At 40.4% G+C, this 72,089-nt stretch overlaps 1 protein-coding gene and 2 long non-coding RNA genes across 4 annotated transcripts; all 3 read left to right on the top strand.

Moving 5' to 3' along the window:
- The first annotated feature begins 11,989 nt into the window (after positions 1 to 11,989).
- Positions 11,990 to 16,489, top strand: LOC144995302 (uncharacterized). Of its 2 annotated transcripts, none has more exons than XR_013658887.1 (7): positions 11,990 to 12,128; positions 13,129 to 13,211; positions 13,515 to 13,591; positions 13,938 to 14,048; positions 15,589 to 15,616; positions 15,733 to 15,852; positions 16,282 to 16,489. It is a non-coding gene; the product is annotated as an uncharacterized LOC144995302 (long non-coding RNA). The 2 variants fall into 2 exon arrangements; XR_013658888.1 differs by having other exon boundaries at positions 15,753 to 15,852; positions 16,282 to 16,447.
- Positions 16,490 to 37,909: 21,420 nt separating this feature from the next.
- Positions 37,910 to 42,390, top strand: LOC144995628 (uncharacterized). Its single transcript, XM_078955369.1, has 2 exons — positions 37,910 to 38,082; positions 38,441 to 42,390. The coding sequence occupies exon 2, from the start codon at positions 40,987 to 40,989 to the stop codon at positions 42,334 to 42,336; it is 1,350 nt and encodes a 449-aa protein (XP_078811495.1). The 5' UTR covers positions 37,910 to 38,082; positions 38,441 to 40,986; the 3' UTR covers positions 42,337 to 42,390.
- Positions 42,391 to 45,940: 3,550 nt separating this feature from the next.
- LOC111948182 (uncharacterized) lies at positions 45,941 to 47,177 on the top strand. The gene is made up of 2 exons (XR_002874121.2): positions 45,941 to 46,100; positions 46,459 to 47,177. It is a non-coding gene; the product is annotated as an uncharacterized LOC111948182 (long non-coding RNA).
- The last annotated feature ends 24,912 nt before the right edge of the window (positions 47,178 to 72,089 follow it).

Here is a 72,089-nt window from a genome sequence, read left to right as displayed (position 1 = left end):
TGTGAAATCAAGCTGCTACCAGGTTCTACGCTACCTAAGGGTCACCTTTACAATCTATCTGGGCCAGAGAAAATATCGATGGAAAGCTATATTCAGGAAGCGTTAGCCTTGGGTCACATTCGTCCCTCGTCATCCCCTGTAGGGGCCGGTTTTTTCTTTGTTGAAAAGAAAGATAAATCTCTTCGCCCCTGCATTGACTACCGGGAACTCAACCTAATTACTATAAAGGATAAATATTCTCTGCCTCTAATCTCCTCTGTTTTCGACTCCGTCCAAGGAGCTCATGTTTTCTCGAAACTGGACCTTCGTAATGCCTACCATCTGGTTCGGGTCAAGGAGGGGGATGAATGGAAGACCGCTTTCAATACACCCCTAGGGCATTACGAATATCTGGTTATGCCTTTTGGGTTGACTAATGCCCCAGCAGTCTTTCAAAGGCTGGTCAACGACGTCCTCAGGGATTTTCTTAATCGCTTCGTTTTTGTATATCTGGATGATATCCTCGTTTACTCTGACAATCTCACCCAGCATGAACAACACGTCCGTCAAGTCCTCACTCGTCTCTTAGAAAACCAGCTGTTTGTTAAGGCGGAGAAATGCGAATTTCATGTCAATTCTGTACAGTTCTTGGGCTATATCATTGAAGCAGGCCGTATTAAACCAGATCCCTCCAAAATCGAGGCCGTATCCGCCTGGGAACCCCCTATCAACCGCAAGAAACTCCAACAATTTCTGGGTTTCGCTAATTTCTATAGACGCTTTATCCGCAACTATAGTAGCATTGCTGCTCCCCTCACTCGCCTCACATCCACCCATCAAAGATTTCAATGGACCCCAGAAGCCCAACAGGCCTTTGACCGTCTAAAGAAACTATTTGTCACCGCTCCCATTCTCATTCAGCCGGATCCCTCACGACAATTCATCGTGGAAGTCGACGCCTCGGATTCGGGGGTCGGCGCCGTCCTGTCCCAGAAGGAACTCACGTCTGGAAAACTCAAACCCTGTGCTTTCTTTTCCAAGAAGCTATCGACGGCGGAACAAAACTACGACGTGGGAAATCGTGAACTTCTGGCTATAAAATTGGCCCTGGAGGAGTGGCGGCACTGGCTGGAGGGGGCGGAGCACCCGTTTATCGTCTGGACAGACCATAAAAATCTCGCATACCTTAGGACCGCCAAGAGACTCAACTCCCGCCAGGCCCGGTGGTGTCTGTTTTTTGACAGGTTCCGGTTCACCATCACCTACCGTCCAGGAACCCGGAACGTCAAACCAGACGCATTATCCCGCAAGTACAGCACCACAGAAAACACCATCACCAACACCATAGTCCCCTCCACGTGCATAATCGGGGCTCTCACCTGGGACATCGAAAATCGAGTTCTCCAAGCCCAAGGTGAGGAACCTGGTCATGCCCCATGTCCTCGAGGCACTCTTTATGTTCCCACCTCCCTCAGGGCGGACGTTATCTCCTGGGGTCATTCCTCCCGGCTGTCCTGCCATGGCGGCGTCCAGCGCACTCTCCATCTCCTCCGTAGGAGGTTCTATTGGCCGTCTATGGATAAGGACGTCCGCGAATATGTGGCGGCGTGTACCACCTGCGCCCGCTCCAAGACCTCCAATTCTGCTCCTGCTGGTCTGTTACAACCACTTCTCACCCCCAGCCGGCCATGGTCTCACATCGCCTTGGACTTTGTCACCGGGTTGCCTCCCTCACAGGGCAACACCGTCATACTCACCATCATTGACCGTTTCTCCAAGATGGCTCATTTCGTCCCTCTAGCCCAGTTACCTTCCGCCACTGAAACCACTCAAGTCCTGGTAGACCAGGTGTTCCGTCACCATGGCATCCCCTTGGACATTGTGTCTGACCGTGGTCCCCAGTTTGTCTCCCAAGTCTGGAAGGCTTTTTGCTCCGCCCTGGGGGCCACGGTCAGTCTCACTTCCGGCTATCACCCCCAGTCCAACGGTCAGGCAGAGAGGGCCAACCAGGAACTGGAGGCAGCCTTGCGCTGCCTGGCGGCACAAAACAATGAGGACTGGTCCCAGTATATAGTATGGATCGAATACGCCCACAATACTCACGCATCTTCTGCTACTGGGGTGTCACCGTTTGAGGCTGCTCTCGGGTACTCACCACCTCTGTTTCCGTCCCAGGAATTCGATTTGGCGGTGCCCTCGGTCCAACAACACCTCCGGCGTTGTCAACGAGTCTGGCGCCAGACCACAGAGGCTCTCCTCCGCACCAAGGGGAGCAACTGTCGCATCGCCAATCGTCACAGGGTGGTGGGGCCCGTTTATCAGCCCGGACAGAAGGTATGGCTCTCCGCCCGAAATATCCCCATCCAGGCCACCTCCCGGAAACTGGCTCCTCGCTTCATTGGTCCTTACACGATTGAGAGGATTATCAATCCCACCTGTGTCCGTCTACGCCTCCCACGAGCCCTCAAGGTACACCCCTCGTTTCACGTTTCTCAAATCAAGCCCGTTCAGGACAGTCCTCTGTGCCCGCCGTCCGCTTCCCCACCACCCGCCCGGGTCATCGACGGCGCCCCTGCCTACACTGTCAGCCGCGTCCTGGACATCCGGCGGCGGGGTCGCGGGCACCAGTTCCTGGTTGATTGGGAGGGTTATGGTCCTGAGGAGCGGTCATGGATATCCCGCTCTCTCATTCTGGACCCGTCCCTCATTGAGGATTTTTTCCGGGCTCATCCTGATCGCCGTCCTGGACCGCCTGGAGGCGGTCGTTGAGGGGGGGGTACTGTCATGGTGCCTCTGGCGGACTCCTCCCCCTCTCCTCTCTGCTTGGCCTCTGATTGCTCCCAGCTGCGTCCACTCTACTCATCACCCTGCCAGACCTACTTAAGGAGCTCCAGGATCATCATTCATCGCCAGTTCGTTGCCCCTGATGGATCATCTAAACCCACGAGTGGACGCCCAAATCTACTTCCATCCAAGCGGAGGATACCCCCAGAAAACCTACCTCCTTCCAGCACGCCGTCTGAACTCCAGGCCTCAGCTCAAGCCACAGCCGAACCTCCAGCCACGCCACAGGCCACAGCCGAATCACCCGCCTCGTCCAAGGTTCGCCCGGAGCCGTCACAGGATTCCTAGACTCGTCTTCAAGATCGCAAACGGGTCGTCGATCTCGCCATCCCCTGCCACAACAGGACTGCGCATTTCCCTGAAACATTAAATCCATTTCTACTTTCACTCTTCTCCTGTCCTCCTTCCGGGTTCCAGCGTCTGGGTCTGTTAGCCTCGCTAGAGTCATGACAGTTTCTGATTCTTTTGAAATTGTACTTTAAAACATTTCAGAAGAAAATATTTTTTTTGTCAAAAGTTGATCTTGTTTTATAACTTGAAATCATCAATCATCTTGATCCAATCTATATCCTATGTGTGCAAGTTTATTGAAATATGTGAATTCTGTGTGTTTAGTTTTTCAATTAATGATTAAACATTGTGAACAGGCATAGTTTGCTTAGGTTTTTAATTAATGGTTGTGTGTGAAGTCTGTCTCACAATAAGTTAGTTTACAATTTTCTCTGTTGCGTCTTCAGCCCTTACCCCCTGGATCCAGCAGGAATGGTTTGTTCTGCCCCCCCGGATCACCCCGCTCTCTTGACTCATCCAACACTTAGATGTTGTAACCTCCTCCCTAACTGAGTCCTTGTAAAACACATGTTTTGTGTCACATATGGTGTCACGTTTTTGAATCTCCACAATTAAACTTCCCTAGTCCATGGTGCCTCCCCACCCTTTGTGTGTGGTATGGCCTTCTGCATAGCTATAAAGCTTCCCCAATGTGTTAACCAGGAAGTGTTTTTTTTTTTGGATTGGTTCAGTCTCCGTTATTTCATAGTCATTCGGTGACTTTTCTTTTACTTTCTGGTGGGGCTGGGTATCACCAATAATTTTCAAAATCGATTCAATGCGATTCACCTGGCCACTGGGTGGAGCTCGTTCTAAAGCAAGACACTTTTTTGCAGATGGTTATATCATTTTATTTGCATTTAACAAATTTTTAATTGACAATACAAGTTTTTATCTGTATTGACAAATAGTAGTGGGACTAAAGCTTTCTGTGTCTGATTCCTACTTTCCTGCTTTGTCTGTGTCCTGATTTCTTTTGAACTTTTAGAATTAGATTATTGTAAGTAAAAATTATATAAACAAAATCAAACAGGTCTTATAAACACTGAGGCTTACTAAAAAATTAATTTTCTTCCTGAAAAAAATTATACGTGATTGAAATCAAAATATAGTTACTGGATGTTGTGTAAACACCAGCCTCCATTCAGTCAATCAGACTAAGTTCTATCCCGCTCATAATAACCTGTGACCCTGCAGTTACTGGAACTGAGTGCTGTGTCATTTTTAGACATCCCATACAGGCTCCAGCTCTTTCTTTAAAAGCAACAGCACTGCAGAATGCAGCAGTTTATTAGATTATTGGTATTCGTTCTACTTAATATAAAGTGTTAAGAGGACATTTGAGGGTAATTTGTTATCCAATTTCACAGGCAGTCTAAACCCGGGTCCCGGAATCTCTTGTGTCTCAATCTGCTCCTCCTTCTCATTCTAATCTGCTTTCTTCCAGCTGGGGAACAGGGAGAAGGGGAACTCCAACTTTAGTCCATGGGGGGGTCTAATCTGGGCACGGCCCACCCAGGATAGCTACTCCGGTCTCAGGGCAGCCATCTTGGCCAACTCTCTTCTTGGGTCAGTCAGTTTTGGAAGACCTGATTTGGTTGACAAAACTCTTACGCAGGGGTGGACTTAAAGGTCACAGGGAGATATAGGGGGGTGGGGAATAGGTGGTGGAGGCAAATAGGCAGAGAGGAATATTTCTGAAAATTAGTGAATATGTATTAAATGAAGAAATATGAAGAATTCCTTTATATGAGAGGCAGGTCAGAGCGCTTCGGCAACCGCACGTGTCCATATTCATTGGTGAAAAGGAATAAGAGGAAGAAAAATGCAAAAAAAAAAAAAAAAGAAAACTTTAGCACTGAAATTTCCAGCTAATTAATATGAATCTATTAGCTGAAGGAGAAACTAATAAAAACTGACAGTTTATGTAAATTTATGGGATTTGTAGGGAATTTCAATGAGGGCATAAAATAGCACCTTCAAGCATTCAGTATTTTTGGACACAAGTTAATTCAGCATGCAGGAGATTAACAAAGTTGGACTTTTTACCTCCTTGTGTGAAAAATAATGCCTCCTTATTTATTATGTTGTTCTCAAAGCTATATATCTTCTACAAAAACAAACATGAGCATTTTGTGACTAATCCCATAGTTCCAATAAAACCTCTCTCTAAAAAAAAAGATTTTTCAAAAGCTGCATTCGTTGTAATTAAGCCAATAATTAAACGGCCCTAAGGAGCATCATACTTCTGCATCTGATCCCCTTTTTTCTTCTGACATAAAATAATTCTAATTTTTGTGTCAGCACAATGAAAACGCTCCGCGGACAGACCAGTGGAAATCAGCCTTAATAAACAAATGAGTCTATCAAACATAAGATACAGCTGTTTGCGAAATCAAAAGTAAAAAAAGGCAGACAGAACAATTCCACTTCACTTAACAATGCCAAAAAGAATATAAAGATTTTGGGATCACTTGTGAAGGAATTTAATGTAATTTAAGGACGCCAATGTCGGCAAAACAAAAAACGGAAAAGAAATTGACCAAATCTCTCTTAGTCTTAAAAAAATAAAACTATGATCTGCGGTTAAGGTTGGGAACCTCAACTAATAATTCCGTAAATAAGTCTTTAAAAAGTGATGAACAAAAGTAAGATCATTAAAAAGTGATAAACAAAAATACGGAATTGTCTCCAATGTGAAACACAACATTGTTTTACTTTGTCTTTTGACATTGAAAAATAACTGCTTTGACAATAAAAATGGCAGTTTTGAAGTCTCTATGTCAACCACACATAAAACCTGAAACTAAAAAACAATGTAATTTTTATAAAAAATAAAAACTTTTAGGAATATATATATATATATATATATATATATATATATATATATATATATATATATATATATATATATATATATTCATTCATCTTCTTAACAGTTTATTCCCTTTCGGGGTCACGGGGTTGCCGGAGCCTATCCCGGCCACTTGGGCGTAGGCAAGGGATACCCTGGACTGGTCGCCAGTCTGTCGCAGGGTGGAATATCCTCAATCACACATCCATTCACTCTCACACTTATGGACAATTTAGAGTTGCCAATCAACTTATGTAGCATGTTTTTGGACGGTGGGAGGAAGCCGGAGATCCCGGAGAAAACCCACGCATGCACGGGGAGAACATGCAAACTCCACACAGAAAGATCCCCCATTGATGTTGTGTTTTTCATGTCCCCCAGCCAGGACTTGAACCAGGGGCCTTCTTGCTGTGAGGCAAGAGCGCTAACCACTGCGCTCTATATATATAGATAGATAGATAGATAGATAGATAGATAGATAGATAGATAGATAGATAGATAGATAGATAGATAGATAGATAGATAGATAGATATAGATATATAGATATATATACACACACACACATATATATATGTACTGTATGTATATATATATATATATATATATATATATATATATATATATATATATATATATATATATATATATATATATATATATATATATATATATATATATTTATATATACAGTACATATATATATATATGTGTGTGTATATATATATATATAAAGGAAAAAGTTAGAACCCCTTGTGTTAACTCGGATAGACTTCCAATGCAGCAATGCACAGAAAAGGATATTTGATGAACCCCTGTACTGTAGACGTCAGGACAAAATGTTTCCACAGACTCAGCATGTTTAAATGTTGCATAAAACGCTTGTGTCAAAGTCATAAATACTAGACTGTGGGATTAAAATGTCACCAAAGCATAATCTTTTTTAATTTAATGTGCACAGAATGTCAAAATCCATTTCCCCCCCCTGGTATCGTAGTGTAAAGGCCCCGTGTTTGTCAAACAAGCTTCACTGGTCAGGGTCACAAGCAGCAAGTCATCACACAGTTAAATATTTACTCTGAGAAAATCCACATGAAGATGGACTGTTTATACTATTCCAAAAGTCCAAGAATGGTGTTTATGCCTGCAGGGCAATGATCTGCTTGTCAGTTTAAATTGGGATGCACAATTATCTTTTCAGGTCCAGCAATTGATAGATAACTCGTGGCAGAACTGACAGACAAAAGACAAAATAAAAGACTGAAAAGAGAAAGTAATTGGAATCCTTCTGCCAACTTAAAAGCACATTATACCATTTTTTTTGGATTCATTGACTTTAAGTTGTCATTTAGCCATGGCAGAAATTGAAAGCGTGAATATTTCTATACATAGATAAAAGCCCTTCTCACCCTCCGCGGGTGGTTTCTCCTCCAAGCTCGGGTCTTCTACCAGAGGCCTGCGAGCTTGAGGGTCCTGCGCAGTTTCTTAGCTGTTCCTAGCACTGCGCTTTTCTGGACTGAAATGTCTTAGGTCCTTCCAGGTATCTGCTGTAGACACTCCTCGAGCTTGGGGGTTACTGCCCCGAGTGCTCCAATTACCACAGGCACCGCTGTCACCTTCACTTTCCAGGCTTTCTCCAGTTCTTCTCCGAGTCCCTGGTATTTCTCCAGTTTCTCATGTTCCTTCTTCCTGATGTTCCCATCGCTTGGCACTGCCACATCCACCACAACGGCTTTCTTCTGTTCTTTATCAACCACTACAATGTCTGGTTGGTTCGCCATTACCCTCCTGTTAAGGCCCGTTCACACCGGGACGAATTTCGCCTGCGATTTTCGCCGACGTTTAACGCCTCGTGACTAAACAAAGGGCACCAAGGAGAGTGTGCACACCGACGCGAAAAAACGCCACGCGTCAAAGCGTCAAAAAAAAAAAAACGCCTCGGGTTCGGTTTTTTTTTCCGACGCGTTGCGTCGAAATCTATTCGACCAATGAGAATGGCGCTTTTGCACACGTGTCTGGAGCTTCTGAAGTTACAGTAAAACACAACTTGGGGGCGCTCAAACACAAAACTGCCTTGCTGAGCACACATACCAGCGAAGAAGATAGACGCCAAGTAGCGTCTACACTGCCGCAAAGAAATAATGACGGACATTCTAAAATATCCCCGAACCAAGCACCAGTTGGAGCTACTGGTGCTTGAAATATTCATGTTTTCTTTGTATTATTCTGACAAGCGCGTAAATACTTGCTCTCTTCTTCTGAGTGAAAAGCGACTTTAAGAAGCGTAAAGTTGCGCAGCGCCACCTTGTGTACAGGAGTATTTCTGTTTACATTAAGCGCCATCTAATGTCAGGGAAGGAAATTGCATGTTCGCTCGCCTCATCGCCAGCGAAAATCGCCTGGGTGTGAACACAAAAAATGTGGCGAAAAACGCTGGCGAATAACGCCTGGCGAATATTCGTCCCGGTGTGTACGGGCCTTTAGTCAGTAGTACACCCAGCTGTTATGTGCGGGATTGTTTCAGACGCCTCTTTACACACCCTACACCTTGGGTCTTTTCTGGTGGGGTAGATCTGAGCCTCTATGGCTCTGGTGCTCAGGGCTTGTTCCTGAGTTTCCAGGATGAGTGCTTCAGTGCTGTCCTGCAGGCGAGCGCTTTCTAGCCATTGGTAGGACTTCTTTCCATTCGCTTCAAGGGTGGATTTCCACAGCTTCACTGAGTTTCGTATGAAGGCTCTTAGAGTCCTGTTGATGTTGTACAGCTCAAAGCATTCATTTTAAGAAGTGTCTTACTAGCCATTCACAGCCTGATGGGAAAATTGGCTTCACATTTTGTAGCTTCTAAATCCTAAACTACATTGAGATCTTGATGTAACACATGTTGGAACATGAAAATTACCATTTTGACAGGTATTATAGTGATGAATCTCTGCATTAGTTTAAAATAAAATATGAAACGTTCAGGGAAAGCATTTCTACTAAACACAATTTTATACATAAAAATGCTGATTTGATAGACATTAATGTTATAAATATCAATAACATTACGTGAGAAATAAATTATCAGTCAGTGGCTTTGAATGAGCTGCAATTCGAACAAAACACTTTTGCAGAATCAGTATTTTGTTCTGAGTAGATTGGAAGGTGCTCGCCCACACAATCTTACAATATGACCGGCTGATAAATTTATATGTGTGTATATATATATATATATATATATATATATATATATATATATATAAAAATATTTTAATCATCCTGTCCAGCAAATGAACACACAGATCGCTAAGTTATTTTTGTGATGAACATGTTTTGCTTTCTCTTCGAGTGTGTTAATACAAAGCCCTTTTGTAATAGATGTGAATTTATTAAGTTTTAGTTGCTCGGAGAGAACGAGGGGGGAGAATGATAATACAAGGTCATGGGAAGGGTGTCATATGATACTTACATTATATTCGTTGCTGCTCATACACACACACGTACACACACTATCACATGACATACATTCAACTGTTACCAACTCTAACATATCTATACAAATTCACATAATTGATAGAAGACTTCCAGCCACACATCACTGCAACTGGCACCTCTTTATGCACACAGACATAAATACCATAATTTCCGGATTATAAGCCGCTACGTTTGTCACACGCTTTCAACCCTGCGGTTTATTCAATGATGCAGCTAATTTATCCATTTTTCTTTTTTTTAAAGCAAGTTGAGTATTACATCTCGGACACTCTGAGGGACCACTAGCTGCTTTGTTTGACCACGCTGATGATATAGAACACCATCATTAAGAAAAAACTCCCTCCTTTTCTTGAACTCAGTCGACTCTTTAGCTTTCAGAAAGCAGAAGGACAGAGTTGGATCATCATGCTGCATTTTACTGATGTCATTGGGCAACTCAAAACCCAAAGCACTGTCTGGAGTTGCTTCAGTTGTTGGCTTTACAGCTGTGTGCTTAAATTTCTCTTGCCTCCGTTGACTACGTGGCTTGCGAGACTTTCCCGGGTTTGTCTCTAGCTCAGCATCATAAAACGGCAAAGCACTGAGAAGTTGGGATTGCGCCTCCTCAAGTTGAGTCTGTGCCCTTGTAACCGCAAAATTGCTATTTCCTTTTGTCTCCAACAAGTCAAAAAGAACAGGAAGGTCATGACCTAGGACCACTGGAAAAGGCAGATCATCCACAATGCCAACATTTAACAAATATGTCTGACCTTGGACTTCAATATAAAGTTCAGCAGTGGGGTATATTTTCCTATCCCCATGAACACAGCAGATTGAGATGGTCTCACGGGTACAAATATTATTAGCTGGTACATGCTGTCTCTGCACGATAGTCTGTGTGCTGCCAGTATCCACAAGAGCCTTATGACTCTTCCCATTAATTCGTACAGTGGTCAGTTTCATGGCTTCACCTTCTTGGGTTTCTGGTGGAAGACTTTGGTATGGAACAAGACACATTTGAGTGAGCTTCACTGGATTTTTCGGACATAATGGTTTAATGTGTCCTTCCTGCCCACACAAATAACAGATTGGTGTTTTACTGGAAGGCTTTGCCGGTCTTGTCTGTTTTTCTTCCCCCAAAGGAGTTCTATTCGTACCTGGGGCAGACCTCTGATGGTATTGATGGTTTGCTGACCTTCGAGAGTCTTTGGAGGCCTGCCATGCAATGTTGCTCCATGGAAGGTTTTTCTTTCGAGCAGCCACAAAAACCTCTGCCAGGGAGGCCACTTCAGCTGCCGAGTTAGGACCATGTTCCTTTATCCAAATCTGAAGCTCAGGTGACACCATTCTTAAATATTGTTCCATGATTATTATTTCAGCAATTTCTTTTGTTGTTTTACCTTTAGGCTGAATCCACTTGTCATACAGCTCTTTCAGTCTGGCATACAGTTCCTTGGGAGTCTCCTCAGGTCCAACTTCCAAGGAGCGAAACCGTTGCCTGTAAGACTCAGGGTTGATGTCATATTTGTGCAGAATGGCAGTTTTCACTTTGTCATAATCCTGTGAGTCATCAAAATCCATGCCAACATAAGCACTCCTAGCCTTACCAGTGAGCAGTGGAATAAGGTGGAAAACCCAGTCAGATCTGATCCACTTGCAAGCTGTAGCAATTCTTTCAAATGTTACAAGGAAATGTTCAACATCATTATTTTCTGTGAGTTTTTCCAACCTTGGCTCTCTAGAAAAATGAGGTCGACTAGGTGCTGGTGGTTCACATTCTGGAGCAGATGTTGGTTGTAAAGATTGATTTTCAAAGTTTGACACATCTGAAGGATCAGGTGCTGATGAAGTGAGTTCTGGGATAGGAGAAGTGCGGGCCTGCACCTCCATCTGAAGAAGCTGAAACTGGTGCTGCAGAGATTTTAGACGATGTTCTTGCTGTTTATCTTCCTCCTGAAGTTGCAGGTCTCTGGCTTCCTGTTTTCCCATGAAAGCTTGGAGAATATCAGTCAGATTTTTCAATGTTGGCTCATGTGTATGGAGTTAATTCAGTCTCAATAATCAGAAATGCACACAACCGGTTTTACAAATGCACACGCTCCGATTCACAAATGTCATTTTATGCAAACGTGAAAAATAAATTCGGAAATACACACCCTGTGTTTCACAAACACACAGATTGTGTTTCACACATGCACACTAAATGTTTTACAAATGCACAATAAGTGTTTCTCACAAATGTGCACACTGTATTTCACAAAAACATTTTAGAAATTCACAATAAATGTATCAGAAATGCACAGTAAGTGCTTCACAAACATGATTTTTAGGTACACATGTGATGTGAACTCACAGATCATTCGAACTGCAGACTGTGCATTCAAAATCCCGTTCTCGTTTGTGAATCTCCCCGTGTGTGTGAGAGATTTTTCTACGGTGAATATTGAGACTCATCTGACGGAGCGGGTCAACTAATCTCACCATTGGCTAGTGAATCTGTCAATCAAACTCATCGGCAAAGCAGGCGGGTTCGCTTTTAACCAATCGAATGGCCCCTTACACTCCTCACTTTCAAAGTGACGAGGGAGGGAGCTGTTCAGCACAGCAGTTGAAAGGACGCGGGCGGCAAACATGGCGGAGAGGTCTTCTGAACGGGATCAGTCTCAGCCCGTAAGTAATGCATTTATTTGATCATTCCCTCGTTGTACGTCCTGTAATGTTATTGAATACTAAGTTGAAGCGTTCTCCTTTGCCAAGTGACATGTGTGAATGCTTTATGAACACTGCAGCCGAGTCGTTTGCAGAGTACCCCCACCGCAAATTAGCTCAGCTTTGTTTTGCTTAGCCTGTGCAAGTTGTGGCTGCCTGTGAGTGTGAGTGAAGTTCAAGCCGGTGTCGGTTCAAGCTAGCGTCTATAGCCAATGATCTGTAGGTTCTTAACATGATTCATAAGGAACTAAGGGGAAAAGCATGCCGGATTTACAGCAGCACAGAAAGTTTAATAAAAAGTATTGATTTGGAGACGGCGATTTGTTTAAACACTGATGCTATGCTATGCTAACTAGCTAGTTGTTCCGTGTGCTGCCTTATGTAAACGCGATCCGGGTTAAAGTTAGACACAGCATTTTCACAACCCAGACTTTAAGACGGGGTGGACTGTGCAACAAAGTTAATTCATATGACATTCATGAAAACGGCATTTTTTAAATATAACAGACATGAATCCACTGTTGAATGAAAGAAGCCTCATTAAGTTTCTAACGTTAGAACCCGTATTCATTGTGATGACCAGCCCTGTGAGATTGTGTCAGAGTGTCAGCCACTAAAATCCCCGTATCTTTACATCCAATGACGTAATGACAAGAATCCCAAACATTATGTTTTTAGGCTGTTTTGTAGTCGATAAGTAGTCACAGAAAGGGTGGATGGGAGAAATCAGCTGTCAACAGTGATTAGAGTAGAAGTTACTGTAAGTATTACACACAGGCTTCCTGTGATCAGTGTCTTGTCTCTGATTTTTTTAAAGGTGTTCTTTACTACAAGCTCAAGTTATCATAGCAAGAGTGTTTTAAAAAAAATTCCCCTTTCATATATTTGAAAATTATGTAATTTAAGATAAGACAGCTAAATGATCTAATCCATGTTTGTCGTGTTTTTATTTATTCTCTAGGAATTACTGAAGCGTGACAGCGTGACAATCTTTTGTTCCTCGTGCCATCAGGCAATACAACTCTCTGGCAGGGCATCTTACAAGTAATTTCTTTTAATTTTACCCACTGATTTTCCAATTATTTACCTTTTTTTATCAATCTTTTTATTTTGTGATATTTCTATTTGTAATGCATGTGTGTTTATGTGTTTTTTTAAGATGGCCATTTTAAAAAATTTTCCTCAGGGATTATTAAATACCCTTCTATTCTATTCTATTTCATATTTTATCATCCTATTGTATTACTGTTTTACCTGTCAATTGGGAATTTAGCATTTTTGCCGCCGTAAACATCTGTCAGTTGAAAGTATTTGTACTTGCATTCCATGTATCCTGTACCTGAGAAGATGGCAGACAACAACTGTGCAGACACCCACTTGGCCTTCTTCAGTGACGCTGTGAACGTTTATGGCTTTCCTCTGAGGTATTCATGTCATTCATAAAGAAATATTTTATTCACATATCAGGCAGTATAAGTACTTGGTTATTTGTACAAAAATAAAATTACTTTTTTTAGACTCCTCTCCATAAACAAAGGCAACTCTAAAACTCTTTCCCCTCATGAATAACATTTTACCCCCCCTTAACAGTCTCTCTCACCTCATTTTTTCCCCAGTGATACATGTAACCCACTCCTGCAATTTTTTTAACCTAGAAATTCTACTTATTGGCATCATACATAAGAACATTACATTTTAAACTGATGTGTACCGTATTGGCGATGCATTTGTAATTATGTGTTTGAGACATGATTTTCATGTTATTGTCAGGGTGAGAGGAGATCACGGAGGAGAAATGTGGGCATAGCCGAGTTAATGCTCACAGTACGTACAACTGACACAAACGGGTTCATTGTGGGAAAAGTGTACACACAATCAACGGTGAGTTGAACCTAGTTTTAGAAGCTTTAATATATACACAGGGCTCCAGACTGCGTCCATTTGGTCGCATTTTGCGACCAAAATTTGAGAGTGTGCGACTGAATTTTACACCCAGTCGCACATGTGCTACCAGTAAATTTGCCTCCTCCACCCTCCGTATTTTTTATACATTAAACATGAAAGGAGCACGTCAATGATCGATGAAATGAGAGATGAAATAATCAATGAGACGCGAGCGCACACGCACGCAGGCAGACACACACACTCGCGCGAATACTCATGAGACTGGAGCACACGCGAGCACACACTCGCGTTTCATTGAGTGATGCCTGAGGCGGCCAATGCGTCTGAGAAGAATAGGGAAAGTCACTGCAAGTGGCTAAAATATGTGGAGGGGCGGGGCCTAGAGATAATCGAGCGCGCGTAAACATCCGTGGGAAGGAAACGGAGACAAATATCATCACAACCTGATATGTGCGTCTGAGCTATGAGCAAGCGAACTATTGATTCGTTCTTCCGACCTGCAGCTAGTGTACCAGTGACAGAGTGTACAGCAGGGGTCTCAAACTCGCATGAAATCGAAGCTGCAGCGAGACTGAAAGAGACCAGGAATTAGGAGTTGTCCTTAACATTCAATTTCGTTTTAATATGCCTCTCCCCCTAAGTATGAGCTGTGATATTACATCTTTTATAATTATTTTAATGTTTTGTAATGGATGTAGCCTTTTTTTTAATCAGTTGGTATTTTAAATTATTTTAATTGATCAGTGAACTACAAAAAACCCATCAGGACGCATGTCCCATAATGCATTGTTTTGTAGTCTGTAGGGCAGCTTTTAGTCAGTTCAACACTAAATTTCCAGCTGCGTTCGCTCTGATTGGTGTCTTGCTCTCACCCCTTTCTCGGGATATTTTTGTTTTGATTGACAGGTGATGTTGGAGCAAAAACAAAAATATACGTCACACACCAGGTGATCTGTGCAGTGTTGCGTCCATCTGGGTGATCTCAAACACGCTTATTGTGCATCTTGGCTAAACCTATTTGGTGTCACCAACATGAATTTATATAATATTTACATACATTTAAGTATTGTTTGAAACTGTGAAATTACGAAAGGTTACTACGGTAATCACTTGTTACTAAAAACTTTTTTTATTCTAAATGTATGTTATTTTTTTTACTATTTTTACTTAGTTGTACTGTCGTGACAGCGATGGTGCTGTCAGTTTACCTTCATATTGCATCTTCAAAAGTGCAGAATAAAATATGACACTGAATTAGAAACAGCACATTGTAATCTCTGCATCTATTATTAAAGTATTTATTTGTAATACAGTGGAAATTAGTAGATTTGGTTAGAATGTTGATTTACGGTATGCGCCCCTAAATTTTCTGGTTGTGCCCCTAAAATTTGCAGTTAGGGGCCACTATGCTCCTAGTGAAAAAAGTTAGTCTGGAGCCCTGATACATAAAAGTGAATGATGTATTAAAAATAAATCTGACAATATAATATTTCTTTTTGCTTTCTTCCAAATACAGGATTGAGCTCCTCTGGTGTGATGTCTTCGTGAGTGTTACTGGTTTATATTACAACATCCTGCACTCTCCTGAGGACCAAGACTTGCTCAATATCAGTCACATCACGTATTCTGCTGCCATTACATTTTTCTACCACGCATTCAGGCCAGTTTGGATGTCTTTAGTGACGCGTGGGACACCCATCCAATCAGGACGGAGCAAAGCATGACACCAAATCAGCTGTGGCAGTTGGGCTTGACCCAGAACCCTGTTTCTGATCCCCGGGTAAATGCTTTATTTAATCTCACTGTACTGGACAACTGATTTGTGTGCAGTTTGACTAAAGTGGAAAGTATCAAGAAGAGTATCATGAAATCATAATGACTACAGTGAATTTTCATCGAAAATGAATGAAAAGGATTATTGTTGTGTGGTGCAAACAATTTCCCTAAATTGTTTGTTTGTAGGAAGAATAGCACATCTGCAAGTTCAAAATGCATCACAATGCATGGCATTATGAGCCATCAGATGTACTAATGTCACTACTTTGTTAAGGTTCACTTATTTGCAAATTATAAACAGTTATGGAGATATGAGGTCTGCCTGCCAGCAACAATATAAGTTATTATTAGTCGGTCACTGTTCCTACATAATCTAAAACACAAAAAAACAGTGCTGTTCATAAACAGTATCTTTTTTTTTTTTTTTTGTCAGGGTATGCTGGTTCCAGAGATTGAATGGGAGGAGAGTGGATCCATGACTGAACCTCATCCTGGGATCAATGTCCTGGTATGGGACAGTCCTCTTTTGGGTCCACAAATGTTGGAACTGCAAGACGACATCAATCCATTGTGGAATTCACACCGTTTGGGAGTGGACCTACATCTTTACTGTCCAGTGTGTTTAGAACTTAATTTAGGCGACATAATTTCATACAGAAGAAGAGAGACTGAGGGGAGTAAGACAGAGTTCAAATCAATACTGCTGTATTGTTCAAGGGACTTCATTGTATGTAAGGAAGTTATGAAAATTAGTTCCAGTTTAAATAAAATTCAAATCAGTAGAGATCCCACATTTGCTTAAATTTTGATGTTTTAATCTGTCCATGTTTTCACTGAATTTTACTCTGCAATAAAGGGTGAATGTTTGCAGTTTGTTGTTCTATGACCATCTTTTGTTGTGTAGTATTTAACCAGCTATAAAACCCAGAGAGATGAGGATCTTTTTTGCAAGGGTGACCTGGCCAAGAGGTGTATATGTATATGGTTACAATATAAAATCAATGACATTTGAGTTATTAAAAAAATAAAATTAAGGTCAAGCAAAGTGACTTCGGGCTGAGCAGGGGATGTGTATTGGGTATCTGTGATTGACAGTGAGATGAACTCGAGGTAATGTAGTCCCACTGCGTGGTACGGAGCAAAGTGATGCCAGTTTCTCCACAAAACCTGTGGAAGTTGAAGATTTTTCTCCTCCACCTTCATATGATCAAAACCGTGTCTGAGTGTTGAAATGACGCTAGCATGAAAGCTAAGAGAATAACGTACAAACAATCCCGAGTGAAACATTCATTTTAAATCTCATGACCAGTACAGAGTTCGATGGATTCAATGTCAACTGCATTCAACCACTGTTGCCTTGCTTCCAGGTCCACTGAAAAGTTGCACAAGCCAGTAATTTTTGACAACCGAAGGCAATAAACCGACAAGCCATGCTAAGGCTAACACGCTGTCGACCGACTGGTCCAGAATCAAAAAAGGGCGGGGCTTTTGCCACCCGCAGAAAGCGTAGAGAAAGTGTAAGGGGCCATTCGATTGGCTAAAAGCGAACCCGCCTGCTTTGCCGATGAGTTTGATTGACAGATTCACTAGCCAATGGTGACATTAGTTGACCCGCTCCGTCAGATGAGTCTCAATATTCACCGTAGAAAAATCTCTCACACACACGGGGAGATTCACAAACGAGAACGGGATTTTGAATGCACAGTCTGCAGTTCGAATGATCTGTGAGTTCACATCACATGTGTACCTAAAAATCATGTTTGTGAAGCACTTACTGTGCATTTCTGATACATTTATTGTGAATTTCTAAAATGTTTTTTGTGAAACACAGTGTGCACATTTGTGAGAAACACTTATTGTGCATTTGTAAAACATTTAGTGTGCATTTGTGAAACACAATCTGTGTGTTTGTGAAACACAGGGTGTGTATTTCCGAATTTATTTTTCACGTTTGCATAAAATGACATTTGTGAATCGGAGCGTGTGCATTTGTAAAACCGGTTGTGTGCATTTCTGATTATTGAGACTGAATTAACTCCATACATGTGTGTCTTCACCCTCAGTACCTGGTGCAACCCCTGTAGCTCCAGCCTCATTTTCTTCCTCTTCACGGTCTCAAAGTCCACTATTAATGTCCTTGTTCTCTGTCCGAGGTCTCACAACTCTTCCTCCACGATGCATTGTACACTCCACAATAAACTGCAGGTGTCAAAAAAGGGGAGAAAAAAAATTCTGTGTCCTCAATTGCTGATCCCACTTCTGACACCACATGTGAGGGATCGAGCGGCCAATGAGGACAACAGAAGTTTATCAAAAATGAGTTTTAATTTTTCTCAAAAACTGTAAAAAGATTAACAAACTGGGCCCTTAAAAGAGGTCAACAGAAACATAATTAACTCAGGCAATAACTTTAACTTAACCAACTGAACAGACCAAGTAACAGAAAAAAAACTGACCTAACCAAAGACACAACAGGGGAACATATATAGTGGCTGATCAGACCACTTGAGAAACATGGGGGGGAACTAACATGACTACACAAACATTTAACAAAGACTATAAAGACAAGACTAAACACAAAACTTGGTCTCTTAGTGGAAGAGAAAATCATCAAAAGTGGAACAAAATAAATAATGACCAACAGATGCAACGCAAATAAACATTAAATAAGTCCATTAGTTTCTCCCCTGGAGGCTTCAGTAGATGGTGCCTTCCTAATTGCCTGGCTGGAGTATTTAAAGGCTGTGAAGACTTGAGCTCCTCCTTTGCCAGTCCTCACAGCACAGCTCCAGGAGCAGAACCTCAGCCACACCCGTAGCGACCAGTAGCCCCTTCAGCACTGGCAACTCAAAAACAGGTGACATTAATTAAACAAACCAAAATAAGTAAACTAAACAAGTGTCCATGTGCTAGAAATTATTGAAAATAGATAATGAATGTACATTTTAACTCAAAGAAATGTGTGCATTTGTTTAAGAATAGAGAATCTGAAATAATAAAATTAAAAAGAAAGTGTGCAATGCTGAAGGGAGGTTACCGCCATGTTGTTTGTGGGTGTGGCAGGGTATGCTGCCATCACAAACCCCTAGGAGCGCTCGAGCAGAAAGGGTAACTTAATTATATATTTTTACTAAGGTATAAGGTCTGAATAGTTATCACTCTTTGCTATTAACATTATATATGTGCAAACCACCAGAAATAATGTAATTTGAATAATTTTGTGCAGATCAGATCAATGCTTAAAGCTGGTCTCTGAGGCTTAAACCTTTATAGATCTAGCTTATGCACAAAACTAACCAGTTCAGCATGTTTTCAATGCTGCCATAAATCCCCAGTCAGCGATCAGTAGAAGGAAGGAAATATCACATCTACAATCGATAATGCAACTTGTATCAGTGTTCCGGTACATAGAAATCATTGAGACCCATCACTTGTGTTATTTGTTAAGGTCAACTTCCATGTAAGATCCCAGAACCAAAATGTTAGGATAGACAATCATCAATTGAATCTACAACTGTGTAATTTACTTTAACATTGATTGAGGGTGTGAGGTGATGGGTTAGGTGTAAATATTACTAAAGGTCAGAGTTAGATTGTGCTCAGAGAAGCATGTTGATTCTGACTTCAATTGTATAAAATTTATCAACAGTATCATGTAAGAACAAGACTTCGGACAATATACAGTATATATTGTTTTACCTCTACTATTTGATATTGCTAGAAAGAAAAAGAAAACCTGGACCAGAAAACCTTAATAAATGTGTTGAACTTTTTTGGAATGCCTGCCTACCTGTGATTCGTTTGGAAATGGAGATGGCCTATGGTTATCTCATTTGGTGTCATTATTTAGGAGGTTGTTCAGTGTCAGAGCATGTCATGCCTTTGGAACATGCACCCATATGGGGTTTGACCTGTTGGCTATGGGTGCCTAAATGGTCATGGAGAGGAGCAGATGCAAAGTTTAGGGAGAGCAGGTGTGTCTTGCAGTTCCTTTGAGGCTTAAAGATAGTCATAAAAACAGAATGTACTATTGCTGTGCTTGTGGTAAGTGTATTGTGAAGTATTTACAAGAAAAATGTAAGTTTCACGCTCTTATGAGGTATGAGTAATAGTTTTGTACTAAGTCCTTATCCCGTTCTCTAATCATTAGTAAGGTGCGAGGACTGTACTCGTAAATGCTATACTCGCGAGGATGCCTCTCAGCAACACTCTGATTGAATTTCCAAATCCCAACAATCAGGCTGCAAGCATGGGGTGCACTGAAAGCACACATCTTTCTCTTGGATAGCAGTAACAGGCCCCTTGCGCAGTGCACCGAGTTCGGGGAAGTTGAAAAAATGAAAAATCTGTATGACATGTCTGCGGCTCACCTATTTTACCCTTACTTATCCTTACGTGTTAAGTGTTCGCTTCATCCACAGCATACCTGTAGAAAAATTTGTCAATGATTATTTCTAGTCTACAGGTTCACCGAGTGGTCTACGCTCTCAAAATTATGTGTGGGCTACCTGCATCCCCTGTACAGGTTTTCCCTTTTTCGCCCACAGACAACTCGTATCCACCCATACAAGGACATTAAGGGGGCGACAGTGGCTCAGGTGGTTGAGCGGGTCGTCGAAGGGTTGGCGGTTCGATCCCCGCTCCCACCAGCCAAAAATGTCGTTGTGTCCTTGGACAAGACACTTCACCCTCCTTGCCTCCAGTGTGGCTCCACTGGTGTGTGAATGCGCATGAATGATCCCGGTGATGGTCAGAGGGGCCGTAGGCGCGAACTGACAGCCACCCCTTTGTCAGCCTGCCCCAGGGCAGCTGTGGCTACAACCGTAGCTTACCATCACCAAGTATGAATGAGGAGTGAATGAATAATGGACACAATGTAAGCGCTTTGGGTGGTTTGAAAAGCGCAGATAAATCCAATCCATTATTATTATTATTAAGTATTGGTCTATTTGTAAGTTTCTGTTATTACACCTTTTGGATGGTCTAGACATTGTTTTTCCTGCTCCAGGGTTTATCTCCATTGGCTTTCTGTACCAAAAGTGAAGTAAGAGCAACTAAAATCCAAGAAAGTCTCTAATTTGTACATCAATTTACAATAGACTACTCGTTACATGTGCTGTAGAAAGAGTTTGTGCATTAACATAAATGTTTGTTTTGAGTACTAATTATAGATTTCCACTTATTTTCAAAGGGAACGTCACATAGGACTTCAGCAGACCTAAGTCCTTTATCAAACATTGTCTGGACAAAGCATTACAGGAACGACTTGAAAACACAAGACAGGTAAGTGTAGAAGAGAGTGGGAGAATAGAAGAAAAGTCCCAGACAGACCTGACAAGTGTGCAGAAAGGCGTACTAGAGGAGTGCAGGTCACAAAGTATGGATTGGGTTTACATGTGGTAGTAACAGATGTGTGTTTCTTTGTGATAAGTGTGCAAAAGGGGTACACATCCACAAGAGAAGGCAAAAGCCCTGACTCCTTTTTTTAAAGTGTTCATGTGGGAAATAAATCTTGCATTTTTCATGCGAACCAAAACCTCAAAGATAAATAATTTAGTCTGTGCTTCTGTAGTGAAAGTGAGATTCAATCCCTGTCTTCTGCACCACAACTAATTACTGATACCTCAAAAAAAGAAGATGCATAACCATCGAGATGTTTTACAACTTTTTTTTTTTTTTTTCAAAGTTGTGGTTTGCAGTCACGTTAAAGCATTGAATACTCTTTAAACATTTTCTACGTGCAAGATGCCACGGGCGAATACAAGAGAGTGGAGGAAGCAGCTGAAGAATCTTGAGACAGGTGTGAGAGTGGAGTGTGAGACAGCATGCATTTCCCATATTACAATGAATTTGCAGTTTCAACGTCATGGTGCGCGAGGCTCGCACATTACTCCGTGCGCAGGCATGCTCGTTCATCATAATGTGGACTAATTTGATAATAAAAGAACAGAATCAAAGAAAAGAGGAGGCTAAGTTAAGCAGAACCAAAAAGAAAGGCACCTGCTGCTGTTTCCCCTTCAAATATATTTAATTAAACCTTTAAAGTGCACATCCACTCCTAAAGCAGTCCCATTTTCCTTTTAAATAATATATTTTTAAAGATCAGGCAAAGGTGCGAAGGTACATCGGCTTTTATAAAACATTGTATATTAAAAATACAAAGGTATATATTTATGTGTCTGCCTACTGTGGGACAGAAAATAAATGTATACATTTAGCTAAGCATCACAGTAAAGGTTTTATCATAATAAACCTAGTTATTTTTTCAATGGATGACACATTCCATCACCAAAAAACAACATTTCTGTTATGTGAGAGATGAATCAGAAAGTGCAGATATGAACAACTCAAAATGATCCAAAAAATTTTTCTTCTTTGTGTTAGACGGATGGAGATTACATAACTATAATGTATTGCCAAAACAACTGTTTTTTGAAAATGATTAAAAAAGCTCCAAATAATGGATTTTTCTAATATAGTATAAATGTAATAAATTATTCATTTTTGTTATTATTCTCTCCAAAAAAATATGGTATTGATCATCAAATGAAAACAAAAACATAACTCTGATTATATAACAAGAAGAAACAGGTGCAAACCCTTTTTGATATTTAGTTAAATATCAAAGTACAGTATGATTGTATATTGAAAGCTTTTAAGGAGACCTTTTAAAGGTGGTAATTGTTTCCACAAACACAGAAAAATAGAGGTTTGACAAGGAATCTATGAATCGATTTCTATTCTTAGGATCAAACCAGATCAATCTGTCTGAAGCTCAACCAAATCGAATCGACCAGTACTATTAAAAATATTTATATAAATCGATATTGGAAAATACCATTTGGACTGAGGGACAGTCAGTTTATTTTGCTATAACATAAAAATAACATAGTAAAAATTACAGATGTGATGACTGCAAAAAATATCACGCAATCATTAAAGTCCAATGTGTGGAAACACTGAATTTTGCAAAGACATGTGACCATACAGTGTAGTAAATTAGTGTTGTTCTGTTTGTATTAGTAAAAGCAACAGTGGGCTGAACTTTATGGATAAGAAATGTGAATGGACTTGTGAAAAGGACACCAATGCAGTCAAAATAAATAAACTTTAGCTACAATTACAAAGGGGATTATACAAAAACACACCTAATGCGTTAGAAGATCCAGAAACCCTGTAGTAACAGTAAAATATGTCCCATAGAAGAGGCCTTCTGTTCCTATCTGTGTGCTCAGCTGTTGGACAGGACAGGTTAAAAAAAAACTTTTAAAAAATGTGAACGGACTTGCTATCAATTCTTGTTTACCAGAGTGCAAGTCGCTCCGAAGTATAAGTCGCAGGAGCCACAAAATGCATAACAAAGAAGAAAAACCAAATACAAGTTGCCTCAGAGTATAAGTCGCACTTTTGGGAAAAAATTGCAATGCTTCTCAATAAATCTTCCAAGACTGGCATAATGCTGCGTTCACACTTAACGGGATTCACACCTCAAATTTATGTCCCCTGCCTCTTTTGACACATGTCAAATTCGCTGATGGACACTTAACCAAAAATTATTTTAAAGAGCTCCACGAAATCATCGATAAGAATGTCATCCTGTCTGGGTTCATGCGATCTTTTCTTTTTTGTCTTACAGCAATCATTACCTTCTATACTGTGAATGCTGCGTCCTAATGATGGCGATTATAGCTCTGACCGAGTTTGATGATCTGCTGTCCTGCATTAGTCCCAGGACGGAAAAAATAAAAACAAGATTTCATATCATAAAGTTTAGGAAGAAAATGATCAGATTCCATGATTGTTTTGGCTGGTGCTTCTTCTTCTGTGTTGCTGTCAGTAGCAAATACTGAAACACACACCTACAGCGCCCTCTAGCGGTTGTCAGTGAGTAATAACTGCTCCAGTTGTTGGTGAGAAAATAACGAATATGAGCCTATTTAGGTTGGTTTTTTTTAAATATCAAATAAATCACTCCTGAGTATAAGTTGCACCCCTGGCTAAACTATAAAAAACACAAGACTTTAACTCCGGAAAATATGGATTGTTTGTTTGTACACATATTTATTTAACACGGGATTATCTTGCAAGAAAAACAAGGAATCTGGAAAACTCCAGCTGCACTGTTCAATACCAGATGTTTATCTCTGAGTCAGACTCGTTCAAGTTTTGGCTAAAGATGTCCTGGATCCTTTTTAGGTCAGTGAATCGGATCAAATCAGATCATTTAAAATGAATCGAATTGACAGCCACAAATATCGAATCAAATAGTTGTTAAAATGAGTTGTTACACCTCTTCTAAAAAAAACATGACTCGGAGTGTTACTTTTGTGTTTTCATATGGGGGACCAACACAAGTATAAAATCTGAGTCTTTCAAAATTTCAAAGTTTAATAACTTGTTGATGATAATACATTGACTGCAGCACCAGGCTGTACTGTATATTGTAAAAATATATAGCCATGTTTTTTTTCAAAGTTACATGTTTTTCATTCTATCAATTTTCATTTTAGACGATGCTTAAGAATTAAATGCAATAGATTTGCTTGATATAATTTACCTATAATATATGGATCCTCCGAATGTTCCTATTTTTTCTGACATTTCCTTAAGCCATATAGCACAGGTATTATTACCGTCAGTGTCCACACTTACCTCTTACAGAAAGGTAGAGCAAGATCCGCTGTTAAAGGGCAAAGTGACCATTAGTAAAGTTATGAATAATGTAGCCAGATGCTGCTATTGGGTCCAATTGGTAAACAGAATAAAAAGGAAAAAAAAGTGTCTCAAATGTCAGTCCCTGACTACGTTTACATGCCTGTCAAATAAGAAACATATTCGGATTAAAATAATACTCCCAAATTTAGAAAAGAAAAAAGCTAGAAAAGGGGCAATAGTGTTGTTCTGGTGAAATTGAGCATCACTGCACCTGATGGCAAAATGAACACACAGGGGGGAGGAAGAAGGTCACTTTAGGAGATACAGGAGAGACATTTTGGTTAAAGGTTCAAACAGTTATTGGTAACTTTTTGTTTTGTTTTTCCTGATTGAAACAAAATTATGTATTGAAAAATTCTTCTCATATAGGTTGCTAAAATGCTATGTAAGCCATTCAAATGGACAGTTATGGAAAAATGTATGATGTCAATAATAGTCGCCAGTTACATTTGCTCGTAGCTGCCGGCACTTGGAAAATGTATTACAATATCAGTTTTGTAACTCTAGGAATTAATGCAAACACACAAAAAATCAATAGTTACATTTATATGTGAACGTTTGTGTTTCTGAGATCACCCACGGGAAGAATTGTGTTTCTCCTCTACAGAGCGCAACGCGGATCACCCTTGTGGCGGAGGTATAGCCAGCACTATGTCCCCCTTAAAAACAATTTTGGACACCGTTACTGTTCCAAATTTCCTACAAAATGGAGGAACCAGAGGGGTAGCGGAGGAGTTTCAATTTTGAAAAGGAGTGGGAGAAAGTAAACTTGTAGATTCCTTGTAGATTACATAGCTTCTCTATTATGCTTGAACTATTTTACTTTCTTTTTTCATATTCCTGTTTGTACTTTTAGTTAAAGACAACACATTATTCCAGAAATTAAAAATAAATCTACTATATAATTTGTGTCTCCTAATGTTCTGCTTTCTGATTAGCATTGGAACACAACACATTTAGGGTTTTTATTAAAAGTAAAAATATATGTTATTTTTTTAGTAACAAATCTGCCTATTTGATTTAAACGAGGACATTAAATATTATTTAACGCTTGGAGCAAAAACACAGTCTTGGAAAGGTTGGCAGTTTTGCTGTAATACCCAAATACCATCCCCAAACCTGTATTTCAAGCACAAGAAAATAAGTTAATTCATTAAATAAACTGCAATAAGGAGCCAAAAGAAATGATGAGGCAGAAACAAGTAGAAACCGGAAAAGCCAGATTATACAGCTGGAAATAACAAGTGGAAAGCTGGACTAGACGATGACGGACTACAGTAGGAAGAGGATTTGGCAGCTGGAAATGAAAATCATGGAGATACGTGTGCACATGCAGGACAATCAACCATAAGCAACAGCTTTGATCATTGAAAAAATGTAACCAAATGTTGACGGGACAAGGGAAGAAGAAAAAATACTAAGGTATGAAACCAAGTCAAGTGTAAAACACGAAATGGATTTTTGAAGGCAGACTGGTCAACACCAACGCTCACTGCACCATCTTTTATTTTGTTAATTTGCACCGGGATTAAGACTTTAGTTGACACAAACTGTGACTACCCAACTTTAGGTATACGGTTTTGAGAATAAATCCCCAATGGGTGGGTGGAAATAAGTATCTTATTTATAAAAAAAAAAAAAAAAAAAAATCAAAAACACCCAAAATTCAAGTGAGATGGACTAGGACTAAATTCAAGCATGCTAATAATATATAACATTTTTATTTTTACATTTTCAGTTAATGTCTTTGTTTTCTCTTATGACTGTTCTGCATGGTGTTAGTGGTCTTTTTCTCAGCTTTCAGTACATCTACTCAGTGGCGGATCTGGCACAAATGACGAGGGCGAGCCACACCAGTACTGCCCCTCTGTTCCCACCAATTGTGACCTAATGAACAATTGCTTCTTATGGTTTACTTTATTCTTCAAATATTTAACAAATAAAAAAAATGCAACTAGAGGCTTGTAAATTCTTACAGCTTATAGGACTGTTATAAAAAATACCAAAAGTAACAATTATTACAATGATAACATCACATATGTTGGCTTGAGGTTTCAAAGAACCTCCATTATAATATTCGAAAAATATATATACAACTAGTGCAATTAAAAGCTCAAATCCCATTGAGACAACTATTGTTGTAATATTGAGCCATAGAAATAAAATTGAATAGAAAATTATCATAGCTAACACCAGAGTCATGGGGGCAACTTGGTGCCCGTGGGCACCGTGTGGGTGACCCCTATACAGTACCTCAGACACTTGACAACATTGTTATTCATTGATTACATGTATTTCTAATGTTATTTATTAGGTATTTGCTGTTTTTAATAGGTAATTTCCTCTTTGTGGGATCAATAAAGTTCTAGTCTTTTCTATTGTAAAAATGATCAGACTCTTTTCAAAGTCTGTATTTATTTATGTAAGATGTAAGTTTTCTCTTTTTATCAGACGAATGTAAGAATAAAAATGTAGTTTACCTTGACATGTTCCAGCCACTTACCAACCTGGGTGTTTTAGCTGTGTGTGATGGGCATGGCCACATGTTTGACCAGCTGACTACATATGTATAGACAAAAAAACTTCCCATCCCTTCATCTGACTGGCTGGGGGAAGCTCTAGCGACCCTGTGACTCTAAAAGGGATGAAGCAGGTTTAGATGGTAGATGGATGGACATAAAACTTGATTCCCCTGCATTTCTGGAGGTCTGTATGAGCTTTCTTCAATTGGCTCTTCTGTTATTAAGACTTGACAGCGCTCTCATAGTCTCCTGTGCTGGCATTTCCTTTGTATTGCAAAGTCAATACACACTGTGCTATCCTTACAGATGTATGGTGCTCTTTTGCTCTGAACCCAAGTGTAATAATCTTTTTGTCAAACACGCAGTGTTGGTCTTTTTTCAAGTGAAAGAGATGAACTTTAGAATAATAAAAATATGATGGTGACCTTTATATAAGAGGGCAGAGGTCCGTCTATTCCGAGTTTACAATGAATGTTGAATGAGTCGAAGTATTCCGCTTCATTAACAATCGAAACCCATTTTGTCGGTCAGTAACCTTTTATATTTACTTTTTTTTTCATCAAGTGTACACAATATGTAGGATATACAGTTTATAGACATGAAAGCACCACTGGAAACTCCTCACACCCCTAAAGAGACAGAGTTATAACCCCATATCCTGATCAAACTGTTAATTTTCTGAATTTAAGGAAGTTCTTGCATGTAAAACATCCATCTTGGTCTGGTAAAAGAATAAATCTGCAAATGTATGCTGCAGAAATTACATTTTAACAAGCAGGTGTACCTGTGAGGTGACATCAGGAGAGCCAATTTGACATATGGATTATAGAGCAGATGGTGATGAATTCCCAAGGTTTGTGCGCTCAATAAAGCTTGTGTTAGTGTTCATATTATTTTGAGCACACTTTTGTCTTGGATATTTCTTTTGCTCCTCAGGTGTTGAATAGATGTAATAAATGTATGCTTACTTTGTGGAACGCAGGCTGAAACCAAATTTAAACCGCACAGTTTGCTCACCAAGAACTGGGTGACGTGAACAATGTTACCTTAACAACAATTTTCATTGGAACTCAATAGAAAAATTATAGAATAATGTTGCGAGGATTTAACGTTTCAAAATAATCGGCTGCAGGCTGCAAGTGTAGGCCACCTCCAAAGCATAACCTTCAAGTTGGTACTTGGTGTAACTTTTAAAAACTTAAGATAATAATGCAACAATTAATATTGAAAAGATTTTTTTAAAAATGACATTGAATGCAACATGCCAGTTAAGCTCAATTTGATCACTTCATCCCATCTCCACATGACCTAAAACCTTAAAAGAAACAACTAAAATCTCACACAAATTGGTACAAATTCTATTTCAAATATCAAAAAACAAAATAATGTTTATAATCACTATAATCAAACTAAATTAGGACAAGTTTTTAAAACCTATATGTCTTCATAATTCAAACATGATATGCGATCTATTGATAAGGTTTGCAATGTGCTCTTCCTACACCATAATTAAAAAAAAACAAAAAAACACCAAATATAACAAATTCACTTTAGTCTACTTCTCTGACAGGCACGATACTTCAAAATTATATTTCTTTTTTTCTTACCATGTTCATTATTCAGTGGCTCTTGCTGGCAGACAGGGCTGCATGAGAGCAAAACCACAGAAAAGCAGCCTTTAGGTTGTTGTCACATCCGCTTGTTCATTCCTTAAAAGCCTCAACTTAAAGACTTAACGTTTTCCTCTGGGAGGGTATGGCCATTATCTGGGGTCACAATATTAGACAATGCATTTAGTTTAATACATTTATGTTTAGCACTTTTTTTGTCATGATGCACCACCACATGGAGCTACTGCCTAAACAGCATCTTAAGTATTCTGTCTTCTATAATTGCAACCAGTTTGCAAGTGTTGCAAAGTGGTATTTAAAAGAAGTGACACTAAAATAATCCCTTTTGCATAATTGCATACATTTGCTTCATGTCTGCACAAAACGGATATGAAAAACTTCCATTTAAAGTATGATTTTGATATTCATTTCAACTTAATTTCTTCATTTACAAATCCTATGTGTGCCAGTTTTCTTAAAAATGGAAAATGGTTTGCAGGTTTGCACATAAATAATTTAAAATAAGCGTTTGGTGGCATACTGTATAGTCACTGATATCAAAGGAGAAATCACCATATACCTTTTCGGAATAGGTGTTTGCATCTCCACTGGTGGGAAAAATGTTGTGCTTGCAATTCAGCGCCACAGTAAGATTGTATAATTGCCCTAGAGGCAAATTACATGGAGTTAAAATGGGACGCCATGGGTTTAGTCAGCCCCACTTGAGTGCGTCTTTGATCTTTGTGAAACATAGTTGTGCTGTCTGTTATCTGCAGTGGGGTCAGTACCTTCACTGGACCATCATGTATTGTAGTTTTCTGATATTAATACAATGTGGACCACTTTAAACCCCATTAAAAAGGAAAAATACATAAAATACACTTAAGTACAGACGATTAAATGAGGAAATAATTTGCCTTTTTTCTGCCCATTTTTAGGGAGCTTCTTTGTCTTTTAAAAAGATCTTTGTTTTCAATTTATAATACTGAAATATTTTTGGACTTTGAGAGATTAAACGAGAGAGAAAAGGGTGAAAATGTTCGTGTCTGTCTGAGAAGTGTATAAAATGTGTAGTGAGGAGTTTACAACCTTAAAACATATCCTACTTTGTGGATTTCAGCTATCATGGGTTATATTTAAAACCTAACTCCAGCGATAAACGAGGGAACACGTAGTTACATGAAGAGTTTAATTCAGTATATTCCTAGCCCTTGTGCTATCTTAGATGACCCCACCCTTACATTGACGTGTTCTCCCTACCATGACAAAGGTGGATAAAGGTGGAAAGATTTCATGTAATCCTTGGACACCAGTGAAGATCACAAATCATTGAAGAAAAAAGGTTCAGCGCACTGTCTAGTGCAGGGGTCACCAACCCTGTGCCCGCGGGCGCCAGTGCGCCCGCGAGCACCCCTTGTGGCGCCCGCAGGGAATGCACCCAAAAAAAATCTTTTTTTTTTTTTTTATTGAAGCAAATATTCAACAAACAACCACGGCATGTCTGTCAATGACAACAATATCAATTCTGAGATAAAGGTAGACAAAGAAAACCCAAATATTTAAACAAATATAACTTAAAAAATAATCACTAAAAGTAAGGGTCTATTACAAAAGTTTAAATAGATCAAATAAATTACACAATTTCTGGACATTCTTATGATTCATGTAATGTAGAGATTTTGAGAATAGGTTGAGGTGGTTGAGTAATCCATTAATGTGAGGATTAATATTCCTGTCTGTTTTTATTTACATTTATGTTTAAGAAGTTAAAATTAAGTTAAAGTTACAAAGGTTTAAAAGTTTAGCTTTAGTGTGTTCAATAAATATTTATCTTGTTCGGCTGCAACCTAAAGTCTGTTTTGAAATTAGGCTCCCTCTGCAACTGAGTTTGACCCCCCCTGTAATACGAGTCTAGAAAATTCGTGCATGTTTTTGTGTGTAAAATGAGCAAATAAAAATAGGGCACAAAAGGAAGTCCTCAAATTGTGTTTTTTTTTTTTTTTTTGGGGGGGGGGGGGGGGGGTAGGAGGTTTTTAGTGGCGCCCTTCATACCACTTGGTGCCCATGAAATAGCCCTCGGTCTCAAAAAGGTTGGTGAACCCTGGTCTAGTGGGTCTAGATGACCCAACTCCCAAAGTTAAAATGCCTAGGATAGCACAAGGGTTACAGGAGAACATTATACAAGATAATTGAGAGCTGGTTGTTTTTAAAATATTTACTCCTGAAAAGGTCATTTTGTCGACATTTTTGGGATAATAGCACGTCAATATTTATTGTATTACAAAAAAAAAAGGTCTTCATTCCAAATAGTAATTCCTTTAGCAGTGAGCTTTTTGCTTGAGTCCCACCCAGTGTGTTTTCTACACCAAAAAGTAGCTCTTTAACAAACTGCATTTTTTTCTGCTCCTGCTCACAACATTTTGAATAAAGAAATACTCAGAAAAGCTATTTTGAACTTAATTTCCATAATATTTGTCCTCCATCATAAGAAAAATGTCACAAGCACATGTCATTTTTTTTTTTCATAAATGGGTCTTTAAAGGTCCAACCGTGGCCCGACCCACACAAAGTTTGTAGAAAATTTTATCTCAGCCTAATATTTTCAACTCTAAACTTTTATCTACACTTGCTATGTAACCAAATAAAAAAGTGTATTGTTTTTCTTCTTTTTTTAATTTAATTTGTTTTATTAAAATAGTTACCGGTATTCCAAATGATGTGCTGCTTCCTGATTTCTTTAACCACCAACTGTGTATGAAAAGTTGAGGTACATGTAAATATCTTTTTCATTGACTCATAAGAAATCATAAAAATATGTATCAAACAGAATAAAACTGAAGCTTTTATTTTGACCATTTAGCTAGTTCTAACACAACATAATGGTTTTCCTTGACTACAAAAAGTCAGATTTCAAAGTGTCTACTTAGAACTGCCATGGATTAAACTAAGTGTGCAAAACACAGCATTTCTATTTCAGTATGGGATATGTCATAATCATTCAGCTGATGTTAAGCAGAGTTCGATAAAGAAAAAGAAAAAAAGGATTTATTGGCATAGAAATCTATTCATTTCCTTTCCCCATACACCTATAATGTAGGTTTTGTGCCATAACAAAAACACAATTACTAGTGATGCATTAGCAATGGTGGCTTGTATTTTTTTCAATATCCATTAAGTGGCCCCTTGAATTGCTCAAGCACATCCATCAGTTTATAGTTGATGCAGCTGCAGGCAAACACAGCAGACAGATTAAATTGTCTACATGAGAGCACACAGAAGAAGAGCTTTGGTGTTAGGTGGTGCTTCAGCACAGTCTGAATCTGCAGCAAGAGTTTACTTTGTTAAATCAACTCCCGCCACTGCCATTCTGGTGTGACAGAAACAGCAGCGTACATGTGGGTCATCGATGGTCCTTAATAACTTTACCATGATGTTTGAGGAAAAATATGTCTTAAATATGTCTAGGCTTTATTAATGTAAAGGGACTTGAAAAGAAAAATGGCTTGTCTTGTTTCAGTAAACCAGTTGCTTTCAAAATTGGCAGAGAAAATTTATGACAAAGTGAAAAACACCTTGGAACTAGTATGAGAAAGAGTTACACAGGTAAAAAGTGTCAACCGTTACTCTGCATCAAGTTTTCACCTGATCAGAAGGACCGCCCATTGACATTTTAAATCACTGATGAGGAGTTCATGACATTTATGGTGGATGATTGTGTGTTGGCCAAAACTGAGGTTCCTGATAGTACACAGCCAAAAAATAAAATAAAAAGTCCTCTTTTACAAAAGGAAAAAATACAGAGGCCTTGACTTTTTTTCCTCCTTTTTGTTTTTGGCCTTTTTTATTGTCTGATGATGCAATTTATAACCTGGTGCTGTCTTGAGAGTAAGAAGGGGATCTAAAAAAACAATTTATGTTAATAGAATTATTCTAGGGTTTCTGACACAAAATATTGATGTTTTTGTTCTGTATCGTAGCAACTGTGTCTTTGTCAACATGGAACCCAGGCAAATGTAGAAGACATGATTATAGGGTTGAAGAGCCAGTCAATAATCATCTATTTTATGTGTTATTTAGGTTCCAAATCGCCCTGTTTAAACCACAGCCGTTTAAACTACTACAATAGTAAATGTTACAAGTTATTCTCAAATAAAAATCATACTTTGGAAAAAGTTAACATTAAACTCTTTAAATATTTAAATGAAATTAGACCCAATCTAACTCAACCAAGAGGAGTTTTGACTCTTTCCACCTACTGCTCTCAGCCAACTAGTAAACTATTTGTTGTCATGAGATGGATACTCCTATTCACCTATTTCATTAAAGGTCATTTTTTGTTGTCTAACTTCTGTTTAGCCAAGGGGTGAACAAACCATGGCCCGGGGGCCATATGAGGCCCATTAAGTTTTAAATCTGCCCCGCCAAACTGGAATAATTTGTATTGATAATCCTGGTTATTGTTTAATTTTCCCTGGTTTTCAGCTTTCTCATCATAAATGATGCTCTACAGAAACATTGACCTTTGTCTGGGTGCAGAGAATGATTCTACATTCATGTGGTGTTGGAAGATTTGTTGTTTTTCTGACATTCACGTGTGTTTTCTGAGTCAGACAGTCATTTTTCCAATCATTACAACCCACCTGAACACAACATTCCTCTACATTTGCCTTTTTTCTTGAGGGACTAAAATGAGAATAAAAGCCACGTTTTTAAAATAAAAATTCCAAAATGCTCTGTTTTAAAATATGTATATTCTTTTTTAATCAAATCTATTTGTTCCAAAGTCCATGTTATTTCTTTCTCTCATGAAGTGGATTACCAAATTACTACATCGGCTTCTGGTCCAGCCCTTCGGTTAAATTTCAGAACCCTTTCAGTCAAATAGTTTGCCCAACCCTGGTCTAGTCCCTGAATGCATTTGTTCTTTATGTGTCTTAAAACATTTTCAGTGTTTTCCTGTCTCCAGGGACTCCAACTGGTCACAGCAGAACTTTGCTAAAGTTTGGTTCTGCTAACAGGCTTCTCCCCATTTATCTCCGGTCACATCGGGCATGTGATGCGCGTGGGTTCTTGTCCATATGGTGTTCACACTGGACTGTCGTTTTCCAATACTAGGGCATCTACAGTTGGAAGAGGCTTGGTGTAAAAGGTCAAAGGGGTGCAAATCTTGCTTCAGGCTTTTTCTTTCACAGCTCTGTTTTGATATACTTATTCCAGTCGGAAAGAAACCACAATTATTAATTTCTCTTTCATGATCAACTTGGCACTTCCGTGAATTTAAAAGAACACCAAATGTCACTTCCAAATCTGAGTTCCTGCCTTGACAAAGTTCAACTAGTTTAACTTTCAACACGTTCAGCCCAAAACGCGCATGTTTACACGTTTACGTCGACCTTTCATTGTAAGCGATTGCTTGTTTGCGTATTTCCATGGCCAGTGTGAGCTTAGCATGAGATGGAGTTACCTTCAGTTATCCTCTTCAGTTGCTTGCACAGAATGGGAATTTCACCTACAAATTCTTCAATCAGATTGTTTACATGCCAACAAACATTGGGTAACTATTAGCATTTAGATATTTAGAAATTGAGTATAGAAATACCATCATCAGCAAATCTTGGCCCCCTGAAAGTCCACTGGATGTAACCTGCAAACTTCCTGGTATTTTTAAAACCTCCATTGGTCGCGGAATTCTGCTGCCGTTCGTTGTAAACCATGAGGAAGAAACACCAGTTTTCTTGGCTATGCAAAACCATAAAAGGAACTTTCTTCTCCTGGAATTTTGACTTAACCCTTGTGCTATCTTAGATGACCCCACCCTTACATTAACGTGTTCTCCCTACCATGACAAAGGTGGACAAAGGTGGAAAAATTTCATGTAATCCATGGACACCAGTGAAGATCACAAATCATTGAAGAAAAAAGGTTTACAGTGCACTGTCTAGTGGGTCTAGATGACCCAACTCCCAATTTTAAAGTGCCTAGGATAACACAAGGGTTATAGGTTTATCATCTAAAGTGTGATTTCATCTTAACCCATGTCTTTGACTGACAGATCTGATTATTAAGATCAATGAAGGACAGCAAGACAGAGACACGAGGAGCACAAGTTAAGAATACATCTATTTGCCATGACATATCATAAAAGATTAACTTTAAGCTCCAGGATTTCACTTAAACGTGTCTCATAAGTTTCCCCCAAACTGGAAAACCCTCAAGCGTTGCCTAATTCAAATGAACCTTTAAAGAAGAAAAATGGAAATCTGTATTTGCGGAAATATGCAAAATCGAAGATGGAGCGGAGTCAGAGCATCTTTAAAAGGTTGTTCTTTTATCATTAACATCCCTAACAGGCAAAAGAGAAATAGCAGGGAGGTGTAAAATTCTGATCAGGAATGATCAAAGTATATTAGTCACTACAGATGCAAAATGCAGCCTCATTTCTTGGCACTTTTGGGTCAGGGAGCATTTCACTCTAGGTTTCGGAAAAAGCGGCAAAAAGGAAACGGAGAGGAAAGCATAAAAAGGGGATGGGCAATATTTTGTGAAGCTTTTAACTAGTGTGTCTGCATCTGTGCTCTTGCCTCCCATCGTCACATTTTACAAGCATATTTTTTTTTTATATTATGAAGTCTCTTTTAGACACCTGAGCTATCCCTGTTTCCATTCAGCTTTTTTTTTTTGGTCCCAGATGTCCGTATGGAAATGCTGTCAAATTATGAGTGCACTAAGAGCTAATTTTCCTGCAATCTCTTTGCTTCCTCTGACTCAGCTGCTCACTGGCAAGAAACAGACATAAGGAAATAGTACAACAAACAAGCCAACTGGAGAAAAATAACCAGAGAAAATGGAGCGTTGAGTGAAGAAGCCAAAGCTCAGTGAAGGTCTGGCTTCATCACTGAGCAACAATCTTGCTTTCTGGAATAATATGCGCTGCATGATGCTAATTTAGCTGGAAGTGGGGCAGAAGGCTGAGGTGCATTCACAGCTAAGTGGTGCACAAATAGGAACTGGACATTTTTGGTCTCAGCTGGAGCATTGTCATTATAAGTTATGTTGACCAAGCTACATAGGAGAAAAAACAGCCAGTTCAAGTTGGACAAACACTACAAATTGATACACAAGGACAACACAATGTTGTATTGCTTACTTCTACCTTATCTGAGTTATTGTGTGTGGGGTAACACATATGAAAATAATACAAGGATGTTGTGTTTATTGCAGAAACAAATCAAATAAATAAAGCTGCATTAAGAGAAAGTACAAATTTATGACTCATTAAGTCAAGTCCTCTGAAGTTTGAAGTCTTAATAGAACAACAAACCTTGTTAAAAATTAATATAAAGCAATGCCAGAATTTTTTTACTTCAGGTTCTGATTATCTAAACCACAGACAGAGATGTAATTTCAAGTTTCCAGTCACTCGCACTACAGTACTTTAAAGCAAATGTTTTTTTTTCATTTGTTGGTGTTACACTTTAGAATTCATAACAGAATGATTTAAAAAGACATAAACATATTCTTCAGTTTATTAAATGTCCATCCATCCATCCATCCATCTTCCTTCGCTTATCCGGGACCGGGTCGCGGGGGCAGCAGACTGAGCAGAGATGCCCAGACTTCCCTCACCCCAGCCACTTCCTCCAGCTCCTCTGGGGGGACCCCGAGACGTTCCCAGGCCAGCCGAGAGACGTAGTCTCTCCAGCGTGTCCTGGGTCTTCCCCGGGGCCTCCGCCCAGTGGGACATGCCCGGAACACCTCTCCAGGGAGGCGTCCAGGAGGCATCCGAACTAGATGCCCGAGCCACCTCAACTGGCTCCTTTCGATGTGGAGGAGAAGCGGTTCTACTCCGAGCTCTCCGCGGGTGACCGAGCTTCTCACCCTATCTCTAAGGGAGCGCCCAGCCACCCTGCGGAGGAAGCTCATTTCAGCCGCTTGTATTCGGGACCTCGTTCTTTCGGTCATGACCCATAGCTCATGACCATAGGTGAGTACTGGAACGTAGATCGACCGGTAAATTGAGAGCTTTGCTTTTCGGCTCAGCTCTCTCTTCACCACGACGGACCGATAGAGCGACCGCATAACTATGGACGCTGCTCCGATCCGCCTGTCAATCTCACGCTCCGATTTTCCCTCACTCGTGAACAAGACCCCAAGATATTTAAACTCCTCCACCTGGGGCAAGGACACTCCACCGACCGAGAGATGGCAAACTACCTTTCTCCGGTCAAGGACCATGGCCTCAGATTTAGCGGTGCTGACCCTCATCCCAGCCGCTTCACACTCGGCCGCAAACCGCCCCAATGCACGCTGGAGGTCCCGGTTCGATGAAGCCAACAGGACAACATCATCTGCAAAAAGCAGAGAGGAAATCCTGTGGTCCCCAAACCAGATCCCTTCCGGCCCCTGGCTGCGCCTAGAAATTCTGTCCATAAAAACTATGAACAGAACCGGTGATAGAGGGCAGCCCTGCCGGAGTCCAACGCGGACCGGGAACAGGTCTGACTTACTGCCGGCTATGCGGACCAAGCTCCTACTCCGGTCATACAGAGACCGGACAGCCCTCAGTAAGGCTCCCCGGACCCCATACTCCCAGAGCACCCCCCACAGGATGCCACGGGGGACGCGGTCGAACGCCTTCTCCAAATCCACAAAACACATATGGACTGGATGGGCGAACTCCCACAAACCCTCCAGCACCCTAGATAGGGTGTAGAGCTGGTCCACTGTTCCACGACCAGGACGGAAACCGCACTGTTGTTCCTGAATCCGAGGTTCGACTATCGGACGGACTCTCCTCTCCAGTACCCTGGCATAGACTTTCCCAGGGAGGCTGAGGAGTGTAATTCCCCTATGGTTGGAACACACCCTCCGGTCCCCCTTCTTAAAGAGGGGAACCACCACCCCTGTCTGCCAGTCCAGTGGTACGGTTCCCGACCGCCACGCGATGCTGCAGAGACGTGTCAGCCAAGTGTAACCCCCGTTACAGATACACTCAGTAATAATAGAGCATTTTACAATGATATAAAAAGGTCAATAAATATTAATAAACAACATGATAAAAACAGCTAAAAGTTGTGAGGATAAAAATATAAATAGTATTCACATTAATAGTTTATAGGTTTTATTACTATTTTTGTTTAAAAAGAGAAATTGTTTTTGTTGTCGATAAAGTTTAAAGTTTTTTCAAGAGCCCTCCCCAACCTGTGCGGCGCGTAGCGGAGAGATAGGCCAGTTTAGGGCAGAGACAGCAAGCACGCGCAGCAGAGTAGCCATTAGCTGAAAAACTACGGTGAAAAACTAAAATAACGGTGCAAACCTGTTGTCTAGCCAGACCGGAAGAGGGGTGTGAGCCAAATAAGATTTTATGCCATTACGAGACGAGTTTTGGTGAGTTTTGTTTTGTATTTTGCCTACTTTTGTGGCGTGGGTTTTGCCGTGATGAGGCGAGCCCAGTTGAGACCAATTTAAGTTGTGAAAAGATGACAAAACAGTACTTTTGAGTTATTTATAATTTTCTTTGACACTTCGAAACATGAATGTATTTTATTTGATGTATTTTGGGTATATTTTGTGTGAAAAGAAGCTAATTTTGCAAGTAGAGTTGGATGAATGAAAAAGAAAAAAGAGCAGCCGCCATTTTAAGTTTCTAAAGAGTCACGTAGCCTTCTAGTGCGGCTCCGCTTTCATTTTGGAGTGGTTTTATTTTGCATATGGACTAAAATTATTTTTATGGCCTGTCCTGCAGGCCAGGTTTTTGATTCCCCCCGAGAGTAATTGGGAGACGGTTCCGGACCAGATCGTTCTGGACTTCTCCTGATCCATGGATGGCGAGCCTACCCAGGGAGCACGATAATCCGGACTGCCTGTAGAGCATCACGTGGTCCTTTACTTTTCCTCACTACTACAAAATCTCTGCCAAGGTCGCGGTAGGAGATTGAACACTAACTGTGGATCCAATATACTTTAAAGGAGCACTACCAAAACTGGATACGTCTGCTAACAAACTTTAAAGGATTTTGCTAAGCAATTGGACATTTAGAAAAACAGTTCTTTGTTTGCTTTGCATATTGAATTGTCTTTTGTTTGATATCTGATATTTTGTAACTTTAAAGGATACTTTTGGTGTAAATTTAAAGTGACAAAACTGATTTACAAAAAAGTGAAAAGGGTAAATATAGTGAACTCAAAAGAAAGCTTAAAACTAAATTTAAGTTAAATAAATTTAGTTCTGTAACTAAAATCCCTTTAAACCAAATGACCGGTCATATCTTTAAGAAAAATAGATTGAAACTGAAATTAACTTGAACAAAACCTTTTATTTGAACTTTAACAGAAAAAGTAAAGGAAAAAAAACAACATAAAGGGTGTTGAAGAGGTGTCTTAACATTACTTAAGAACCATATTTGTATGTTTATTGTTGTTTGTCAATCATTCAGTAAACTGCCGGCTTTTTCTTTTCCATTCTACCTTTGTATTGACTCTTGGCTCTTTTATTCAATACACACCACTCCGTGCGAACCTATATCTGGTCCAGTAGCTTGACTACCTCTGCCTAATAGCATAGGTGCTACAAATTCTTGGCGAGCCAGCCAGGAGTGGTTCGTAAATAATTTTCAGAGCTCAAATTTGACTAAGAACTGAACAAAAAATGGAAGCCGTGCAACGAAGTAATGTTAAGATACCGAACTCACTTCTTATTACTGGTTTAACTGACACTGAATCTGATGAAGAGCTTTTTGACTTCCTCAAACAATATGGGTCCATTCAGACAATGGTACCTGTAGATCCCCCGTGTCCAGAAAAGGGCAAGCAGTCCTTTCTTGAGTACGCGTCCAGTGCACCAGTCCAGGCATTATCTAGCTTACTGCCATACAGATTCTCACCCAAGAACAAACCTGACATACTTTACCTTGTCGAAGCATTAAGCTCAGTTTACAGCCCCGTAGTTAGCAAGACAGCTACTCAGACTTACCTGACTGAACTGAGAGACATTGCAAGACTGACAGGTAAAGACTTTGCAGACTTACTGAGAGACGAACTTTCCTCTATAAGCCAAGTAGTTAACCCTGACGAAAATGACTCAGGTGACCGCCAGGACTCACCCCAAGTCCCTGACACGAATGCTCCTCTCAGTCCTCTGCAAGAGAACCCACCAACTCTTGAACCAGTCCACCCACTGATCCAAGCTCCAGTTGAGAATCCCCCACGAGTGCAGGTCAATGTTAAGACACCCACTCTCAAACCTTCTGAAGTAAACCCACCAGAGCTTCAGAAAGTAATAGTGGAACATGTGCTGAGAACTGAAGACTTCAATGCTCAGATGAACACTCCTTTCAGATTGAGACCCTTTTCAGGGCGCTGTCCCCACCCAAACAACGAAGTCGACTATGAGAGCTGGCGCTCGAGTGTGGAACTCCTTTTAAAAGACCCCAGACAGCCTGATTCATGCAAATCCAGGAGGCTCTTGGAAAGTCTCTCTTCACCTGCTGTCGATCTGGTAAAGCACATACCTACCGAGTCAACTCCTTCCACCTACTTGAAAATACTCGACTCTGCCTTCGGTACGGTTGAAGATGGAGACGACCTCTTTGCCAAATACTTGAACACTGTGCAGAATAATGGTGAGGCACCATCGTCTTACCTCCAGCGTCTTCAAGTCATGCTGAACACCACGTTCATAAGAGGTGGTGTTCCTGCTGGTGAACTAGACAAGCAGCTGTTAAAGCAGTTCATAAGAGGCTGTTGGGACAATGAGCTAATAGCAGAGCTCCAACTCGAACAGAAAAGGCAAATTCCACCTAACTTCTCCGAACTCCTTCTCATGCTCCGGACTGCTGAGAAAAGGCGCACAGCGAAAATGTCGCGCATGAAACAGCACTTGAATACAACAAAACCAAAAGTGTTTTCCAACTACCAAGGCGCTCAGTCCCAAAGTCCAGAGCGAGATACATCAAAAACTGTTGACCCCCTTTCTGAAATACAAGACCTCAAGAAGCAGATCGCCAATCTGCAGTCCCATCTTGCATCTCTAAAGAACAAAAAAGACTCAAACAGTAAAGTCAAGTCAAAATCCACAAACTCGACCAAGACAAAAGTCCCCCCTGAAAGTTTCAAAACTCCAAAGCCACAGCCTTCAGAACAAAAATCAGAACCTCATCCAAGAAATCGTCCAAAGCCCTGGTACTGCTTCAGATGTGGGGAGGACGGGCACATCAAGCCCCAGTGTGAAAATGAGCCAAACTCTCCCCTAGTTGCTGAAAAAAGGAAACTCTTAAGAGATAAGCAGATGGCATGGGACAAAGTGAATGGACAAGAAACTACTTTTTTAAACTAAAGAGGGCTCCAGTTGTGGGACAAATTGGAGCTGAGCCAAAGACAAAGAGTCCCAAGAAAAAGAAACGCGTCTTGAACTTCCACACACAAGCTGAAATGTCAATTTCTCTTCCAAAAGGTCTTGTTGGAGCGAAGTGCACTGCCCAAGTAGCCATTGACGATCATGTGTGCAGCTGTCTATTAGACACGGGCTCGCAAGTAACGACGATCTCCCAATCCTTCTACGAAGAAAAACTGTCTCACTTACCTGTCCACAGCTTAAACGACCTGCTGGAGGTTGAAGGAGCGAACGGCCAGAATGTCCCCTACCTTGGCTTTATCGAAACTGCCATCACGTTCCCCAAGAGTTCATTGGGTGCGGACATTGAAGTGCCAACACTAGCCTTGATCGTTCCCAACTTAAGCTTCAACTCACCTTCGCTGCTGATAGGTACTAACACCTTGGACATCTTGTATGAGCAGTACGGATTGGTTGTAGATTCCAAAGAAAAACATTCAGTTCCATATGGGTACAAAGTCGTTCTCAAAACACTTGCAACCAGAAAAAAACACTCCGTTAATTCAGGCTTGGGTGAAGTCAGACTCCACAGTACTGATTGTGAAACTATTGGAGCTGGACAAACAAAAGTTTTGGAAGGATCGATAACTCGCAGAGTACCAGAAACTGGAAAATGGGTGACTGTTGAGGCGCCAACAACCACCTCCTTACCTGGTGGCCTTCTTGTCGAAGAAGGGTTAGCAACCCTCCCATCCAAGTTCCCTCGCTGCATACCAGTCATCCTCAAGAACGAATCTGATCATGCCATCACACTCACCCCAAAGACAATCATCGCAGAGATTCATGCCATCCAAAGTGTCCAGCCTGCAAACAATAAAACAGTGAATCCAAAATCTGAGAACAAGTCAAATCTCCAGTTTGATTTTGGTGATTCCCCCATCTCCAGTGAGTGGAAACAAAGAATAACAGACAAGTTAAACTCAATGCCAGAGGTATTTGCCCAACACGAGCTTGACTTTGGTCGTACTGGAAAAATCAAGCACCACATCACTCTCAGCGACCCTACACCTTTCAAACACAGGGCCAGGCCGATACATCCGCAAGACTTGGAGGCAGTACGCAACCACTTGCAACAGCTCCTCGATGCCGGAGTCATTCGCGAGTCTGAATCTCCCTTTTCGTCCCCGATTGTAGTCGTTCGCAAGAAAAATGGAGATGTCAGATTATGCATTGACTACAGAAAGTTAAATCTGCAGACTGTAAAAGACTCGTACGCCTTACCCAATCTCGAGGAGTCTTTCTCGGCTTAAAGTGGATCACACTGGTTTTCGGTCTTAGACCTAAAATCAGGCTTCTATCAGATAGAAATGGAGGAGGCCCATAAACAGAAAACTGCCTTCGTCTGCCCCCTCGGTTTCTTTGAGTTTAATAGAATGCCTCAAGGAATCACAAATGCCCCCAGCACGTTCCAGAGGCTCATGGAGCGTTGCGTGGGAGAGCTCAACCTGAAACAAGCCCTTGTGTTCCTTGATGACCTAATAGTGTTCTCTTCAACCTTGGAGGAACACGAAGAACGCCTCTTGCAAGTCCTGGGTCGTTTGAAAGAGTATGGTCTAAAGCTGTCGCCACAAAAGTGCAGGTTTTTCCAGAGCTCCGTAAAGTACCTTGGCCACATCATCTCAGAAAAAGGAATTGAGACTGATCCTGAGAAAATCTTGTCACTCAGAACCTGGCCAAAACCAAACACTTTGAAGGAACTGCGGACATTCTTAGGATTCTGTGGATACTATCGCAGATTCATAAAGGATTATTCAAAGATCATGCAACCTCTCAACCAACTCACGAGCGGATATCCACCTCTGCATAAAAAGAGAAGTGCCAAAGCCGGCACAGCCCAATATCATAACCCCAAAGATCCTTTTGGAGCAAGATGGAATGTGGACTGTCAAACAGCATTTGACGAAATCATCGAAAAATTGACAAGTGCCCCAGTGCTCGGGTTTGCCGACCCTACTCTTCCCTTTTCCTTGCACACAGACGCAAGCACTTCAGGGTTGGGGGCAGCCCTCTACCAAACACAAGAAGGTCAGAAACGTGTGATCGCCTTCGCAAGCCGCGGGTTGTCAAAGTGTGAAGCTAAGTACCCTGCACACAAGTTAGAGTTTCTCGCTCTAAAATGGGCAGTTACCGAAAAATTCCAAGATTACCTTTACGGACGCCCTTTCCTTGTGATCACTGACAGCAACCCCTTAACGTACGTCTTGACCACCGCAAAACTTGACGCTACAAGTTACAGATGGTTAGCTGCGCTGTCCACCTTTGACTTCCAACTGCAATACAGGGCAGGAAAACAAAATCAGGACGCGGACGGACTATCCCGACGCCCACATAGCGCACAACCAGACGACATGCTGTCCAAGAAAGAACTGGAAAGAATCCAACAGTTCACACAAAGGCACCTACCTGACACACAGCATTCAAACCTTGTTGACCAGAGCATAATAAAAGCCATCTGTGAAAAGCACTTTGTCCACCAGTCCACAGACGAACTAGCAGAGTCCATCACTGACAATCCTTTGGTTCTGTCTTTTGCTCTCACTCCCCAAGCCGTCCCCCAAAGCTATGAAGAGGAGAACCAGCTTGGTGGTTTGCCAGTCATTCCTCACTTTACAACATCAGACTTGAAAGAAAAACAACATGCTGATACAAGCATCAGAGAAATAGTCAACCAGATAACGTTGGGAGAAAAACCCCCACCAACTGCAAAAAATGAGCTTCCTGAACTTGGCTTGTTGCTAAGAGAGTGGAACAAGACAAGACAAGTACCAGACAAGAAAGTGCACAAACGCAGTATCAACTCGTGCTACCACAAGAGTTGAGACCCCTTGTCCTGAAAAGTTTACACGACGACATGGGACACTTAGGTGTCGAGAGGACATGGGACCTGGTGAGAAAGCGATTCTATTGGCCCAAAATGGCCACAGACATTGAGCTCAAGGTCAAGACTTGCGAACGTTGCACACGTCGCAAAGCCCGACCAGAAAAAGCCGCACCTCTCGTGAACATTGTCGTCACCCGTCCACTAGAGTTGGTGTGCATCGACTTTCTAAGTCTGGAGCCAGATTCGAGCAACACGAAGGATGTGTTAGTGATTACAGACTACTTCACGAAGTATGCGCTCGCCTTGCCAACTCCAAACCAAAAGGCGCGCACAGTTGCTCGATTCCTCTGGGAAAACTTTATCTCTCACTATGGTTTCCCCGAGAGACTTCATAGTGACCAGGGTCCGGACTTCGAGTCTCGCACGATAAAGGAGCTCTGTCAGCTGGCTGGTATTCGAAAAGTCCGAACTACTCCTTACCATCAGAGAGGGAACCCTGTTGAACGGTTCAACAGGACCCTCCTCGGCATGCTTGGCACACTGGAGAATCACAAGAAGACACACTGGCGCGAACATGTCCGACCCTTAGTACATGCTTATAATTGTACAAAGAATGAGGTGACGGGGTTTATCCCATATGAACTAATGTTCGTCCGACAGCCCCGGCTACCCGTCGACCTCGCGTTCGGTCTGCCAGTCGACCATCAGCCAAGTTCCCACTCAGAGTACGTTCGCAACCTCAAGTCAAGCCTCGAATCCAGCTACAAAATAGCAACTGAAATGGCAAAGAAATCGGCCAGTCGCAACAAAGCAAGATTTGATAAATGCATTGTTGAGTCCACCTTGAAGGAAGGCGACAGAGTGCTCGTCAGAAACCTTCGCATGCGAGGCAAGCATAAGTTAGCCGACCGCTGGGAACCTGAAGTTTACATCATTGTGAAACAATCAAACAACCTCCCTGTCTATGTTGTTAAACCAGAGACAAGAGACGGTCCTCAAAGAACCCTTCTTCGTGACCTGTTATTGCCATGCGGTTTCCTTCCTGCTAGCCCAGAGGAAGCAGAACAAATTGTGAAAGACAAACCAAGGCGACCCAAAACACGCCAACAAACAGTGTTGAACAAGGGTCCGATTGTGAAGATTCTGATCCTGGCTATTACTACGATTATCATGATCTAGTAGTGGAAACCAAAAGTCCCTACATCCCACCTGACACAGAGAACCCTGAAACCGCTGTAGGGCAAACGCCAGTGGAAACAACCAAAGCTGCTGAAGCTAAAGAGAGTCAACAACTATCGGATGAGACATACTTACCAAGTGAGACAAACCCACCAGAAGAGTCCTTAACCGAACCTGTAGAAAGAAACTTACCTGAAGAGAATCCAATCGAAACTGACGGAGATATCCAAGTCGATACTTACCCTGAAGAAGAAAACCTACCTCAAGTAGATCCTGAAGAGTCCCCTGAAACAGACAGCCAAACCAAAGACATTTCTGACATGCCCATAGAGATTGTCACTGACACAGACCAGTGCCCAGAAGCCACTGACACTAATGACACCATCACTGATCCCCTAAGACGTTCAAACAGACATAGGGAACCTGCTCAGAGACTGACCTATCCTGAACTAGGTAACCCACTCGTCACTGTAGTCCAGTCTCTATTTCAAAGCTTAGCAGTAGCATTCACTGACTCTTTAAATGCTCCCAAGATGTTAAAGATAGAAACTGTGTGAAACATGTACGAGGACGTGCATGAGAAAAGGAGGGGAGGATGTAACCCCCGTTACAGATACACTCAGTAATAATAGAGCATTTTACAATGATATAAAAAGGTCAATAAATATTAATAAACAACATGATAAAAACAGCTAAAAGTTGTGAGGATAAAAATATAAATAGTAATCACATTAATAGTTTATAGGTTTTATTACTATTTTTGTTTAAAAAGAGAAATTGTTTTTGTTGTCGATAAAGTTTAAAGTTTTTTCAAGAGCCCTCCCCAACCTGTGCGGCGCGTAGCGGAGAGATAGGCCTGTTTAGGGCAGAGACAGCAAGCACGCGCAGCAGAGTAGCCATTAGCTGAAAAACTACGGTGAAAAACTAAAATAACGGTGCAAACCTGTTGTCTAGCCAGACCGGAAGAGGGGTGTGAGCCAAATAAGATTTTATGCCATTACGAGACGAGTTTTGGTGAGTTTTGTTTTGTATTTTGCCTACTTTTGTGGCGTGGGTTTTGCCGTGATGAGGCGAGCCCAGTTGAGACCAATTTAAGTTGTGAAAAGATGACAAAACAGTACTTTTGAGTTATTTATAATTTTCTTTGACACTTCGAAACATGAATGTATTTTATTTGATGTATTTTGGGTATATTTTGTGTGAAAAGAAGCTAATTTTGCAAGTAGAGTTGGATGAATGAAAAAGAAAAAAGAGCAGCCGCCATTTTAAGTTTCTAAAGAGTCACGTAGCCTTCTAGTGCGGCTCCGCTTTCATTTTGGAGTGGTTTTATTTTGCATATGGACTAAAATTATTTTTATGGCCTGTCCTGCAGGCCAGGTTTTTGATTCCCCCCGAGAGTAATTGGGAGACGGTTTCGGACCGGATCGTTCTGGACTTCTCCTGATCCATGGATGGCGAGCCTACCCAGGGAGCACGATAATCCGGACTGCCTGTAGAGCATCACGTGGTCCTTTACTTTTCCTCACTACTACAAAATCTCTGCCAAGGTCGCGGTAGGAGATTGAACACTAACTGTGGATCCAATATACTTTAAAGGAGCACTACCAAAACTGGATACGTCTGCTAACAAACTTTAAAGGATTTTGCTAAGCAATTGGACATTTAGAAAAACAGTTCTTTGTTTGCTTTGCATATTGAATTGTCTTTTGTTTGATATCTGATATTTTGTAACTTTAAAGGATACTTTTGGTGTAAATTTAAAGTGACAAAACTGATTTACAAAAAAGTGAAAAGGGTAAATATAGTGAACTCAAAAGAAAGCTTAAAACTAAATTTAAGTTAAATAAATTTAGTTCTGTAACTAAAATCCCTTTAAACCAAATGACCGGTCATCTTTAAGAAAAATAGATTGAAACTGAAATTAACTTGAACAAAACCTTTTATTTGAACTTTAACAGAAAAAGTAAAGGAAAAAAAACAACATAAAGGGTGTTGAAGAGGTGTCTTAACATTACTTAAGAACCATATTTGTATGTTTATTGTTGTTTGTCAATCATTCAGTAAACTGCCGGCTTTTTCTTTTCCATTCTACCTTTGTATTGACTCTTGGCTCTTTTATTCAATACACACCACTCCGTGCGAACCTATATCTGGTCCAGTAGCTTGACTACCTCTGCCTAATAGCATAGGTGCTACACAAGACACTCCCACAGCATCCAGAGACTTGAGGTGCTCAGGGCGGACTTCATCCACCCCCGGGGCCTTGCCACCGAGGAGCTCGTTGACTACCTCAGTGACTTCAGCCCGGGTAATGGACAGCCCCACCCCAAAATCCTCATTCTCCACTTCTTCAAAAGAAGGCGTGTCAGTGGGATTGAGGAGATCCTCGAAGTACTTCTTCCACCGCCCGACAATGTCCCCAGTCGAAGTCAACAGCTCCCCACCTGCACTGAAAACGGTACCTGTGGAGAACTGCTTTCCCCTCCTGAGTCGTCGGATGGTTTGCCAGAATTTCTTCGAGGCCAACCGATAGTCCTTCTCCATGGCCTCACCGAACTCCTCCCAGGACCGAGTTTTCGCCTCCGCAACAGTCCGGGCCGCAGCTCGCTTAGACTGCCGGTACCTGTCAGCTGCCTCTGGAGTCCCGCAGGCCAGCCAGGCCTGGTAGGACTCCTTCTTCAGCTTGATGGCATCCCTTACTTCCGGTGTCCACCACCGGGTTCTGGGGTTACCGCCGCGACAGACACCAGAGACCTTGCGACCACAGCTCCGAGCAGCAGCAGAGACAATGGAGGTGGAAAACATGGTCCACTCGGACTCAATGTCCCCATCCTCCCCCGGTACCTGTTTGAAGTTCTCCCGGATGTGGGAGTTAAAGACTTCCCTGACGGAGGGCTCAGCCAGACGTTCCCAGCAGACCCTCACAGTACGTTTGGGTCTTCCAAGTCTTTCCGGCCTCCGGTTTATTAAATGTATCAGATCCAATTTGAGAGCAATGATTAAGTTCATTAGTTTGTGTTACTTCATATCTTAGTTTTTCACTTCATAGTCCACTTGTCTTTTTTTCCCTCTATGTAAAGCTATACAGAATATATATATATATATATATATATATATATATATATATATATATATATATATATATATATATATATATATATATATTCCAACTCCCAATTCCTTTATTGTGTCAAATGCTTTAAGTATATTAAGATTATGTCACAGATTCGCTCCTGAATACCTTTATTTATCAACCCCTGCGATTTTTTCATATCTAAAAAATGCTGTAGATGATCGTTGAGAGGATATTTCTTAGAATTGTATAAATTAGTAGAAAAGTCATGCACAATTTGATTAATATCCTTGAAACTCAAAGGGGGTTTAAATTTAATAACCTGGATATAACTGTAGCACTGTCTTTCTTATCAAATTTCAAGTCATTAGAAAGTTATAGCCCAACCAGCGATCATTTTTTATAGAATGGAAATGAAATATTATGCTGCCATATTTGCCTTTCAAACTAGTCTAAATGGATTCACTGCTACTCATAGGCCTATCTAGATTGGGCTGTGCAACATCTAACCTAAACACCCATCCATGTACATGGGATTCTTCAGTATAAGTTGAAGAAACACAAAAGTGTGGAAAAAATACCAGACTGATCGTTTTTAAAGTAAAACTTTATTTATGTTGCAGGAAAAATCTGATTTAACTGTTTTGTTAAACTATACAATAGTCAGGTTCTGGCTTATCTTTCTGATAAAGTAATAGACCACAAAAAAAATATTATTTTAACCAGATGAAGAACCAAGGTTATGCAGGCAAATAACCCCCCCCCCCCCCACACACACACACACACACCTAGACTCATGGTCAGACACATTAACACCATTTTCATCTTCTAATCTGCTTTATGTTTGATGCACAACTGCAGATGTCTGAATTTGGCATAATAGAAAATCAACATATCTACTATATTTTTTTTATAAAAAAAATCTATAAAGTAATACAAATAATAATTGATTCTGTATTTATCCCACAATGGGGAAATTCTCCACATTTTGACCCATCCCCTGGGGGGAGCGGTGAGCTGCAGACTAGCCACACTCAGGAGTGACAGCTGGCTGGGGAGAGCGGGAATCAATCCACCAACCCTTCGGTTGTTGGACGACCGCCTGAGCTAAACTGCCATGAATGAAATAGAGACTTATTGGGCTTGTCTTGAGTCTGCAAACACATGTTTTTTTTATTTAAAATCTCTCCTTCAAATTAACCCTTGTCCTATCCTATGACCCCACCCTTACATTGACGTGTTCTCCCAACCATGACAAAGGTGGAAAAAAGGTGGAAAGATTTCATGTAATCCATGGACACCAGTGAAGATCACAAATCATTGAAGAAAAAAGGTTCAGCGCACTGTCTAGTGGGTCTAGATGACCCCAATGTTAAAGTGCCTAGGATAACACAAGGGATATATGAACACAAAGATACATTGGTTTGCCAAAAGCTGAGTTCTTGCCTCCAGGGGAATTTGAGTCAAATCCTAAATTTCCCTGTGGGATATTTGGGTTTCTGCTGAGTGGAGCGGGATTCTCTTCCATCTCCATTACAGGACAGTGTAATATTCGCGTGCCATTTAGTCTTCTCTTTTCTAGAATGTCACCAGCATGGGTTATGAACATGATATCCAAACCTGCTGGAGGCACCGCAGGCAAGTGTGCTTTGGTTCTCATTTATTTTGACAATGCTCACGTCTATGGATGTGTTTCTTCAGAGGAGTAATAGATTTGGGACTTAGACTTCTTATTTTTTTAAGATAACACTTTTTTTAAATCTTTTTTGAAGGATGAACATTTTTTTTCAGAGCAGAAGACATATAAAGGCAATTCTAACAAATACATTGTTACTATCAAAAGTAAAAAACTAAATAAATGTCAGACCTGTCTAATGACAGGATAAACACATGTGGATGGGTTCAAATATAGGTTGGATGACCAGCTGATTTGAAAATCATCTTTTTAACTATCACAAAATGTTACATTACAGGGTGAACAAAGATATGTCCATGAAATTGCAAAGAAAAGAAAAAAAACGAAACCAAAAGTTGAGCCTATAAATAGCAAAGGCAAAGAGTGGAAACATAGCATAACGTATGCTTTTGGACAAACCATAATTCTTCAACCGCTGATGCGATCAGACACAGAAAAAGACACTGAAATGCAACAAATTATCCACATAAAGTTTTGCATAACTGCACAGAGCTGCTTTTCTTTGTGACAGAATCAGTTGATAGCCTAAGAACTACACTATCCTGAAGTAGTCCAAGGCTGCTTTTCTCCACTTCAGAACCCGTTGGAATTAAGTTCATTGTGTAAACACACAAGAATTACTGTAGTCAAAAGAATAAAAACATTTGAGCTAAAACTCCAGTTTTAAAAGATAAAGGCTCCATTTTGAATTGAATTGTAAAAATAAAAACTGATGTATGTAATTGAGATGTCATTCTGGCATAATTTTGTATCATAAAGCTGAAATTATTACTTTTTTTTAAATTTTGAGTCACAAAAATAACCCAGCACAGCAGACAAGTACTGCCTTGCCATGACCTCTTCTGAGTCAGTGCAGACTAACAGAAGGAAGAGATTTCTGTTTCTGATGATTCGATCAAAATTTGCCTTCCTAATATCTGTTTCCATCACACAGCCAATTACCAGTCAATCTGCTTTCTGCTCTCAAAGCCAGAACTTCTGCCTTTTTCCCCTTTGACATGATTCATTGGTCAAGTTTAATATGTATCAATGTGGAGGCAAACATTTCCTTTTTTCATCATCTCCGTTGCAAAACATAAACCTGTCTTTTAGGGAAAGTCATTTCTCTGTGGTAGTCTAAAGTGATCTCATTAGATTGAGACAAAAGGAATAGCACTACCAGATAGGAACAGTGATAACATTTTGCAGGCAGAATATTGTCAACCTCCTGTGGGCATGTTCTAAAGGGTGAGCGTGATGAAAAACTAAGTAACATCCTCCGGGCAAGCCTTTCAATAGCGCCTAGTAGCCTAGGAAGCCAAGTGATGTACTCGATGTGAGTAAACTAGAATAAAGAAAAACATGACTTCTCATCTGAAACTTTTTTGGGACAATAAAGTGATAGGTGGGATGAATGGAATGTTTTGTTTTGTTTTTCAATTGTAAATGGAAACATTTCCATAAAGTAAATTCATGCATTGGGAATAAGCATGTCTCATCCAGGCCAGTGAAATTTTGATCCATAGACTGAACAGATAGTTTTTAAAAGACACGTTGGGGCTTAGTAAGTAGAATGTGCAAGGCTAAAATGTAAAATAATAAAGAAATATCCATATCCTCCCCAGAGGTTTACAGAGAACAGCAAACATCTACAATAGTGAATTATCATTTGACATGTTTTCCCTCTTAAGTTGTGTCTGCAAACCACGCCTATTAAAAATCATCTTCTCTAATATTTTAATGTATTCCTTAATCGGGTTTAGGATGTTCATCCTAAATAGGACTGCTACAGCCACTAACCTGATTTTAATTGCTCTTTAAACCCCCAAAAAAGCAAATGCAGACCAAGAATGTGAACAACTTCATTGATGCAGTAAATAGTACTTATTCATCCATTTTCTATACCGCTTTGTCCCTTTCTGGGTCACGGGGCTGCTGGAGCCTATCCCGGCCGCTTGTGGGCGAAGGCAGGGGGACACCCTGGAAAGGTCGCCAGTCTGTCGCAGGGTAGAATGTCCACAATCACACACTTTTTTCAATGAATGTTTGAACTTATAGACTTTAAACAAGAAAGAAAAGTGTGAAAATGTCCATGTCTGTCTGAGGTAAAGTCTATTAAGTGTGTAGTGAGGGGTTTTATAATAAAACTCTACAGGAGAAAACAAAGATGACTACTTTGGGAATTGCATCCATCACAGGTTATTTTAAAATGTAACCACCATGATAAATTAGAGGACAACGTTTAGCTTACAACATGATGTGAAGTCTAACTGTATGTTAGGTGAAATCATTCAGTAGGTATCACTTTATATTCATATTCTATTCATTTTCGTTTCCCCACCTTAACCTCCAAGGATAGAAACTGTGGAAGACTTTGGATGCACCAATGGATGAGTAATAAAAGTAGATGAGTAGAGCACACCGAAATGTTTTTTAGTATAGACTTTTGCTTACAAACGATTTTCCATAACACATGTAACACAGATGCTCATAATAGAGCTTAATTTACCAAAATAATCCAACTGAACTCATTGCACATTTACCAAATAGCTCCATAAAGCTAGTGTCATTTTATTGATGTTTTCTATTTTCTAGCACACTGAAGCAGTAAGAGGAATCTAACATAAAAAAACAGAACTTGGTAGATTTACTTTTACCACATGGAAGGACGAACCTAACCAACAGGTGCCAACAAATTGACCATTTGTCTCAGTTTGTAAAGATTAACGAACAACTGCAGTCTACGAAATTAAAATAGGCCTATGTTTTTGACATCATGGTAAAAATTGAAAGGAATATGCGAGGCTATATGCCAGTTTGCTTATGTGACAAAAAATTGTGAACATTTCTTAGTAAAGCAACAAGGAAATCAGTGACCTCTTAAAAATATTAGTGTATGACTTTTCACTGGGAATGAGAACTGGACTGAGTTACCCCGCCCCCTCACTTTCCAAAAGGGAAGTGCCCGCTGACTCTAAGAAGCCAAAATAATGAAAGAAATACGTTTGTCAGAATGAAAAAATATTGTTCTGCTACCTTTTTTCAATGTGTTCTTGCTAATCCTATTTTTTTTTTTTATTGCAAGTTATTCAAGTTATAAACCGACCAATCAGTTGCGTCAATAAAAAAAATGTGGTGCCCACTGGCCCCCACCTCTTCCAATTGATTGACTGATTCTCCCAAGTTGCTTTTAGTGAAGAGGGGTGTGGACTTTAAACATGCTCACTCCTGATTGGCGACAGATGTTGCCATAGAAATGTTGAGTCAGACCAACTGGGACCAATCACTGTCGTTTGGCTCCAACATGTCTACGCCCATATCACAGAAAAAATGGTGACTGAATTGGCTTCATTTTGGTGGAGCTGGAAGTAAGGCTTTTTCTGTGCATGACACGTGCTCAGTCCAGTTCTGTAAGCATTCTATCAACCGACCATGTGACAATCAGCCCTGTTCTTCCTACTTCAAATAGAGAAGCCACATTACATCTCAGACAGTTTTTAACACTTTTAGATTTTAAAATTTAGATGTGTGTTTTCATGAATAAGTGCTGGTTTTAGATTTTATGAGGATTTATTAAAATGGGCAAACTTGTGCGAAGATTCTCCTTGAGAGAAGTGTGACAATAAGTCATTCAGAGGTCGGAAGATAAAAGTCCACCCTATTTGTCTGGTAAACTTTCAGTAAAATACGGTTAAAATCCGGTTTGCGTCTTTTTGTCTCACAAAGCCTGCACAAGCAGACTGAAGGACAGGTTTTTTTTTTCCCCAGAGCTGTCAACCTAAACAAAAAATTAGAACTCAAATAAACCACTGTGTATCATTTTTACAAGAAGTGCAATATTTGATTAAGAAAACTGCAATTTAGACTTGACATATTTTTATATTTTAAATTGAAAATGTTTTTTTTTTTTCCATATTATTCCAAACGCTTGAAGGGCATGACAATTTTCGTTGTGCATAAAATGACATTAAAGGAAATCAAAGCAGCTGGATGAGGAACCAAAACCTGACATACTGATTGCAGCTTGGAGCCAGGAACACCCAGATGTGCTTTTTTTGTTTTACCCAGTGAAATTACAGCTAAGCTTAAACTTTATTGGTAAACACTTGTAATTACCATACAATAATTCAACCTCAGCTAAAACGTAATCTAATTTAGAGCAGCACAAAAGCACATTTATTAGAGGAAAAGTAATAAACTTTATAATTATTTAAACAGCAAAACCTGTTAATGTTTGTTGCAAAATTTACAAGTTCCATTAGTGCAGGAACCTTTCATCCCAGCATTACTTAGGCTTACAGAACTAAGTTTGGAGGCTTTCTTACTTGTTTTTCAAAGTTTTATTTTTGTAAATCTAAAGTTCCTCTGGAAGAGGCATCGGAGGAGCTTTTACTTTTTTTTGCTGCTTGGATTTAATAAGGTAAAATCGGCATGTTTTTGCTTAAAACAAAAAAGGAAGTGCAGTAACTCCACTGTCTTAACTCTTATCGAGTATTTTCATAATAAGCTTTTCTAAGCACATAGGTTGTCAACCAACTGCCTTCAAATGTCTCAAAAAACAAACCTAAAGTTTCTGGTTGGTGGTCTCACTAAAAATATGTCTTAAAACAATTAATTGGTAAATTAATTCTAACAACATGCCTCAGAGAATGGTTTTGGATCTGTGTAATCACACATTTGCGTCTTATCATAGTTTATTGATCACAATTGTTTATGCTCTGCAGGTGGTGTGGGCTCAGTATGAGCTGAACAGAATAATCATTTGGGTGACATCTGATACATTGAATATTTTATTTATTTGTTTATTCCTTTGTTTTCTTATTTTCAAACAGGCCTTTTCGATCGTTGATATAAAACAAATATTTAAGGTATTTTAACTAAAATATCCCATTTTGTAAAAATATTCAAATCCGCTTCAAGGATTATGGTTGATTTAACAGAAATATTCCAAGTGTTAAAGTTGACACCATAATCCAGTGTTTTTCCATCTTTTTTGCCATGGCACACTTTATCCTTGATAAAAATCCTGTGGCACACCAGCATCCAAAAATTAAAAAAGGAGAAACTATATAGTCTGTGTGGATGTGCAGTCCCTCCACAATGTTTTTTCTAAAAGATGTAATAAAAGTTAAGTTAGTTTTCAGTAATAATTTTCAACTAAATTATTGAAATTTTACTCTGGTAGTTGTTTTTGCCCTTCAGTTTATTAACATGCTACGGAGCCCGTGTCCTGACATGAAAAAATTAAAATATATCTCGTTCCCACAAATTAATATCTTGTTCCTACGAAATACTATTCCGTTCCCACGAGATAATATTCAGTTCCCTATAAATACTATTTCGTTCACTCGAAAGGATTAACTCGTGCGAACGAAATAATTAATTTGCGTTAATGGAATAATTATTCACATCATAAGTCATTCATAAACTTTTGCTCTCCATCCGGGCGCAAAAGCCGCTTTCAATGGTAACTTCTGTGTCTCTGTCACCCACATTTGTTCAAGAAAGGAAAAAGAAAAACAAGAATGATCCATTTATTATTTTCTCAATGAATATAAGAAAAATATTATAAGATTTGTGATACCTAGGCTTGCTGCTTTGCCATACAATTCACCTGACATAGCTCCTAGCTCCACCGCTGAGCTCTTTTGCTTGTCATGCCGGCATTCGAGCAGCTGGCTGGCCGGTAGACAGACAGCCAGCTGATATTGTAGTTTAGGGTTCAAACAGGAATAAAAATGTTCAGGACTTGTCTTTTATTCACATACTCTTTAGCAGTCACTTTACATTCGAAGGCTAGTAGGCTAAATGCTAACTAGCCGATCATTTATCCTGTTATTTACGTCATAGATTTACAGCAGATACCTTCACATTTCTGTCTGTGTGTGTCTCATTACATTGCATTGAAGACACGGAGGATGTTTAAGATCATTTGTTGATCATGTTGTTAAAGTTTTCAAAGACTTCATTTTTGATTAAGACAAAAGAAAAACTAAAAAAAACTTCAACATGTTCACTTTTTGTGTAGCTACAGAAAACATTAATATAATATTAGTCTTTTTGTGTAAAATTTATCAAATGTGTTGTAATTATTATAACATTATTCCAACATTGAAAAAAATATTTAAAAAAAATTATAATTTAGAAAGAATGTATTTGTTTTTTTTTGTGAGGTTACATAAAATTGCATGTTACGGAGCCCGTTTCCTGACATTAAAAAATTAAAATATATCTCGTTCCCACAATATAATATCTTGTTCCCACAAATTAACATCTTGTTCGCACGAAATACTATTCCGTTCCCACAAAATAATATATGTGCGAACGAATTATTTTTTTTCCGCTGGTAGGAAAAAGAAAAGTCCTCATTTTCTGTTGTGCTGAGGTAATGCTATTCCTGCGGTTATGTCGTTGTGTTGCAGGTAATTTCCTTGTGCTTCGGGTAATGCTGTTGCGTTGTTTCTTTTGTATGTAGTGTGAGCCCTGTCGGCCACCGTACCTGTGTGTCATCTCAAATGAATGTGAAGACGTGGCTGGAGAGAATGTGGTCTGTGCATTCTTGTTTGCCCTGACCTCTGATGCCATACCTATTCAAGGTGCAAAGAGAACCATTAGTGTCTGAAAGAGAGGAAACAACCAAACCAAAGGCAGCTGCTACTGTCTCATGTGATTTCTGTCAACATAAAGAGAAAGACAGTAACAACAAAAGCTCAATCACATTTCAAAACTGAATATTCTGCTGTTTTCAGGACTCAATTCTTTTTCCGTCAAATCACAACAGAATTTACTAAAATCAACTAAACTTGAGAATTTTCTGTCACTTCTTTGTGTGCTCCCTTAACTGCTGTATCTTCTTCCTTGACATGACTTAAACATAACATGGCTCTTTCATGCCTTTTGACGGATTTGGATTAAAGTCTTTTACTACAGCCTGTCTCCCAATAAATTATAAATCCAAATGACTAGCCATAAAACTGATTATGTCAAGATGAAGGGATTTTCCCAAAGGTTAGCCGAACTACATTCCAAAAGTGCAACTGTTAATTTTTTTTCTTTTCTTTGCAAAGTATAAAACTCTTAGGAAAAGGCAGCTTTATTTAAAAAAGTGGCTGGGTTTCGCTTTTACAATGCACCATTATTTTCCTGTTGCAAAACACAGCCTGCACACACAGAATGGGTTAAATAAAACAAACCCTTTAAATGTCTCAGAGAAAATCATCCCCAAATACTATTGCCACAGTGTTGTCGATGCAGAAATGCGTATTTTCTGACAGCTGAAGCCACTGGAGGATCACAGACACTGTTGGTGTTATAAGACATGTTTGTCTATCTTGCATTAAACTTGTTGCCCCCAGAATACAATTTAGAATCCCACTGGGGGGGTTGGAGTCTCAGCTGTAAAACAAAAAAAAAAGGAGAAAAAAAAACACACTTACTTGTTTGTTGCTCTGAAAGGTTGTAGATCTGTTGTTTTTTCTTCACTGCTTTTTTTCCTTATTGTGCAAAAAAAGTTTTGCTGTTGTTGATGCATTTTTTTCACTGCTTGTGGAGTGAATGCAGACATATATTTACTGGTGTGTTGCATTGCTGTGATTATAAAGTGGCTTTCAGTAACACAATCCCACACATTTCTTTACAGAGTAATACATTTTTATTTACCGTAAATTCCGGACTACAAAGCGCACCCGATTACAAGCCGCACCCACTTATTTTCACGTGTTTAACTAATTTTATACATATACAAGCCGCGTCGGAGTACAAGCCGCATAAATTAGGCAACATTGTCATCCTGACGGATCACGTCCTGACTCACAGAGCAAGTGTGATTTATTAACACACAGTGGATGGAGTCAGTTTTGTCTCAGACCCATGTATTTGAGTATATCTGCATCTGCCAAACAGTATGCACCTCTATTCTGTTCACAAGTTCCTCAGTTATGGTTTTTTTTAATTTATTTTTTTTTACTTATTGACAATCTAGGTATCATACATAAAATTACAAACAGTAACCATATAATCAACATTACATCCCTCAGTTATGATGAGGAAATTTACATCCGCGATCCCCCATTTCCCATGAGTCTTAGGGGCTAAAGGCGGGGCCAACGCACGGCTCGCCACACTGTTGTATGTGTTTAAGAATGAGCAAGTAGCAGCAGTAGATGGAGGGGCGAACGGGAAAAGCTCTCCTTCCGCTTGTGTCGCGGCAGCGTTATGGGAGTAACAGGGCTGGTTAAAAACACGCTAGTAAAATAAAGCAGCGGCGACTGAAAAGCGCGCGCCTCAGCGCGATACGCGTGCCTCCTCGCGGCGCGTGGGTCAGAAGTTTCCTTCCACAACAAACACTTGCTCCGCGGACGCCTCGAGTAAGCCCTGGCTGCAGCCTGCAGAATGTCTCGACGCCTCTGCGCTCCGCGCTCCCGCGCGCTCCTTGTCTCCCCTTCCTATCTACTCCGACAGCTCTGGCCAGCGCGGCTTCAAGGAGGAGCGCTTCGTCCCCATTGCGCCGGTGGACGGAGCAAATCGTGTCTGTGCAGAGCAATTGGACTTAATACTGTACGTTTTGTGTATGAGGGGCGGATGCGTTGTTACGTGTGGGAGCCTTCAGACTTCCATCGGCCCCGCAGCTCAAACGACACGCAGTCTCCAGCTCACACGGAGGCTGTGAGCGTTTCAATGCAAAACTCGCTCAGTCCTTAATAACCGTTAAAACGATCACGTCAATTTGTGTTTCCAGTCGTGTCCCGACAAAAAAAAGGCTGATGTTATTCCCACATGCGCTGTTCTCTCCGTCACGCAGCTGACCGGCTTTTCCAAACCCGTTGGTGATGGTGGATTTTTTCAGGCTGCTTTTAACGATTGCTTTTAACTTGAAAGCTTCATCATATTGTAGCGGCGATCACGTGCACGTTGGGTCTAATGGCACCAAAGGATTCTGGGATGCGGCCGGGCATGCGTGCTTCGTTTTGTTGAACCATGACTGAAGTGTCTAAGACCTGAAGTGAGGTCCATGCTGTTTGGCTGCTTAGAGGTGTGTTGAAAAATAAATGACTTGTGTTTGGTGTTAGAGAATTCAAACCATTCACTGTGTCCGAAAATACGTACACGGCGGCCGCCAATAAAATCCATCAATTAGCCGCGTCACTGAATTAGCCGCACGGCTGTAAGCGCAGGAAAAAAGTAGCGGCTTATAGTCTGGAAATTACGGTATTTATTTTTTTAACTGAAAATTTGAGATGAGATGAGCCAAATTCCTGAACCACAACTGTTGGACTTCCTTTTATGTCCTATCACTCTTTAGAAAGAAAACTAAGAAATTATTAAAAAGAAAAAAAAAAAAAAAAAAAGTATATTCTGTTACAAATCTTGTTTGATCAGAAAGGTAAAATTACAGAGAGTTGATTCTTTAAAAACATTAAAATACATGGTGGCATTTACTGAAGCCAAATTGAAAAATTTTTCTGAAACAAGAGATGCTTCAAAAACTACCGTATTTCCCAGAGTATACAATACTTTTTTTCATCGATTGGCCAAGGGTGAAACTTATACTCAGGAGTGACTTATTTGTGATTTTTCTAAACAGAAATAGGCTTATATATTAGTTATTACCTCACTAACAACCACTTGCCCTTTAGCGGTTGTTTCCCACTAACAACTGCTAAAGGGCACTGCATGTGTGTATCAATATTTGCTGCTGACAGCAACGCAGAAACAAACATGGAGGAGAATCTGATCATTCTCCTCCTGAACATTATGTTTTACTTATTTGAATCAATACCCCTTTTATTATTGGTTTTATTTTTTCTCTCCTTTGACTTATACGGGACACCAAGTCATTACAATGGGTCACAGAAAAACAGAAGAGCTAAATACACCGTAGTTCAGATGGAGCTCCTGCAATATAGAGGGTAACTATCGGCGTTAGAAAAAAAAAAAAGCTGTATGAACTCATGAACCCAGAGATGGAGACGTGATTATGCTTTTGTAGAACTTTAAAAAAAAAAAGACTTAATCTCTCAACATCATCTGTATCTTTCATGTATTATATACAAAATACAGTCAAAACCTCCATGTAGTGATGGGGCTAAAAACCTCAGACACTAACCTTTCCAAACGCAATGGTAGCATCTATTTTATGAACACATTTCTGGACAAGCATTGAGCATTAAATTTGACCCGCGTAAAAAGAGGCAGCAGACGCTTGAATCTCGTTTGATGTGAATGCAACATTATGTCGGGCTATGTGAATTTTTCCATAAATGGTGGACTTTTCTCTTAAAAAGTGCGACTTCTACTCAAGATGTTTTTTTCTTTTTCTTTATTTTGCATTTTTTGGCTCATGTGACTTTAGAATATACTGTATTAAAAATTAAGAATGTTTTTTTTTAATCCTAAAACAAACAAAAATACCCTAAAACACTAAAAAGGTCTGTCTTTGTCGATGGTTAGAAATAGAACTCAAATGCACCTGAAGCACGTTTCTTCAGGACTTTACATAAAACACAATATCCAATGGGAAACAAGAAAAAAGGCTATATTACACAGTAATGGGAAGTTGGGGTTAACCCTTGTGCTACCTTAGATGACCCCACCCTTACATTGACGTGTTCTCCCTACCATGACAAAGGTGGATAAAGGTGGAAAGATTTCATGTAATCCATGGACACCAGTGAAGATCACAAATCATTGAAGGAAAAAGGTTCAGAGCACTGTCTGGTGGGTCTAGATGACCCAACTCCCAATGTTAAAATGCCTAGGATAGCACAAGGGTTACGTGACAGAATAAGCAGTGTTGAGGAAGAAAATAATAAGAAAAAGTATTTTAGCGGATTGCTTTTTCATTTTATTTTGAGTCAAAAAATGCAGCTTCATTTTGAAAATGAAAAAGCATTTCTGGTTTTGACTTTTATTTTTAATTATACAACAGATTCGCTTCCATTGAACTATGTTCTAGAACACAGTTGTTGTTTTTTAGATTTTGGCTAAAAAGGCATACTCATAATTAAAAGGCCACTGAGAACTTTTTAAAAATAGATGATTGGAGTGGATCTTTAACCCCTGAGAACATGCAAACTTCACACAGATATGACACAGCCAGGGCTTAACCCTTGTGCTATCCTAGGCACTTTACCATTGGGAGTTGGGTCATCTAGACCCACTAGACAGTGTTCTGAACCTTTTTTCGTCAATGATTTGTGATCTTCACTGGTGTCCATGGATAACATGAAATCTTTCCACCTTTATCCACCTTTGTCATGGTAGGGAGAACACGTCAATGTAAGGGTGGGGTCATCTAAGATAGCACAAGGGTTACACAGGGAATACTCTCTGTGAGGTGACGGTGTTAACCGCTACACCACCAAACATTGCAAACAGTTTGTATGTAACTACTTTGACGATTCCATCTTTTCTACCCGCCCTCTATTCTAAGACTCCACTGTTACGTCACACTTTTTTATGTGCTGAATGTGTCAGAAGTACAGTTTTTTCTATCTTCATTACAAAGAAATGCTGTCTTAATACTGGCTTTTATCGCCTGTCCCCCAGTGACAGGTGTCCTCGGCGCAGAACAGCAAATTTACACATGAGCTGATGCCCAGAATCTCCAACTATACAATATTTAGCATAAAGCCTCCAGGGGAGGATGGGATATTTATTATAGATGGAACCAGGGTGATTTCTTGTTTGCTGACATAGGATAGGAGTATGTGACACCCCTTTGAAAAAGAGTTTCACTCTTTGCGGAGTCTCCACATTCAAAGTATGGTGGTAAGTATGCATGGAGGTGCACAGATATAGACACCTTCTCTCATGGGGCCCGGCTGAAGACAGCCATGGAAATGTGGGCATTGCAGAGGAGCTGTGGAGCATGCAGTGTTCAGAGAACTGGCTCAAACCAAGATGGACTGTTTGGAGTTTCAGCAACTCACTGCTTTTAATCTTGAGTAAAGCAGTAGGAAAATGGGAGCACTTAAAGAGCACACAAAGCATGGATTACAATGTCTGCATGCTTGAGAAAGTTTCAGAAATCAGGCTGAAACACAGTTTAAAGGTTGTGCTGTGTATTTAGCTCCTTGTTTTAGTTTGCATTGCTTGTGTGGTTGCAGCATTTTTCAGCTCTACATGCTAACAAGCATTAATAGTTTTAGTAAACCCATTAAGAATAGACTTGAAGTTTTATTATTTAGATTGCATCAATTGAGAAATTGATTTTTCAGCCAATGGACACTATGATGTCACACCCAGATGGCACAAAGATAATATTCATCTGAGTCTATAATGTGCCTATTAATTTGATGAGCAGTTGAAGTACAGTTAATTAAAAAATAAGCATTGGATGTACCCTTAATTACAACGAATTCATTCATCTTCTAAGCCGTTTTGCCCCTTTTGTGGTCAGGGGCTGCCGGACTCTATCTTGGCCATTCGTGGGCGAATGCAGAGGACATCCTGGAAAGTCACCAGTCTGTCACAGGTCTACAAATGACACACTCATGCACTCTCACGTCTAGAGAAAATTTTGAGTAACCAATTAACCATGTTTTTAGATGGTGGGAGGAAGCCAAAGTCCCTGGAGAAAAACCCAGGCAATGCACTGGGAGAACATGCAAACTCCACACAGAAAGGTCTCCCATAGTTGTTCTGTATCAGGTCCCCCACCCAGGACTTGAACCAGGGGCCTTCTTGCTGTGAGGCAAGAGTGCTAACCACTGTACCACCATGCACTCAAAAAAATAGCTCAATGGGTGAACTTAATTTAATTGTGGGCAGGATTTCCATCCAATAAATACGAGTAGCCCCACCTCAAAGAAAATTCTTCCATGTAATGAAATATTATTGAGTTAGTCGAACTCAATTTTATCAAGAAAGGCAAGGCAAATAAAATTATCTAACATCAGTGGAGCCAGCCTCAAACTTAGAACCTCTGCATGATAATCCTGCTAACTGATCCACTGAGCTAACACTTTTGTGGTAACCCAAAGCCGCCAGTATAAAAAATGGAATCATTATTTCTATAAATTGGGTTCGTCGTGTATCGTTTTATTGAGAGAAGCCGAGTTGAAACGATTTCAAGCGTTTCAGTATGTTTTTTACGTGGAAAAACATGAACGAAAGTTTTCTCTCTTCGAAAAGTCGAAGGATTTGAAGGACCAAAAGTCATAGTAGGCATTAGACGAAAGAGCTGAACATTTTAATAGTTGAATGGTTAAAATAGGTGAAAAATTGTAGTCGTAAAACGCCAGAAGATACTATAAAAAGAATAAATAAAGAGAAACAGGAAAACGGGATATAACATGCGCACAGCGTGTTTAAACCAAGCATTCCAACGCATTTTAACAAGGAAATGCTCACTTGATTTACAATGAAAGCTTCTCACACTAAAAAAAGTTGTTCTGACCAACTTTGCTCTTATACACTCTAATCCAGGTGAAGTGTGACATTGCTTCCTCAAGTTAAAAGAAAAGTTCCACTTTTCTTTTCTTTTCTCTGCTCTTTGGAACTGCTGTGACAATTGAATTTCCCCAATGTGGGATCAATAAAATTATTATTATTTTTTTTTCTTTTTTTTTTTTTTTTTTTTTTTTTTATTGGCAAGACATTCTTCTGTTGGGAAAACCAAAGAGGCACGGCCGGTAGTTCTTATTTGAGTGTGTCGAGTCTCATTTGAAGCACAAAACAACAAACTGGCTACATTCTACTGAAAATGGGCTCTGACTAGCAGTGGCTTAGTACTGTTATGCTTCAGCTTTTTACAAACAAGGCATCATTAGTTTACCAACCAAGACCCACAATTATATCTTGATCATTGAATTGTGTTAGTTGTTCCTGGGGCAGCGGAAACCAGTTACAAGAAGCACTTTACACACCACAGCAGAGTGAAAAAAAAGATGTCACTGAAGCAGAAAAACATGCAGAGTTAGTGGGATTTTTGATAATCATGGGATGGGGAAATTCCACACTCACTTGCATTAGACATGTTATAGCATGACCACCGGGGGACAGTCTATCATCTGTCCCCAACTTACCCCCTTCCTCATATAACCTCATAATAGGGTGAGGGGGTGGGGGGTTTAGCCTGCGATGAGCCTTGGGGGGGGGGGGGTTTACTAGGCAGTGACCCCCCTCCTGTGGTTGCCGTATGGAGTGGGCCCCCCCTCTTTCGGTTTTATTTGCACCTTAGACATGTAGGGCCCTTGGTAGGGGGGGTGCTTGGACATCACTGCCAGCAAGCAGCGGATGTCCTCCTAGCACCCTACCCGCCAATTTTAACCGCACCTTAGACATTTAGGGCCCCTTGGTGGGGAGGGTGAGGGGACGTCACTGTGAGTAATCAGGAGACGTCCCCTTAGTGCCCTACCCGCCAATTTTAACCGCACCCCCCTTAGTACACACACCCCTCCCCCCTCAATATATACATCCCAACATAAACACACACACATGCACACACACACTCTCTCAAACACACATACACGCACACACATTTTGCAAGGAAGGTGGGACCTAGGACCATCTGTCCCCTGCCTCTTCCCTGGTGGGGGGTACGGGCCCCTTTGCAACGGCGGCTGTGTCCCCGGGGTGCCGGCTTCCTGGGCCCGGCGGTGCTCTCTCCGCGCGGTGGGGGGGTTCACATTACATCTGAGCCGGGGGTGTTCGTGTCCCTGGGGGGTGGGTTCTGGTCCTTGCTCCTGAGTGCTGGGCCCCGCCAAATTTCCAACTGTGGCCGAGCCTGGTCGGGCCATATTTACAACACCCCTTGTGGGCCCTCTTTTTTCCCCGGGGTTCCTCCCTTCTGGGCGGGGGCGGCGGGCCCCTGCCTCGCTCCTCCCTGGACCAACCGTGGGCCGGGCGGATGGCTGCCTGGAGTGCGGAGTGGGTCTCCCTTGGGGGGTCCTGGCTCGTACCTGGGGTTGGGGCGGGGGGATGCCCGGAACTCCTGGGTGGTGGTGGGGTGCTCGTCTGGGGCTGTGGGCGTCCTTCTCCGGTGGGGCCCTGCGTTGGGTTCTCCCGGCGCGGCGGGGGGGCTGCTCTCCTGGTTGGGCTGGGGCGGCGCCCTCTTTCCCTCCGTGCCTCCCTGCTCTCTGGCTCTGGGGGCCTTGCGGCGGCCCTGCTGGCCCTGGCCTGGGTGGCGGGCTTGGTCGCCCGGGCGGCGGTTGTTCCCTGCCGGTTCCCGTGTGGCGTTGGGGGGATTCCGGCTGCCGCTGCTGGTGCGGTGGGGGTCTTGGGGTGGGGATGGCTGGGCACTCTCCCTCCTTCTTTTCACGTTCCACCATCCATTTTAGAAGAACATAAACACTCACCTGAGCACAGGTGTTAGCTCAACAGATTGAATGACTGAAATATTTCACACTAGTTGGTTCTAAGGCATAAGTATGCGTGTGAACACTATCTGTTTTGTGTACATGTCGACAGGTGGACATTTTTGCAACTAACAGGTGTGTTTATAACATTTGAGTGTGTGTGTGGACAGGCTCCGCCCTTTTTTTTTTTGTTTTTTTTTTTTAATTTGAACCTTACCATAATGATTAACAACCAGTAAACTTGTTGCTTTATGCTGCTTCATGGTCTTATCCCCCTTCCCCTCCTATTATCACCCCCTACCCCCCCTCTCTCTAACGTCCCTCTCTCTTCTTCCCCTCTTTCCTTTTCCGTCCGATCCAACACCAAAGATTTTCAGACATGTTTGAAATTAATAAAGTTTGGCCTCAATTACAAAAGGGGTTTATTCAGACATACCTTTGGTTTGTCTGAAGATTAATAACCCCTCTTGTTAAAGTAAAATATGTCCAACCCAAGAGGCCCTCAGCTCTCATCTGTCTGCCTAGCTGTTGGACAGGACAAGTTGGAAAAAAAAAAAAAAGAGTGAAGCACAAAACAACAAACTGGCTACATTCTACTGAAAATGGGCTCTGACTAGCAGTGGCTTAGTACTGTTATGCTTCAGCTTTTTACAAACAAGGCATCATTAGTTTACCAACCAAGACCCACAATTATATCTTGATCATTGAATTGTGTTAGTTGTTCCTGGGGCAGCGGAAACCAGTTACAAGAAGCACTTTACACACCACAGCAGAGTGAAAAAAAGATGTCACTGAAGCAGAAAAACATGCAGAGTTAGTGGGATTTTTGATAATCATGGGATGGGGAAATTCCACACTCACTTGCATTAGACATGTTATAGCAAGACTGAAAAAAAAAAACTCAATTTAAACCTTGGTTTGGTATATTGAAAACAACTCTGGATTCTGTCCACGCTTAATTAAATATTTTTAAGCAATCATAAGATTAATAGTTAATAAAAAAAAACAGATACAAAATGCCACAATCCTAAAACTGTTATTTACAAAACGTTTAAACACATTACTGTAACGGTTAACATGCAATTATGCAACAAAAACATGCATGATTTACTATATTGAATATTCATTTTACTCTTGACTTAAACCATTTAAACCAATTGACGTAAATTAGGAAGTGAAGTACATTGCAGTTCCTCCGAAGGCCACTTGAGGCAGGTTGCAAATGGGAGCATTTCTCCATTGACTGTCCCATTAAAAAGTCCACCTTTAGAGCCCAAATAAACCTGTGTACATTTTTGTTTACAGGCTTTTTAGAAGGCATTACTTTAGTTAGTTTTTAGATCAACTATGAGAGGGTTAATACTTTGTAAAATCAGCCATTTTAATCTTATATTTTGGGCTTAAACTTGAAGTAAATTTAGGGGTGTACTTTTCTGATTCGGAGGTGGATTGATATAATTTCAACTTTATTTTGTCTCAGCTAATTGTTAATTTAGAATGTTGTTAAGGGATCCAGAACGAAGTCCAGTCACTGTGCCCATCTTGCTTTAGATATTTCTGCATTTGCATTTTTGCCGTGCCGAATCTAATGGTTGACAACAATGATTATCAATCTTGCGTGTCATAACTGTGATTTAGTCTAGATATGTGACCAGTAGAGACCTTAAACTGCCATTGTTCCTTAAATTACCTTATCTTCTTTAACAAAAAACACAATCTACTGTTTCTGTTGTAGATTTTCCACAAAAGCAGGAAGCTAAGTTGTCTTTTTGGATATCGCCACATCAAAGTGACTCCAGTGTAGCTTCATTGCTTCTATGTTAATGATGCATTCACGGTTTTATATATGTCAAGGTAACTAGAACCAGGAATGTTTTCAGTCCTGTTGTGTCAGTGTCAGATAAAGTGTACAGATGCAACACATTTGGGTGGATGAACGAGGGTGAAGGGCAATACCACAAAGGGCAGATATTTAAGTGCAGAAAGCCACTGCTGGCCAAGAACTTCAGATGTAAAACTCCAAGTCTTCTGTCTTTTGACATGGCTCTACATTTTTTTTTTTTTTTTTTTATGGACAGCCCTGAAATAGCATGGTGGTGTGCCAGACTGCTTTCACAACAGAATCACAGCACCACAGCAAACACCTCCTTATTTTCCCTGGTTGTTCCACTTCTACTCCAACCCCATCCCTCTCCCTGCATGCATCACATTCATAACGACCAACATGATGCCCTTCATTTCTTTCTCACAGCTTTCTGTCCATGCTCTGCATCTCTTTTTCCCCTTTTCCTTGTCATTCTGCTCGATAACATTTGTCTTCACACCTTCTCAATCTCTTTTCTCAGCTTGATATCCAAGAGAAAAAATAGCTAACTGGGGCTGACCTGCTAAGAACAAACCGTTTTCCTCTCAGTCTTTAGAGCACAAGTGTGGAAGCTGTGTGAGAAGTGCAACTTTCTTTGTTTCAGGCAATATTCTTCAATTTGTTATCCTTGTGTAACATTTTGGATGCATTCTGTTATCATTATTTTTAAAAGAAACTGCCAAAACTTCTATGCCTCTCTTGGCTACTGTGGTGTTGCACTGCAGGGCAAAAACCATTTCTTGAAGATTACTGTTGATGTGCTTTATGCATGACTTTGCAATCTATTAACACGAGCATGAACAGTTGCAAACAGGCAGAAGAAGAAAAACGTACTAAAATAAACTCATGCTGTTAGTTTTAACCCTTTAAGAACCCAACCACGAAAAATCAATAACATTTTATTTTATTCCTTCTTGCCTTAGGTGAGTAACACACAAGCAGTGTCTTAAATAACATGTTCTTAAAATGTGCTAGACTCCTTGGCTAAAGACCCATTCCAATAATCTTTTGATCTTTTTTAAAAGCGTTTGCAGTGAGTGGTCTTTTAATTATGATTATGCTGTTTTTAGCCAAAATCAAAAATTCTGTTGTTTTCTGAAACATAAAATGAAAAGTTCTAAAAAAATTCAACTGGACAAAATTTCTGGTTTGAAAACCTTTCCTATTCTCATTTGAGCGGCTTCTTCAGTTCTATCTGACTGGGGCTGACTTAGAGATTCCTTTCATGGCCAACAAAGTCCCCTAATGACCAAGTTAGTTGACCCCCGTGTTGCTAGTTTCATCACCGGTCCTGGGTTACACCTTTGGATGATGATGCCTATTGCCATGCTGAGTATGTTTGTGCAGTGATTTCAAACCCGGATTGTAAATGGATGAAAGGTTGTGTTGTGTCCATCCCATTTATTCAATGAGGGATTTGTTTTATTTTTACAGAGATGGATTTCTTGACTCCTCTCCTAAACCAGTTCCCGGAGAGGATCTGGACCTCACTGTCCTCAAAAGAATGTCCTTTGTCTGTTAAGTGGAGGTGGACGGCTGACTTTGGTCCACTGGAATTGGGCCTCTTATGCTGGCTCATGTGTTTGTGCAGTTTCTACTTAGTTTCCTTAACCTTTTAACTACACTGAACAGCATACACCACCTCAATCAGTTTGTGTCTAGGTGTTTTGTTTTTTTGGGTGTTCCCTGGTTTGAAGTTTACCCGGAATTGGGTGTTCTTGTTGGTGGTGCAGGTCAAAAAGGTAGATATTGGTCCGTATGTGTTGGTTTCCGCTATACTTCCACCTTTAGGGTTCTGTCCCCTCCCACATGGACTTCACAATCCAAAAATGCCAAACAGTCCTCTCTGGCATTATCATGGGTAAACCTAATGTGGCTGTCCAGTGAGTTAATGTGGATGGAACTAGCGACACTGGAGTCAATGACTAGGTCGTCAGGGGACTCTGTTGGCCATGAAAGGAATGAAACTCCAGCGAGGAAGACATCTCTAGCCCAACACCAGGCGGATAAAACTGAAAAAGCCACTCGGATGAAACGTCTTCCAACCAGAAATTTTGTCCAGTTTAATTCTTTTAGGACTTCTCTTTTTATCATGACCTTGATGACTGAGACATCGACATTTCGAGGACATAGTTTCTGCAGAGTGGCAGTAGTTAATTAAAAATGTCCCTTAAATATTGCCTTAAAGTGTGAAAGTAACAGCCCGCCTCGTTGCTGAAAGTTTGGAGCAGAGAGCTTGTGTCCAACCCACCTTATTGTATTTGCCACAAATACTATCTTCTTCATACATGAAAACATGGATAAAGAAATACTCAGAATTCTAAGCTTAATTTTCTGTAGATATGTCCTCCATTATCAGACAAATGTCACAAGAACATGTTAAAAACTCCCATGATTTTCTTTGGAGTGGACCTTTAAGCAGACAGTAAAAGTGTTGTGTTGTTTGCAAGATGGGTTTTAAGGGCAAATATAGGGTCAGGGGAGGTCAAAGGATCTCCTGCCCCTCAGTCTAAACAACCTGTAATTTCCCCTCCAAAATCACTGCTCAGAGGAGCAATCAGCTGAAGTTAACCAAAATAATCCATCTAGCATCAGGAAGTGATGAATTTCACCTTGAGGGAGAGAGAAGGAGGTGTTTGATGCCTCCCTTGGTGTGAGTTTAACTGAGACCTTAAAAGACTTGCAGTGCAAAGTCACTGCCAACACACCTTTATGACCCAAGCTTGGGTTGTGTCCTGGTATTTTTAAAAGACTTTGAGCCGTAAAGATCCGGTGATTTAAAACAGAAACAGTAAAAAGGCTTGAACTGGTACTGAATGGAGGCCAGTCGGGCGAAACAATCACACAACAATCTCTTTGCAATAAAACATGAAACAAAATCTATCGCATTCTTCCCAAAGATTTTTATTTAAGCTGAAGTGATCAAATGTTTTATTAAATGTGGAACTGGCAGACTGCCACTTCTGCTTAATGTCAGATACACATATCCGTGCTGTCTGCATCATCTCTTTGCTCTGATCTTAAATTGCCTTCGTAAGATGCAAAGACTCAGAAATAACAGCTGTCAGAACATAATAAATTATTGCCTTAAAGTGTGCAAGTAACCCCATAACTGCTTATAGCTTTGCCAAGAGTCATACAAGCCATGAGCAGCACGTAGAAGTGGGTTGTCTTGATATAAAAGTGAAAACAATATATATTAAAAAAACGTCTTTAAGCAACAACTGATGAAAAGAAAGACACCACACTGAACAATTACAATAGAAAAGTCAAAGAAATCAATTGTCAACAAGTTATTGCATTGTGAATACAATAATGCGGCTAACATCGCAGTGTTTTTACACGTTACGAACAAGTTTGGGAGTTACAAGTATCATAAGTATGTTAACATGTTGAACTGTGATTTTTGTCAAAATTCACAGGGGTCTTAGCTAGAGTAGTCATAAAACGTTTGTTTCGCGGTATCAGTTGTTTTTTTTACATGTTGCAAACAAGGTTAGGAGTTACAGGTATTGTGAATATGCTAGCAGTGTCTGACTGCGCTTTTTTTTTTTTTTACATGTTCTGTCCAACAACTGAGCAAACAGATGAGCGCTGAAGGCCTTTTGTGTTCGACAGGTTTTACTATTACAAAAGGGGGTTATGAATCTTCGGATAACCAGGGTGTAAATTTGTTTAAACCCCCTTTTTTTTATCTTTACAGGGGCCTCTTTGGCACCGGGTGGCATAGACTAGCCCAGAGTCAGGACCCCCAGGCCAGAGGACAGGCGCTCTCCGCTGTACCAGGCGGCAGCCGTTGGGGCCACCGGGCCCAGACTGGACTGTGTTCTTTTTAGGTGTAACCAACAAGTTGGGAGTTACAAATATTGTGAATACCGAAGCCCGGCTAATACTTCTGACGTGGCTAACATGTAGTGTGTTACGAACAAGTTCTAGGGTTTCTGTGAACACAGTTAATAAAGTGACTGACTATCAGACTCATCTCCAACTATTTTGTCTTTCTTAATGCGCCTTATATTTCAGTGCGCCTTAAGTTTGAGATGAATTCAAAAATAGACCATTGATAATCCAGTGTGCACTCAAAAAACGTTCACTTTGAATGAACATAAAAAAATTATGGAAAGGATTTCCACATGATTAGATTGTGTTACTTGAACAAAAATGAATCATATTGGTCAACTTAATGTATTTAGGTTGGGTCAGCTTAATGTATTTAGGTTCAAACTAATAAATTTAAGTTGATTCAATTTAAATACAGCAATTGCACCCAACTTTAAATTAATATTGTTGCTCACTCTAAAAGGAAAAAAGTTGATCCAATTTAATTGAATCACTTCAATTGGTCACACCCCAAGTAAATTAAGTTTATTTAACTTAAATTTCTACATTTTTCTTTAATTTTAATTATACATCTGTAATTGATCCGTTGATGTGAAAATTAATAGACCTATTAGTTGTAACTTTGGAACAAAGACATGAATTACCCAGCATAGTCCCACATCACAAGACAGGAGCTCATGTACCGTGAAATCTGTGTTAAGTATTGGAACATTTACAATTTGCCACACAAGGGGGTTGGTAATCATCCTCTACCAAACTTTAACTCATGGTGCAAAAAAAAATAAACATAACAGTTTAAATCTAATAGTTAAAACAGAGTAAAACAGCTAGACAATAAGACCCATGGAAAAAAACTCACACTTAGACCCCAATCTGCCCAGATAGACTAAGAAAATGGTATCCCACAATTCCTTGCGATCACTAATGTATCCAATTTAATGCTATCATGTTGGAACAACATGATTGAAATGAGTAATTTTTAAATGGATTATTTTTATGTACAATCAACATGATTCATTCACGTAAGATTTACAAACATAGAATTTTCTGGTTGAAATGACAAGTTACTTTTTCGTGAACTTAATTGGCTGGTAATTTCGTTTTTTTGAGTGTGCCCTATATTTCAGAAAATACATTACATCTTGCCGGCTTGCAGGTACTGCCTAAAAACACACATTCTGCCCATTATCTTTCAAATTCTGATGACTTTAAATATGCTTTTACATAAAGAAAACCAACAAGGTCTCAATTT

This window comes from Oryzias latipes, chromosome 11 (genome assembly GCF_053564925.1).
Source record: "Oryzias latipes strain Hd-rR chromosome 11, Olatipes_Hd-rR_3.1".
Classification (NCBI taxonomy): Eukaryota; Metazoa; Chordata; class Actinopteri; order Beloniformes; family Adrianichthyidae; genus Oryzias; species Oryzias latipes.
This window is presented reverse-complemented; position numbering and strand designations above follow the sequence as displayed.

What these genes read in the sequence shown, in the direction of transcription:
- LOC144995628 (XM_078955369.1), top strand. Translation starts at nt 40,987, where the DNA reads ATGGGACAAAGTGAATGGACAAGAAACTACTTTTTTAAACTAAAGAGG.